Raw genomic sequence first — 67425 nt, forward strand, 5'->3', positions numbered from 1 at the left:
TAGAGTCAAGAGTTGATATTGCACAGAAAACCTTCCAGCATTTAGGGATGGAGACCAGCAGGTGGCAGCAGTGCAGCAGTAATCTGTGATGCCCGGCTGCTGTTTGGTCTTGTTTTTGTGTTCCTGGTGCTGCTGTTTGCAGACCACATGACCGTGTGCTACTGTATAGGATGTCCGAGTTTATTAGATCTGCTGTGTTAGACAGTGTTGTTTTTATTCTGTCCCTTTGTAGTAGGTCAGGTCAGGTCAGGTTTGGTCATGGGATCCACAGCTCAGACTGCCAGTCAGCTCACAAAGGCATGAGTTCCGCATTCTGGTTTCTCTCTCTTCTGTCAGTGATTGACTAAAAGCAGTGCCTCTTCACCGTGTTGGAGGTTTCAGTTTCTTGATGGTCGATACAGATGCTCATGGTATATCCAAATATCCAGAGTCACTCAAACCATGAGGTATTTAAGATTCCACAGACACTTAATACACGTGTTAGTAATTGATTATAGATCCAGTGCAACAGGTCCTTAAACTGAAAATATTAACATAAACTTTGTGACTATGTGGTGCACCATTAAGCTCTGTAAGGCTCATGATACACTTGTGTTTGTTTTTACAGACTCACACACGTAGACAAGCAGCGAGAGTGTGCCGACAACAGAATATGTTCCTTGAGAAATTCAAAATTTGCATGTGATACATTGTTAAAATCAACGTATGTGCTCTAACAAGTTGTTTAACTCGTTAGGTAAAAGTGCAAACTATAAACTGTAAGACTTGATGTGTTTATTAACTTGTTTTTAGTTTCCTGCCAAAGGTTGAATGATCTGTTGTTTATCCAAACATAGTGATAACCTGTTGTTGTTAGTATCTGTTCCATCTGGAAGCAAAATAAGTCATTTTCATTAAAGCAGCACAGCCTATAATGTCAAAGCACATCATCAGAAAGAGAGAGCCAAAAGGACGCTGCCAACATTACTAACAGAGGCGACAGTTGTTCTGTGGATCAATATAATTTATGGTCTTCACAAGCCGCTTAAAGCTGTATCAGTTCCTAACAATGCCTTAGTCACTGATGGAGGTCATAAAACACATAAATTATTTAATACCCCGTTGATTATAGAGCATCCAAACAAGCTGTGTAAGTGTTTAGGGTAAAAAGAGAAACTCTACATTAAATGCAGGTTGCTATTCTTAATCCTGTCTACTCAACTCTGATTTGTTTACTGGTTCTCCAAGTGGTGGAAAGAGGTATCGATGGGCATAATACCATCAATAACAAACCATGGCTGTCGATGGTAATTCATAGGCCTGGAACCAGGCACATAGTGGTTTGAAATTTCTCAAACATTTTTGATAAGAATCTCTGAAAATTGGTTATTTAAGAACTGTGGTCAAAGTTCTGAGCAGCAGACATTACAGTTGAAAAATAAACCTGTCAGTGCTCTCTGTTGGACAAACTAGACATTTCTCTTGCATATGTGTTGGTACATTATATCTGTAAAAATCTCTGTTGTATCGTTAGCGCTGCAATGAAAGTGACATGAGTCTGTCTTGTTTATCTTCCTCTCCAGACTCCCACTCTGTTGCTGACTCCCAGTCCTCTGCTGTCCAACATCCACTTCTGGAGCACGCTCAGTCCGGTCGCTCCACTCAGCCCAGCCACACGCCGCCAGGGAGCCCATCTGTTCCAAGTCAGTACATGAGAGTATATACTTTCTTTCTGCTCTCATCTAGTATCATTCAGTCAGTCTGTCTAGATTTGTCCTAACACTTCACTTTGCTCTGTTCCAGTTTCCGTCGGTCCTCACCCCCCAGTTCCAGATCCCTGTACACAGTATGGATGGGACCAACACACCAGGCCCCATTTCCCCAGATCCTCAAAAGACATAGGATTAATCACCCCATTTGGACCCAGACAGCCAGACCCCCACCCTTCCACCCCTCCACCTCCATCTCCTGCTCCCACATCCAGGACAGTAATGTGGAAGCTCAGTCATTCCCCTTTCCCATCACTCTGGTGCTTTAAATTTCGCTGCCACATTATTCACACTACAATGTGCTGTGTGGAGGGAGGACCTGGAGAGATGTTGGCAGTACAGGTTTGATGGATGAGGGTAACATGTTCATGTTCATTTCATAGAATTTAAACCCCGAAGATACTCTTCTGCACTTATATGCAGTGATGCCGTCGTTCTGTTTGCACTTATGGATTCATTTTGTCTGGCTTTTTGGGATCCTCAGTCACAATTCAAAGGAGGAAGGGATTTCCATGGCAACAGTGTGCATGTGGATTGGACCCTCAGCAGCCACAATCTGCTTCATGTTTGGACACACAGACTAGTGAGATTGCAGATATCTGAATCTTTCCTTTTCCTTATCTTGTGCAACTGTGTTACTGCCAAAAAAATACGTTTTCATTTTCTGTCCTCAGTTCCTATCCAGTTTTCTCCGCTGCCGACACTGATTCTGTTTTTTTGTTTTTGCTCCGTTTGTAACTTTAAGGGAAGCGCTTTAACCTGACAACCATGCATGTTTAACTGTGACTCTTTTATCTTCTACCATGCTCTCAGCCTGAACTTAGATGTCAAGCCTTGCCTCAGCTGCTCTGAAATGTTGGCTAACTAAAGAACATATCCAACAGGACTTTTACCTTGACTGTCTTATCGTGATGTGGCCATAATCCGAGCTGAACCTTGAATTACGCCTCTATGTAACTTTTGTAATTTTTGTGTGTGTGTGTGTGTGTGTGTGTGTGTGTATATATATATATATATATATATACACACACACACACACACAATAGAATAGCCCTGAAAGCCAGTGTGGCCTGGTCTGCCTCCTACCTTTTAAGCTTTCAGGTGGGAATGAAAGAAAGTGAAGCCATAACTGTCTCTGAGTCTCTGCAAGCTGCAACTCACAAATCCTGTATGTCTTACTGCTCTGATGTTGTCTTTTATAACTAAACCCTACATTGTTTGAGGCAGCCAGAATTCAATTTGAGTTTTCAAGTTTAAAGCTGTAGTGAATAGGTAATTTTTCAATGAATAGTTTGACATTTTGGGAAATACACTTTGTTTTCTGGCTGAGAGTCAGATAAGAAGATTGATAAATCATGCTCATGTCTGTACAGTGAATTTAGCTTAGCACAAATATTGGAAATGGGGAAACAGCCAGTGACTTTTTCACAAATACTGTATTCTGTATAAAACCTCAAGTTTAAAAACAGTACATAATACATTATATTAGTGCGTTTAAGGCTTTAGAGTACCTTTCTCCCCGTTTCCAGTCTGTATGTTAAGCTAAGCTAAGACTGCTGGCTCCAGCTATATATTTACAGTACAGAAAGCGAGTGTATTTCCCAACAAGTCCGACTGGAACTAAAACCATACAGAATTGTTCCTCATAAAGCAAAATCACAGTATACCTTGTTCATTGTCTACAGGTCAGCTCAGTGTTGGAAATGAATGGGCTTTAATTAATTATTGTTTGCAGTGTCAGTGCAGTTATTTAAACCTAGACTGAACCTCCAAATCTTAGCAGCTAGACACTTAAATGGTTTAGCTTTCACCTTTGCCTCGCTTTAGTAATCGGACATACATCAACCTTTAATCCTGTGGACGGTAGAAACTAAGCACCTTCCTTTCCCCTGAAACCTGCTCCTCTAGATGATCAGCCATGAAAGGTTTGCACCTGTTTTGTATATGACTCTGAAGCCATAAGTCTGATGCACAGACTCAAAAGGTAGATCCCACCTTTCTATGCTATTAAACGTGGATATTGTACATTGTACACACTTGTTTACACGATACTTAGATTGAATACACTAGTGTGTGCGTTTACCTAAGTGTCACTTTCTAACCCAGGGATGGATGACCAGCGAATTTTGTAGGGGGGAATTTATGCTCACTTTTACTCAACTAAAAGACATTGTCCCCCTCTCCCCAACCTGCAGTCCATCAGATTGATATATGGTGCCTTACCACAGCAAAGCCCAAGTTTCTCTCCCAAAAGTGGATGTTCTATCATTTAAAAGTTAGTACAGATCTAACAGTATACGACAGCGTTCCTGTTTGTTTTTATGCCATATTTTTGCGTAGACCAAACTAGAGCCCCAGAAGTACAGAGTAAAATTTCACAGGGATGTTTTGTGTGTGAGTACACTGCAGCTCATACCGTCTGCCACAGCTTATGTACTGCAGGACCTTAAATGTGCTGCAGTGTTCTTCAGGTTGCATTACTGTACATTCAGACAGCAACATGGGTTAATATGCATAGCATATTAACAGCGTAACTGAATCAGGCCATGTCTCTTTCCAACCTGCTTATAAATGTTTGTGATAACAGATCTACTCAGAAAATATATATATATATATATATATATATAAACCTGTTTATCATTTTTGTGTAATCTTTTATTTTCCTGTAACACCAATAGAATTTTAAGATTAATTTCTATTTTTGTAATGGCCAGATAGTTAGATGTCTGCTATTTTTGGTTCTCTGATTTAATGTTCTCTTTGTGCATGTGTTTCTTTGTTGTTTTCCTCTTATGGAGTTGGGAGGCGGCTACCCCATGGTGGTATGGGCTTTTTTTGGGAATCAAAGCCTTATGGGGAGAAATCTAAATCTATGTTTTATATGTAAAGTGTTTTGATATAGTGTTGATATTGTACACGCAGATGTTGTGATGAAACGTTTGCACTTAAAATTTTGGGGGTTCCTGTAGTATTGGATTCTGTCGCTTTTGTATGACTCAGATTTTCTCTTTGATGACACGTTGATGTTTGCTTACTGAGAAATGTATATTTTCCCAAAGGGAGGATACAATTATGCACTTCATATTTTATACCACAAAACAGAGTTAAATCTAATCTTCTACAGTATATATCAAAGAATTTACAATAATTTGTAATTAGGCACAACCACACAATATTTATTTATTTGAATTTATAGTTGAGCCCAATAGAATTGGTCGCTTATATTGCATCTTTGCATTAACTTTAAAAAAAACGACTTAAATAGCTTGAAAATGACCTCAGAAGTCCATTTAAAACTTTCCTCCATCAAGTCGTCTTGGACTTGTCATTTGCATATTTCTTCATTTGTATCCTCTGATATTTTTCCTTCAACTTACCTTGAAATGTAAAATATTGTTTGGAAAAGAAATGACACAGTTCTTGCTTTGTTCTGTCCACTTCTTTCTTTGTTTGACGCTTTTTCAAATGTTTACAAGCTACTTGTCTTAAGTGGCGTATTGATGTATGAGAGGTGTTAGAGGAAGTGTTTATAATGGAAGAGATGGGTGAGACCAATAATAAAAGATCTCTAACTAACATCTTCTCTATTCTGTCATTATACTGTATCTTGTATTATTAATGCCTGACTGCTCCACTCTGCCACCAAGAAACCACAAAAACACTTCCCACCACCACTTATACACACTGATGAGTCATATTTTAACGGCAGAACCCATTTACTTCTCCAGCTCATTCACATTCATACTGGAAAGATATTAATTAATTAAAGTGTCTTTTGAATCAAGCTACAGCAGAGCTATTATGTGCTATGAGAATTTTAAAAATGATTGTGCCAAAAACAATTATTCAAGTATTGTACATGCATTGAACTGCTTGTTGATCATCAGGCTTTAAAGTAGACCTCCCTTTAGGTCATAAATGTTCATCTGGAGAAGCTCATACTCGCACTGGAGAAAAGTGAGGGAATGTCATTCCATGCTGCCTTTCCAAGTCCTCACTGTACTCTGGTCCCTCAGGGAGCCTCAGATCATGAGCCTCCTGTCCTTGGCTTCTCTGTCATGTCTGTGTTTATAGATGAATCTGAGAGAAAAACAGTGTTGATCAGTTGACTCACAGCAAAGAGATTAACACAAGAGGAGTGACATCCGGCAGGTTGCTGATGAAGTTCAACAACAAATCAAAGAAATGCAACATTTACGTGAAACATGAAACTTAACATTCTGATTTCACAAATCCTGATAAGAAGCTTTTGAAATGTCAGTTACTCCTCCACATGACTATGAGGGGCTGTATGAAAATTACTCAGGTGAGGAGGCAGCTGCAAAAGGATAGTTATAGTTTGTTACAAGTAGGGTTATTTTGTAGTTCTTGACATCCTTTCTGCAGGAAGCAATATGTTTGGAATGATTACTGAGCTGAGATTATTGATTACTGAGCAACACATCCTCGTATTTAAAGGTCACATATTTTCCATTTTTCCAGTGTTTTATTTGATTATTTATTTGAACCAAAAACCATCTCCATTAATTTTTACATCTCCTCTCTCAGGCTTCTCTCTGGAGCTCTAGTAACAACAGGTCTGTGAGCCAATCTGAAGAGAGGAGGTTCTGAGCCTCTCTTCTGATTGGCTGACTGTTTTCTGAATGATGTGATAGAAATATAGCAGATTTCAGGTAAACACTCGGAGAAACCAAATCCTGCAAGGCTGGATGGTGGGGTAGCTTGGGGCATGACTGAGAGTGGTGAGTGCTTTGTTGTGACATCACAAAGTTACAGAAGTCCTGATGGTTGGTTTTAAGGCTGTTTCTGAATACAGGCTGTGTGCATTTCTCTGGACTGAGCGCTTTGATACTTTCACTGTATTAATATAGAACCTAGACCTGCTTTATCATCAAACAACACATGGACATCTGCCTTTATAGAATACAGGACCTTTAAACTCTATGTTCTACAAAAGCAAGATGTTCATCTGTGCCGTTCATTTTTTATATCCTCTTAGGAAAACCTTCCCACCATTATTGCCATACCTACACACAATTATCTTAAAGGACCAGTGTGTAGGATTTAGTTGCCCTAGCTGTGAGATTGCACATTGCAACTAACTGAATACCCCTCCCTTAACCTCTCCCTTTCCGAGCAAGTAGAAAGACCTACGGTGGCCTTCAGGTCACAATCTTATAACAGGTGAAGCAAATGTGTCGACTGACAGCTAGCCTCGCCACCTATCACATCTCACAACACTGGGACAATAATCTCTTCTAATGATAACCCACACCCCGATGCACTCTGTGTACACTTCCAAGTTTTGTTTGTGTTGCTGCCTGTTCTCTTTCCACCACAGCCTCCTGTTCCTATATGACATTGGTGTTTCTAAAGAACTTTTTCTTCCAGATACACTGAATTTTTATTCCTTAAGTCCAGAGTGTTATTGGAATTTCATTCATTCTCTTTCTATGTGTCTACCTGGTGTGTCTTTACCTGTGTGGCATTTTGTGTGGATCCGCTGGACATAGAGGAGCAGCAGGAAAAGGCAGAAGCCGATGAAGGAGGCTATTGTACAACACAACAGGAAAGCGTAACTGCCCCGACTGTGGATCACCTGCACACACACGCGTGCGCGCGCACACACAGACACACACACACAAACACACACAGTGGAGTTTTAATCCCTCCAATCACCCTGGAAAGCAATATGAATACAGAACTGGCAGCCACAGGTCGCAGTGTTTCCTCTTCATTCATTCCAGCACAGCAGGTCACTAATGGTAACAATAACGCCCTGCTGCAGACAGGTTCTGAATGCTGTGGAAACAGTTTCACACTGACAAGGTCCACAGCAGGGTTTCCATACATTTTTGCTTTAATTGTTCATCAAAATGTGCATTACTGACACATGAAAGCCTGTTGCAAAATAATGAGGCAGCCAGGTACACAGCACAGTGAAGCAAATCAAATAAAACTGATGCATGAAAACAAACAAATGCAGAAATAACCTTGAAAAAATTGAGCGGAAACACTGAATGAGGAAACATTCTGATGAATTTAATCATTAGTGCAAACAAAAGGACACATTCACACACAGTCATAAAAGGCTTCTTACCGATCCAACAAGCAGCTGTAGCATCATCTCCCCTGTGCTGGCACTGGTCACCAGGACAGTTGTGGCACAACCTTCAACACACAAGAGACAAAATAAAGTAAATACGTAAATAAATGCAAAAATAAATTCAATAACAAATGCATATTTTGAATGATGAAATATATAATAATAATAATAATAATAATAATAATAAATCAAATAAATAGTAGCAGAAATGGATATAAAAATATATAGTTAAATGAATATATAAATGCTAAATTAATTTCAATTCAATATTTTTTAATAAATAAACAAATAAATGAATACCGAAATATATTGTCAATACACCATTATATGAATAAATAAATGAATATTGGTAATTTATTTCTACATCTATTTATGTATGTGTAGAAAAATACAAATACAGAAATAAATACATGTAGATCTGATGAAATGTAGAAATAAATTAAAGACATTTATTTTTTTAATTTTATGATCACGTACCAACATTATTTATTTATTTAGTTAGTTATTTATTTCAACTTTTTTTTTTAAATTTACATTTATATATCAATTAGGTATTTTTACTTCTCTCTATAAAGTATATGAATTCTAAGATGAATTGATATTGATGGTGTGTATGTCAGGATTTGTATGTGTGTTTTTTTAACCTTTGTAGTCTAGTATGTCCTCTGTAAAGGCCAGCACAGAGGGAAACACACTGCTGATGCACAGTCCCAACATGCAAGTACCGATGAACAGAAACACACAGCTTGTGTAGAAGATCAACAACATGCACTGTACCAGCATGACTCCCACCTGAGAGATGGACACAGATATAACGAGTGAGTGAGTGAATGAGCATGCACAAAAATCTGCGCAATTGCAAAACCTGACAACCCAAAAAGAAGAGCAAGGGAATGTTAATTTCTCTAATGTGCCTGTGTTATGGGGTGGAAGGAAATCCATTTGAATGCGGGGAGAACATCAAAAGTCCATTCGATGTATGCAGGGTATAAGATAAGATAGACAGAAATACTTTCTTGAGGCTGTGTGTGTCCCATCTAGTAATGCTAGAAACATATGTATTAACTTGCTCCAATCAAGCAAAATGGGTTGTAGACAAAAGCAGGATATCCATATGTTCTGAATGATTTTAGATAAAGGCAAGCCCGGCCATGTAAAACGAGAATGTGGCTGCAATAAACACAACTTCAAGGCTGCTATTAGTCTTGACAACATCTAAGTTAAAAGATACAAGGTTGGAGTGAGGTTATTATCTTTTACAGTGTGGGAGGTTCTACATCCTGGAATCATGTGCATCACTGTTAACATACTCTCTCTTAACGCTGGCACATTCAAATTAATTATATCCACGGTTCCCTCACTGGTGTCTCTTTGTTATAATCAAAGAATAAGTAGCAATATGTTATAATGAATTCCAGAGGTAAGCATGTCATGTATGTTAATTACTGTTTATGAAAAGGTGGGGATTCTCTTTCTTTTTATTGTTGATATGGTAGTGTTGCACTGTGATTTCCAGCTCGGGCCACAATATTCATTAGAACCACAGTGATTATACAAATCAACAACCATAATCATGAAAGTAGTGCCTCATTGAAAGCAGGTCCAGCAGCTGCCAAAACCCAGGATCGAACCAGGGACCTTTAGATCGTCAGTCTAACACTCTCCCAACTCCCAACTTTTGTCGCATCTAAGAGACAAAAACCACCACAATCCCCAAGGACACATGCCCCCATGGATGATGAATTGAACAATTGAATCACTAGAGCTATTTTCCTACCTGCACCAAGTCTTTGAGGTCCGAAGTCCAAAGAGGACAAGTAAGAAGCTGACCTTGCTTTTATAGTGTGGGGGGTTCAGCTGCCTGGGGTTATGGCCATGACTTTGTTACCATACGGTCTCCAGAAGTGGCGGACTGGGGGTTAACATTCCATTTTGACTGTGGTGAAGGTCAGAACCTACGTGAATAAATGTAGGAGTCTCAACAGACAAAGGCCCCAGAGTTATACGAGTCAACAGCACTAACCACTAAGGCAATGTGTCAAGAAAATAGACACAACACATTGCCGAAACCCGGGATTGAACCAGGGACCTTTAGATCTTCAGTCTAACGCTCTCCCAACTGAGCTATTTCGGCACTCTAGGTTGCAGAAATGCAAGCTAAGTTGTGTGAAACACAGGAAGTTTTTAGTCTAAATTTCGCAAACCACATGAGTTGCCAACTATCGTTTTGATTTGAAATACTGAGTGGATATTTACAAAGCACCTAGCTCTACCTGAGACTGACAAGTGGCACATTCAAATTAATTATATTCACGGTTCCCTCACTGGTGTCTCTTTGTTGTAACCAAAGAATAAGTAGCAATATGTTATAATGAATTCCAGAGGTAAGCATGTCATGTATGTTAATTACTGTTTATGAAAAGGTGGGGATTCTCTTTCTTTATATTGTAGTGTTGCACTGTGTTTTCCAGCTTGGGCCATAATATTCATTAGAACCCCAGTGATTATTACAAATGAACAACCTTAATCATGAAATTAGTGCTTCACTGAAAACGGGTCCAGCAGCTGCCGAAACTCGGGATCAAAACCAGGGACCTTTAGATCTTCAGTCTAACGCTCTCCCAACTGAGCTATTTCGGCACACGTACCAAATATGGAGGCTACAAGCTCCAAAACACAATAACGTTTCTAAGCATCCAACCCACTCTTGGCATCAAAAAGTAGTCCTCTTCCACTGGAGTGCAAGGAAGAGACAGAGCCTGTGAAATGCCCTCCCAGACATCCCTAATAGGGGTTGGGGAAGATCTTACAAGTTCCAGGCCAACTATTTTTGATGCAGAAAGGCCTGTAGTAATAAGTGCATTTGAGAGAAATGCCCCAATGACTGCTGACTGCATCTATGACTGCAGTATCTGAATGGGATCCAACAGGTGGCCGTCCCCTTATGACTGCTGCACACCATCAAAAAGATAGGGAGATAAAAAGAGACAACCTGCCTGCCTCATCTGTAGCGTCCTCTACCCCATGTCATAGAAGCCAAAGTGGAGGAACACATTACTGGCCAGGAGGTAAAGATGAAGAACAAGACAGATGAGCTTCAAACCTGTCATTCCTCTTTGACAGACTCGGAAGGGCAGTCAGAATTTGAAGCTGTGTATCTGATCTGCCTCCTTCGGCGGCTGTAATAGACTGCTTTGTATCCTGAATTTCCTCATCATGTTTTGGATCCTGTTTAGAACTGTGGTGTTGGTCATGCAAGCACTTCTAAGAACGCTTGTGGCCATGCCTATCTGACAAGCCATCTCCCTCTCTAAGATGTTTGGCACAGAGCTGCGACCCTTGTCATCTGTGTGATGTAGCTCCTGCTTGGCAGGTCACAAGCTGCACTGCAGAGATAATCCATGTCCTCCATTGAATGAAAGATCCCAAAGAATGAGGGGCATCTGCAATGGCAATTGCATGTAGCAAAACAATGTGACAAAAACCACCACAATTCCCAAGGACACATGCCCCCATGGATGATGAATTGAACAATTGAATCACTAGAGCCATTTTCCTACCTGTACCAAGTCTTTGAGATCCGAAGTCCAAAGAGGACAAGTAAGAAGCTGACCTTGCTTTTATAGTGTGGGAGGTTCAGCTGCCTGTGGTTATGGCCATGACTTTGTTACCATATGGTCTGCAGAAGTGGCGGACCGGGGGTTAACACTCCATTTTGACTGTAGTGACGGTCAGAAACTATGTGAATACATGTAGGAGTCTTAACAGAAAAGGGCCCCAGAGTGATACGAGTCAACAGCACTAACCACTAAGTCAAGAAAACAGACACAACACACTGCCGAAACCCGGGATCGCACCAGGGACCTTTAGATCTTCAGACTAACGCTCTCCCAACTGAGCTATTTCGGCACACATATGGAAAACATGGAGGCTACAAGCTCCAAAACACAATAACGTTTCTAGGCATCCAACCCATTCTAGGCATCAAAAAGTAGTCCTCTACCACTGGAGTGCAAGGACGAGACAGAGCCCGTGAAATTCCCTCCCAATCATCCCTAATAGGGGTTGGGGAAGATCTTAGGTGCTGTAACTACATTTGAGGGAAATGCCCCCACGACTGCTGATTCTGCATCTATGTCTTCAGTATCTGAATGGATCCAACAGGTGGCTGTCCCCATACATTTTTGAACCACAAGATTTACCTACACAAGAGATATCGTTTTGATTCGAAATATTGAATGGATATTAACAAATTACTTTGCTCTGTCTGAGAGTGACATGTGGCATATGAAACTTAATTATATCCATGGTTCCCTCACTGATGTGCCTTTGTTGTAATCACAGAAGGAGTATCATGTAATAATGAATATTGTGATTAGATCTTCAGTAGAATTCTTCAGTTAAATGACTCAAAAAAAAAATTACTCATCACAGATCTAAAACACAACCCTGTCCATGTTTACTGCACACACAACAGTTTGAGACATCTTTCCCAACAAGAAAGGTACTAGTGGACATAAGGACTTTAATTTATTCTTGAAATAAATGACTTTCCACAATCTTGCACTACATTTCCTTGAAGATGTATTTAGTGACTTACAGATTATGTTGTGTTTTATCTCATAAAATGATTGAATTATTGGATAACTGGTGTTAATTCCACCCAAAACTGACCAATACTTCTATGTAGTTTGCATCATGTGGAAGAAATAAGAAATGAATGAAGCAAATCATCAGGGATAAACAATGTAATGTCAACTACTGTATTTACTTTAAGTGTGTGTTCATACCAGACTGAAGGTGAGCAACCTGGGTGCTGTGTATCGGTAGGACAGGTAGATGAAAGCCAGTCTTCCTGCTGTGATGGATGCCCAGAATATACTGTCCAGACAGCCAGCAGTCTTGTGACCCATCAGCAGAGGAGGGGAGACAGCATAGGTGTAGACGAAACCAGCATACGAGCCCTACAGGCCAAGAAACACAGCGGTTTTCAAGTCTGACATTAATTTCCTCTTGTTTTTAGACCACCAGAGTCTTCACCTCATGTCTCAGACTTCTGTACACCTCTTCAGTTCTCCTACACCCCTGCACACCTCACATTTTGACACAGGTAATAGCATCAAATGTGTATGTGTATATATGTGTGTAGTGTTAGCTGGAAGTCTCACTATAATCCCATCAGTGATGAAGAGGATGGCTCCACCTAGAGCATGGAGGATGAAGAAAGAAGCAGGGCGACCACGAAGTTTCTCAAGGTTACAGCAACCAAACACATTCCCATGTCCTAGAAGGACAAGGATACTAAGAAGTTTGTCACTTCATTTGCATAGTTTGGTCACAAACACATACACACACACACATATACATGCATTACCATGGCCACTGTCCCCAGTGGGGCTCGTGCTGGACAGAGAGTCCCTGTCCAGGAGACGTGGACTGTTCATGAAGCAAGGCAGCAACCTCTCATGGTACATCAATGCGAGCACTGCTGCTGGCACAGGGAGCTGTCAGAACACACAAAGAGGTTTTTGTCAACCAACTTAACATTCAACACTTCCTGTCAGTTGATTTAATTTGTGAACCTCCTCTCATAAAAATAGAATCCAGACTGTCTTATCGCATCCTCTGCTGGGAGCAGATCTGTTTCAAATAGAAAAACTCAGCTGTATTTCACTTTTTCTGAACGATAATATCAAGGCTCATGTATAATTGTGTGAACAAAACTGGGAACAAGGACACATTTGTGAGTGGCGCCGAGCAAAAACACAGTTTGAATTATATTATCTTATTAAATTCTATTTAAGTCATTTTGATGTCACATCATCAACAATGCATGGGAAATTTGGTCATGGGATACGCATATGATATAATTAGGAACCAGAAAAGTTTTTTCATTTTTTTTCAAAAACAAAGTTGAGTCATTGCTGCTGTGTTTAGTTTTTTTCTTGTTGGTCTACAGGTCCAAGATCAGATCAGCATCACCAGATTATACAGTGATGTTTAGGTATACTGGTATACCAGGTATACTGTTGTTGCTAAATACTACATAAATTCTAGGATCCCAAGATTTTTGTCCGTTTCAATCATTTACACCCAAAACGTGGGAAAATAAGGTTAAAAAAATCCTGAATCCTTTAAAGGCTTCATATAGTATAAAGGTAGATGTCCATGTGTTGTTTGATTATAAAGCAGGTCTGATGATTCTGCATCTATGACTGCAGTATCTGAATAGGATCCAACAGGTGGCCGTCCCCTTATGACTGCTGCACCCCATCAAAAAGATAGGGAGATAAAAAGAGACAACCTGCCTGCCTCATCTGTAGCGTCCTCTACCCCATGTCACAGAAGCCCAAGTGGAGGAACACATTACTGGCCAGGAGGTAAAGATGAGGAACAAGACAGATGAGCTTCAAACCTGTCATTCCTCTTTGACAGACTCGGAATAGCAGTCAGAATTTGAAGCTGTGTATCTGATCTGCCTCCATCGGCGGCTGTAACAGACTGCTTAGGATCCTGAATTTCCTCATCATGTTTTGGATCCTGTTTAGAACTGTGGTGTTGGTCATGCAAGCACTTCTAAGAACGCTTGTGGCCATGCCTATCTGACAAGCCATCTCCCTCTCTAAGATGTTTGGCACAGAGCTGCGACCCTTGTCATCTGTGTGATGTAGCTCCTGCTTGGCAGGTCACAAGCTGCACTGCAGAGATAATCCATGTCCTCCATTGAATGAAAGATCCCAAAGAATGAGGGGCATCCGCAATGGCAATTGCATGTAGCAATATAATGTGACAATATAGTATAAAGGTAGATGTCCATGTGTTGTTTGATTATAAAGCAGGTCTAGGTTCTATATTAATACTGTTAAAGTATCAAAGCCTCAGTCCACAGAGAAATGCACACAGCCTGTATTCAGACACTGAGCCTTAAAACCAGCCATCAGGACTTCTGTAACTTTGTGATGTCACAACAAAGCAGTCACTGCTCTCAGCCATGCGCCAAGCCCTGCCCACCTGGACCCACCATCCAACCTTGCAGGATTTTTGTTTACCTGAAATCTGCTATATTTTTATTGGATCACTCAGAAAACAGTTAGCCAATCAGAAGAGAGGCTCAGAGCCTCATCTTTTCTGATTGGCTGACTGACCAGTTGTTGCTAGAGCTCCAGCGAGAAGCCTGAGAGAGGAGATGTAAAACCACATGAGACAGTTTTTGGTTCTTAAAACCACAAATATATCTTCTTATCTATCAACACTTCAAATAGAACACAGGAAAAATGTAAAATATGTGACCTTTAAATACGAGGATGTGTTGCTCAGAATTCAGTAATCATTACAAACATTTTGCTTCCTGCAAAAAAGATGTCAAAAACTACAAAAATAATCCCACTTGTAACATACTATAACTACACTTTGCTCAGTAAAAGAGACTCATGACTGTATATTTAATAGAATAGTGTCATCTTTGCTGTTAAGCAAATCACACTGCTTCACCTGGCTTTTTATCTAACCTAAACAGCTCTAAGAGTCGCTGTCATTGTCCCATCCACAAATAGCAGACATTTGAGCCAATATATTAAATAGAATCAATTATATTAGTGTGCATTGTATATATATCTCTGTGTCAGCATCATCCATATGACTCATGAGAAGTGCCATGAACTAACATTGATAAGTGCCATGATCCAGAAAGCATAGGACACTCTGGTGATGATGACACCCTCAGTGTGCAGAGGATACTGGGAGATGTTGTGCAGTGCTGTTCCGTGCCCGGCGAGGCTGCTGCGGAGGTGCTGCAGGTCTGAGGAAGAGGATGCGTTGGTGGTCCAGTTGGCACCCAGAACACAGCTGTCCTCTGCCAGGAAAGGATCGGCCACTAGAGGACTGACCAGTGCTCCCAGGCCTATGAAGAAATGCAAGGCCTGAGGAGGGACATGAACAAAGATCTAATATTATATATCAGGGGAGTCTGGTGACCCAGTGGTTGGACTCATACCATATAACTGCATGTCAGAAAAAAGTCTCTTCCCTGTCTATATCTACACTGTAAGTGTCATGGTTAGGCTGGGCCTTCACCCCATTCACTGTATTTTCCCTCTGTTTTCCCCTCCCTAGTTTTTCATGTCCGTCTTTTTCCCTGTTTGTGTGTGTGTGTGTGTGTGTGTGTGTGTGTGCGTGCGTGCATGTGTGTGTGTCTGTTTGTGTTTGTGTGTGTGTGTGTGTGTGTGTGTGTGTGTGTGTGTGTGTGTGTGTTTGTCTTCTGGGTGTGGCAATTTGCTTCTCCTCTGTCCTGTTCTCAATTGTGCCTTGCACCTGAAGCTCATCCAGTAATCAACGCCTGCCTGCTGTCGCCAAGATTGTGTGAGCATCATTAACATCAATAAATCGCAGATAGTTTAACTTCTACCTCACTACATCTATACAACATGAACAAGCATTAATTTGAGATGTGGCTGACTCAACCTCAGAGCAAGTCTTTGTTATGAGTCCATGTTCAAGTTCTGCTGAGGTTCTGGGTTTAATTAACAACATTATCCAGATAACTTAGAAAACTTGCTTCCAACACCATAAGTGTTATAACATGTTGTAAAACCATTAATTCCCTGTTTATAAATAGTGTTTATAAATGCTAAATATTGATGAACGTAGGTCAAACAATCACACTAAGACTAAACTGTATACTAAACTAAAATAATAAGCTAACATAAGTCATAAGGTCATTACACAGTGATGCAACCATTGGTCATATAAAATATAGAAGTAGAGTCAATTAACACGAATGAACTATAATATGTTATTGCACTGAGCCTAAATTTTTATTGGCCCACATCTACATTCATAGTGACATCCTCCGCTGCTTCCTCTTGAACATAAAGACACAAACACTCAGACATTCACAGCTGCCCTTTACCCTCCCTCTCCTCATCTGACCTGCAGGAAGATGGCCGAGTCCCTCTGGTACAGTTTCACCAGTTGCAGGTTGGCGATGGTGTCGATGACCCCCATGGCTGTGCCGGCAAGCGCCATGGCGACGGACAGCACTGCCACATGGTGACAAAGCGGTATGATGGCAAACACGAGCGAGATGATGAGAGTGGAGGACAAGAGAGCTGACAGGGAGAACACGGGTCTGGAGAGTACACAGGGTTGACACATTCGGATCATAATGACAAACATACAGTTTAAAGTGTAAATTTAAGTGTAAGTTACATCACTGCATATTCAACATATCCTTAGCTTTTACTTACAAACCGTGTTCTTATTAAACTGACGGTACTGTGGCTCAGCCCAGGCCTGACTGGGATTTCCTGCTTGTTCCCGTTGCAGTAAAGTCACCTTGATGGTTTGTTGCTTTTATTTACCCAGTAGGTTTATCACAGGCCTTCAGCCTCGGTACACCTCCACACTATCTTCACCTTGTGAAGATAATGTGCCGACTTTCCACTCTCCTGTTAACCTTGTCCTACATAACTTTTAGTTTGTTGAAGAGAACAGTCCCTTCAACAAACTAAAAGTTGTGATAAAGGGGAACAATGAAGTAGAGGACTAACATAGAACTAACATACTTCATGTTCTTAAATAATGAAGCTTCATGCACTACAGTAAACCGGTCTGAAAGGAGAAAAGAACATTTTATCTCCTAAAAAACTATTCCCATATACTGTAACTCACATCAGTTAGATGGTTCTTACTAAGCTGGGAGTTTACTTGAAGAGTATGTCAACAGTACACAACAGTATCATGAAATGCACCCTTCATAAGAAGAGTTAAGTGTTTGAAATACAGGAGTCAATCCAGCAGAATGAAGATAGTACAAGATGTTGCATCAACACCACATGACTCGGGAGAGAGAGAGTCTGTGTGTGTGTGTGTGTGTGTGTGTGCGTGTGCGAGCGTGCATGCGTGCGTGTTTGTGTGATTGTTTGTGATGTGCCGTGAGTTCGAGAAATGTGTAGGTGGCTGGGTGCTGTGTGTTTTCTACACTCAGTATACATATAGCAATGCAAAGATAATGTGTCAAAAATCATGTTTCATGCAACAGAAAGACCAGATACAAACAGACCTGAGTGCTCAAAACAGACCTGAGTGCTCAAAACATATCTCCATCCGGGTCACACCCACATTTACAGCTCAGGTCACGGCTCAGTGGCTGCTCAGTGTGTGAGGTCTGGCACAGACCTGAGCCAACTGTCTGCCATTTGAATATTACAGGTTTGCCAGTCAAATTTTCAATTCAGTCTAACTCTCCGCAGTGAAAGTCTCAATGTGTGTCACTGAAATACTCTAGATCCAAACATTTAAACAGTCCCATTCATTTTTTATCCCCAACGGTAGAACTGTGGCCACAAACCAAACTTTGTACAATTTCAACAATTTCGGAGTATTTAAAAATCACAAGAAAATTTCAGTTTCTGTAAATGTGATCTCCTTGATGTCCTGTTTGGTAGCTACGTTTACGGCCCTGGGCTTCCTAGAGGTTGAAAAACATATGGCTTTACTTAATTGACTTTACTTACATTACTGCTTTGTGTGTAAAAAATATTAATATACTTTCAAATATTGTAAGTGTTAGCACCTTCTTTTTGCCACGATCTGAGAGAGCACATTTGAAGGTGATAATGGATAAATTAGCATAAAGGGACATTAATACACCAAATACAGAAATATGTATATATTTAAATATGTTATATGGGCTATGTACGAACACACACATACTCAATTGTTTGCCAATACGTCATTCACAGAAATCTAGACTGTATTTTATCCAACATAAAACATTTTATCCTGCAACTTATGGTTATCTTTGTTACTGATTTATCCACAGTTTATTTTCTTGATTCACTGATCCATTGTTTAGATTGTAATTAAAGGAAAAAAGTGAAAAATGCCATCACAGTTTACTGGGGTCCAAAGTGTCCAAATAACAAAGCTGTGCAGTTTACAATCACATAAGAGTGAAGCAGCAAATCCTCATATTTAAGAGGCTGTTACTGAAAGATATTGAATGTTTTAGAGGGAAAAATGACTTATGACTTATCTAAATAGTTATAGTTGCTCAATAAATTTTTGTTGATAGACTAATTGATCATCAACTAAACCATGCTGAATAAATTCAAATATGTTCAAATAAGATAAAGCAACTAGCAGTTTAAACATGAATGTATAAATGTGATGAAACAATGTTAAGTCTGCTTTTGAGCTGTTGAAGGACCATGGGACCCAAAACAGAACATATTTCTATTAATCCTTCAAATATTTTCAGCTATTACTAGATGTAATAACACATGGAGTATATTATGGTCAATATATAAAGTCAATATATAAGTATCACGGATGTAAATAAGTCTTTATAAGAATATTATATAGATTCCTTCAGATGTGAAAAGTTGAATGAACTAACTGTTGAGTCAGTCAGACCACAGGATCAGGAGGCTCTCTAACCAGACTCACGTTTTCTTACAGAGTCCTCCCATGCTGCTGCCCACCAGCAGGAAGAACTGCTGGGAGAAGAAGACCCAGGTGATCTGCTGCAGGGTGGACTGGGTCTGACACCTGAGGTCCAGGATGGTGGGTCCCAGGAAGGCGATGCACAGGCCGAAGCTGAAGAACACACTCCAGTGGGTGAGAGTTTGCTGCCAGTGGCGCTTGAACAGCGACCAGATCCGCTCTTCCAGCAGCCTCATGTCGGTCTTGGGAGGAGGTTGAACTCCTAAGCGCTGCGGAGAGCAGACAGCTGCCAGTCGCTCATTTACACTGTCAGTGTGGAGCTGGGTCTCACCGAGAAAACAAACTGCCAGCGGAGAAAGTAAACAGAGTTCACGAGTCACTCATCCTGGCCAGTGGCCACTTTCCATTTGAGTGCCACTTATCCTGTTGATGGACGTGACGCTGATTGGCTGATGTCCCAAGGTCCCGCCCTGTGTGAGCCTGGTTTCAGGTCAGTTTTTCTCTGAGAGATGTGCTGTTTTTGAGAATATAGGCCATATGGTTGTCGGTAACACTAAACTGTAAGTCCCCCTTTTTTTTTTAAATCATTATTAGCACTATATAAACATTAAATACAGGTTTATAACATAAAGTAGTTGTTAGCTGACATATGGACATTATAAGTGTTTATAATATTGGTCAACAATTACAACTCCTATGAAGACATATTTTATATTATTTCAACAAATACATCAATAAACATATCTGCTTTCAACTGAATCATAGTGTGTTATAAACCATTTAAACATATGCTGCTTATATGCCAATAAGGAGGACTTCAAGTAAAATGTTAGCCATTATTTCCCTGTCGTCATTGTATCTGGACCTGTTCTTTGATTACTTTGTATTGTCTGTCATGGAGTCACTTGTTGAAGCTTGCTTACATACAAATGTCATAATTCATTCAACAAGATTTCAGTTCTTTGATGAAGGGCATTTAATATCTTAAAACTTAATTGATAAATGAAAATTATTCATGACATGATTTTTGATTCTATTTATATTTACATGTAAATATATACTATAATTTGTTGGGTTAAAATCTTTCTTTAATTGAATTAAACAGTAGTAGTGAAATCCCGGTGTGTTTCAGTGTAGACAAGTAGTAAGTCATGATGCTTCTGATGCCCGTAGAGGGCCTAGGTAGGACACCAATTTAGCATTAGACCGCATTGGTATGCACTGATATGTCTAATAGCATTCTGCAGTCAGTGAGTGTTCCTGAGTCATTAAAACCAAACTCACTGCTGGGTGCAGTTGATGTTTTTGGATTGAAGTCCTGACCTGTTTTTTAATTCCTCCTCCTCAAGTTAATGAGGGTTGGTATTAAGTTATAGTTAAGGTATAGTTGGGGAAATCTTTCAAACTTTTTTTTCCCCAAAAAATGAATCAATGCACTCCTGTTTAATTAGATGGTCGTTTAATATTCACCTTCTTAAGCACTGAGATTAGTTTTTTTTTTTTATTACAAAGATAATAAAGATTTTTTTTCTCATTTGTTTGAAATCATAACCACTTAAAATTTAAAATACAATGCTTGATTTCTGTCTAATGCTTTTGTTCTGTTCTTATGTTCACCTCTTAAAAATTTTCCCACATTAACCTTTTGAAATTTTGAATTTTTTAAATATATTATTAGATATTACTGTGTTGGAGACCATGTATAAAGCCCTTTTGGTTTTGTTGCCTCTCTCAGTTCTCCCAGCACACTATTTTATTCATAATCATAAATATTATTATTTTTATTCATGGTATTTTGATTTTCATTTTATTTCAGTTGTATTTTAACTTGAAAATGTGCTTTAGAGTATTTGCAGACTTACTATAAATCTTACAATTCTAGAGAGCCCACTAGTAAGGGAATAAAATATGTGAATGGATGAAGATGATGTGTATGCAATTCTGCTGCTTGGTATCGCTGTGTGACGTTGATTAGAGTCACCCTGCTAACTTTATCACACTTGAAAGGCGTTTTAGTTGTCTGTAAAGTCAAGCCTGTAAAATTCAGACTAAACAGGCTTTGCAGAAATTAGCACAGGTGTCTGGGCTTGTTTGTTAGTGCTGTGAAAGTTATTTTTGAGAGTCATGCCTTACGATGGCCGTTTTAATGTTTATATCATGTTTACAGATACAGTGCCTGTGGGGAATATCTAGATAAACGCAGAGTTACAGGGAATATGTGAAAGGGGATAGTCTGTAATAAACATTTCTTGCGTTTTGCACATATAGTGAGCTATTTGCAGCATTTACGAGCTATTGACAACCCAATTTACACATAATTGAGTGCATTTGTTATCATTTTTGCACTGCTTGCAGCTGTTGCCATAACTACACATTTGAGGAGATGTTGGTGTAACCTCTGTTTCCTCTGTTCAGGCCAGCACATCAAATGCATCTATACAGCTTCCTGCAACAAGGGATGTTGCATGCCAGACTGACCCACTGTAGGCACACAGTTACCCATGAAGACTCTTCAGCCTCACATCAGAAGTACAGGTCTGTAGCCATCTGAAGTGCATCTACTTTTGATAAACCTAACAGTCATTTATCAGTCTTGGAATGCTGTGCAGGTAACTTGTGAGAGTGTGTAGGCTAAGGTTTCTGTCAATATTAACATCTTTGATTTTCTCTTTACTGTACCTCCAGACTCTACCTGGCTGCCATGGTCCTACAATGAAAATGCTGACCGACACAAGCCCAACAAAAGAAGGTGAACCACTGTTCAAGATCCACTTTCCAAAGGCCATGAAGGGAGAATGCAGAGCTACAACGTTAAGACTGAGCCGCATTCTTAAGTGTTATATTATTTTATTTTTCAACCAAAAAATGTTTTGTACACATTGTATTAAGTATTGCAGTATAATGTTATGACAGTTCCACCAACACAAAAATACAGTAAAGAAAATGTCAGGAGGTAGTTAGAAACAGACTTTCACTCATTGTTTTGTAAAAAAAAAAAACAAAAAAGTGAAAAATGTAAAAAAATCTTTGTGTGTTTTATCAAACAGGGAATGTGGTGGACCTCATATTTGAAAAAGTCTTTGTTGACCTGGCACCATACACAGAAGCTGCTTTGGCCATCCCCATCCCAGAGGACCTCACTGCACAGTTCGAGCAGCCTGAGAAGGAGGAGGTCATATCCAGCTATGTGTCCGGTCTATCATGGGCCAGTCTAAAACCCATGTACTGGCCTGTGGCGTCAGGAAACTCGGCACTGATGCGTAGGCCAGCAGGCTGGAATGAACCCAGATTCTGCGACCAAGGAAGCCCAGCACCAGCCCACAAAGCTCCTATAGGCTAGATACCTGTACCGACTAAACAACTGGACAGGGCATTTAGTCTTGCAAAACATATCTATGTTGTGTCTCACAATTTTTTTTTTTATGGATCCAGTGAATCGTACAGTTTTTTATTATCACTGATTATAAGTGCCTCATTTGATGTAAATAAATGCTTGATCTTTTCTAAAGAAATGACTCCTCTGAATTCATATATTATGTGCACACTATCTGCTGATAGAAAAACTTTACAAATCAAAGAGCAGCTAAACTAATTATTTTGAGGGTGTGTTACTCCATTTGTGGTGTGTTATTACCCATTGTAAAATTATGTGTACTGAAGTAAAACAAGACTGCCTAACATCTTTTATTTAGATTGAAACTATGTTTTTACAAAGAAGCAAAATGTACTGGTGTATTCCTCTCAACCGTAAAGTACCGTAGTCAGCGCGGTACATGTTGCAGGCATTCTGGAGGGAGTACACATTGAGGCAGAGCGGCTCCAACCCAGGACGGCCTACCATACATGGTAAATCTTCCTCGATCTCCCATAGCCGTCTGGTAACCTACAGTGAATTACAAATGGTAAATGCTATGGTTTATTATAAATGTAATCGAAACAAATTACTGATTAGTTTGTCTAGTGAGAATGCTACCTGTGGTATCTCCTAGCAGCAGATATTCTCAGCTTCTGTGGGCATGGTTGCACAGTTTCCACAGGAGCACCTATCCAAAATATAGAGAAAAATGGTAACATTCACCAAAATATAAAGCTTATGAAATTCAAAAACTGACAGACCAGTGGGCTATAGGTGGGTAAGAAGTAAGCTTGGCTACATATCAAGCGCATATAACATAGGTAATTTATAACATGTCACTTATTGCATATAATGTGAGCTACAACAGTGTAGTGTGAAGAAACTGCAGTTTAGTTTTTGACTAAAGATTAATGTTGCTGTCAGACATGTTTATTGCTGATTTACAGCTTTCATTGTAATGCACAAAATAAATTTACTACATAAAGGAAGATGTCATGATGAGCATCTCTGCTCAAAACATGGAGAAAAATTAATAAAAATCAAAATGATTTACTTTGTCAGCATCTATTAAAATATCTGACTAGTCTTGACATTGAACACCTGTAGCAGCCCACATACATACATACAAACATTTTCATAGACTGTAAAAGTGTATCTAAGGAGGCATGACAGATAACTACATTACACAATTCACAACTGCTTATTTACCTCCCAGTAATGACAAGACAGTAACAGTTAGCATTAGCTACCTAGCTACATGTTAGTAAATGTGTGCCAGCACACATCAACAAACTGAAAATGTAATGTCAAAATACACAAAATTGGTTACCAACCATTCAGAAACGTCCTGCTGCAGTTGTAGAGTTTGAACTTCTTCAGTAGCCTCTCCCTCTGGGTCAGGTTCTGGATAAAAGTCGTGTGGTTGAACCAAAGCGCTTCCGACACCAGGTCGCAGGTCACGGTCACCATAAACATTAGAGCATGGTGCCAGAAGCCCAAGCCGCATCCCCTTCCGGAGAGGGGCGTGGTCAAACACAGCTCATTTGCATTTAAAGCTACAGACACAGAAACAGCCTGTTCTGAACAAGGCTGAAAAAGAGGGGTTTACAGGCATGCTGAAATATAGGATCGGAGTGGATTTTTTAGCAAGAAACTTCAAAGACATGTTTTGGGGACCTCTGAGACTTATTTAAACTTGTTGAAAAAGAGCATAATATGTCGCATTTAAGAGAGATTAATCAGTCTGCAGTCAGCCAAGGAAGACAAACAGTGTTCAAATATCAAGGTGTCATATATATCTGTACAGTATGTTATTCCCGCTCAGGCCATTTGTGACCACAAGCCTCACATTGAGTAACAAGTTACATGAAGTGTATTGGATTGTAATCATGTGTTTACCTTGTTTTGAAAATAGAATATAGTAATAAAATGGAATAAAGTAAATTCAGTTCATTTGCTTGGGTTATAGCAGTTTTAGGAGCTATAAGTCAGTGTCCATAAAAACTAAAAAAAAACTAAAAACAAAACTGTGCATTGACTTCCTATGATGATGTGTTGTTGCCCAATAGCACCATCTTGTGGCCATCTATGTTATTGTACATTTGCCTTTGTACTGCATACTTCAAGAACAACCTCTTAATAACTATGTAAGTAGCCAAAAAAAGAAAAGAGACTTTGAACAGTTGAGTGTTTTCCAGGGTTTTAATAGTTTATATATTCATTAATTAATCAATTATTCAATCAATTTTATGCCAGTTGGCAGTCACAGTACATTCAATTTCTCATTTTATAACCGCGTAGACAAATCACACAAAATATCACATCTCATACAAAATCTAAACTTATCTTTTATAAAACATTTAGACATAATCTGCAGGTTTTTTCTTTATTTTATTTTAAGTGCTCTATTGTTTTTGTTTTTTTTAATACAGCATAAAACTCACTGAGTAAGATGAAAACATCTGTTAAAATACATATATATTATTTCTTTTTCATTACAGTATTTAAAATAGCTTCATTTACCACAACTAAACACAAAGTAATACTTCTGCCATTGAGGGAAGGGAGGGGGAGGTTTGGAAGTGTAACACCCACGGATGTACATCTCTCTGAAGTCCCTGGAGGTTTGCCCTGAATTTTTTTCTTCTCGCTGCTGTAACCTTTACCGGTGATCACTGTCTGCTGATCAAAGGATTGAATGGTCAACACATTATTCTTCCATCAGCTTCATTCACTTTTAGAGGTAGAAAAACTTTCAGCAGTCATTTAACTTTTACTCATGCACAAACATAAATCTCCTGACCTTCGCACATACGACTCTTCAAATCAGTCAGGCGCTTGATTGCTTTAGGGGTTCAGTGCTTGGCTTTAGGGCAGCTGAACACGCCCTGCTTCTAAGGGTCAAACCATCAACTCTCTGAATACTAGCCTCTCTACCTCTGGCTTCCCTGAACAGTCTCAAATGTCATTCATTTTCTACTTGATGACCTGTTCAAATCTGTGGATCCAATCAATCTAGAAGTGCTAAATGAAGACCAACTGCTGTAGACTTGCTGAGGACGTTTTGCTGCTCATCTGACAGGCCTCCTTAGTCCAGACTGACTGGTTGGGAGTCAATGAATTCAACTTCCGTAGGGTCAGTATCACATTGAGAGATGTTAAAAGTGAGAGTCATTAAAATGCATGGTTTGAACACACAGAGAAATAAGGGTATTGTTTTTGCAGCCAAAGGTACATTTTTCAGAAAAGTTCTGTACTGTACTGTAAGGTACTGAAATGGTCCTTAGGGTGATAACTGTGGATCTTTGTTTAATTTTAGAGGTACAAAATCATTGCTGACAGCAAAGGGTACATAATGGTTCTTTTAACAAGATTAAGGTACAGGCAGATGATACTGCAAATCAGTGATAACACAATCTTGCTTTAAATAGATAGTTGGGTTTGTTGTAATAAAATAGGCAACAATTTCCACTCAATTCAATTTCCATTTTTGTGTGAAACCTAAATGAAATTTTGCTTGGTTGCACTCAGTGATTAGAGCATGGCTCCTAATCTTATGTCTTATGCTTCATCTTAATGTTGAAAAGCATTTTTTTAAAGGACAAATCATTGTTCTATCAGAACAATACGTGAAATGCACTGAAAATGGATTCGTTTACATATAAAATGTTGACTTTGATAAAAGATGTAAACTAATTGTCAGTTTTTAAAATAAATTTTGGTCAGTAACTGTAAATGTTTTTGTCTCTGAACTTAGGCAGATGTTTTTGCTTCATAAAGGTACAAAATGAAATGCTGCTTGAGCTGTACCTCATAAGGTACCACTTCTGGGGGCATCTTGGTGGCTCACCTGGTAGAGCGCGTATTACATGGGTTTAGTCTTAACTGCAGCGGCCATGGGTTCAAGTCTCACCTATGGCCCTTTGCTGCATGTCATTCCCTGTCTTTCTCTTTCACTGCACCTATCAAAATACAGTCAGAAATAACAGACATAAAAAATAATAAGGTACCAGTTCTGTTCCTTTCCAGTGGGTATATTTTTGTACTAGGACATAAAGGTACATTTCTGTCACTAGGGGTACAGAAATGCACTGAACTGAGTACTGAACTGCACTGTCATCTCGGGCACTGTGACACAGCGGTAAATGAGCAGACTGTTGTAGAAGGAGAAGGCAAGGGAAGTGATGCTCTTCTCCTGTGGAATGTGATGGTTCTAAAACTTTTATAGTGGCTGTATGTTGCCACTGTGCAGGCTGCACATGTGTTCTTATTGATTTCTGGTGATAGAGTCAGGGGTAGAAATCATCACCAAAGAGGCACTTCAGTCGGCATGGCTACAGACTGCAATGTTTCAGATTTTGGAAGGCATGTGCTAGGTCTGCAATTACATAATTGCAGAGGTTTGTATGCACATGCATTTGCAGAGCCGAACATACAAAGGATGCTATGGGGGCAAGGTTTGCTTGCAAGGATGTAGTTCGTAAAAAGTGTCCAACCATGTCTAGAGGCAAAAGTGTTCATAAACAGCCACACTTGAAGGCAAGGTGAAAAGCCTGCCATCATACAGATGAGTGAGACATGATGAATTGTACAACTGGTGATGATAACATATGCTTCTGTAGTCTTTCCTCAAAGGCTTCCATGGCATTGCACTTGGTTGTACACAATGAGTGATTAAAGTTGTGTGAAGAATAGAAAAAACTCTGTGAAGTGAGTGTGTTTGTCAGATCATCTGTTGTTTCAGAATATTGTCGCCCAAATCTGGTGTTGTAAAGGTGAAGGGTGAGGGGGTTTTAAATGTTGTCTGATGAGCACTTTGGGCAAATGGCATTCATGTGAAAGTTGTTGAGCTGCCAGTATACTTCATCAGAAGTGCTTGTTGAACAGTAGTAGTTTAAAGATTATCACATCTGGTCTTGTTAAAAAGGATCCCCTTTTCATCATGGTTTTGAGTGTGGCCACTCAGAACAACTAACAACTAACAACAACTAAGCCCCTTTGGCCATAAAAACGAGTTCTTTTCTAGCATAACCCGGTTCTTAAGACTTATTACAGTCACAAAAGTCAAGGTGTGAATGGGTCATCAACTGCATGGGAAGGGAAGTCAGAACAGCATAGCAAGTACTTGACCCCTTTGTTGAGCGATGGTAGCTACAGTGTCATCTCGTCCTTTGTAGAGTGCTGAGTCTTGTCCTACAGGAAGTGGCCCTCCACAATGACCTTAACAATTCTCAATGTGTGAATGACCCTACAGTGGTTTAATGCCTGGGAAGGGGTCTGTATGCTTCAGTCTGAGTTCTTGTAGGATCATCTAACAGTATAATTTAGTAAGCAGGATTTCAACTTCTCTTTAAAGCTTTCTTTTTCCATTCTTCACACAACTACAGCTTTCAAGGAGAGTCCGTCCTCCATTATCCACAACAGTAATAAACAAGATTGTTTGAGGCTAACTTCAGCCTGGACTCCCCATGAATTAGTCACAACTGAATTTCTTCAAATGTCTTAAAAAATCTACAGCAGTAGCTTTTCACATAGCATTTCTTATTACCTGCATTACTCCTAATATTCACACACATACTATGGATTGAATCATGATTATATACAAAGGAAATAGTCCATAACCAGTCCACCATGTATATTACTACATCAAATTATAAAACATGTTTGGTCCAATCAAGAAATAAGCAAATGAATGCAACTTCATATCTGTAAGTCCACTGAAAAGCACAGCACAATTTTAGTGACTGGAAGAATGATGGTGATAGAGAACCACTATTGTATTCCATACAGACTTATAGTGTCTCTTTCATATTGCACCGTTAACTTAACAGACATTGATCATGCCCCACAGGCCGGGCCCAGCCCCTTGTCATTGGTTTACATTAGGACCACTCCCCAGAGCTGGACACAGAGGGAAAGGGTGGAGACAGAGTTAGGGCAGATTAAGCAGACAGGAGAGTGTATTCTTGCCATAAGCCACCATCACTTTTGAGACTGAAGAACATTTCATCATCTAGGGCATATGCATAACCTCTGGGCTCAATCATCCCAATAAGTAATAATAATAACTGAGAGGGGCAAGTTTTAACATTTTTTACATTTGTGTCTGTTAACAGCTGAGTGGAATTTGTACTATATGTATTTTTTCACACTGGCTTTTGTGGAGCTGAAAGCAGCTTCCCGGCAACAGGTCTAATAGAGCTGAGCAAAACATAAGGGATAATGGTTACTCCTACTGAGAGTAAGTTGCTACGAGAAAGTACTTGCAGAACACACTTTCCCACACTTTTAGTGGTGTAAGTTTAAAGGGTTTTGGTGCAATATGGGGTCATATTTTGAAAACATGTTAGGTAGGACACAAAGGGAAGGGAGCAGGCTTCAGAGGACACTTTTGGTTTGTGCAAATAGGAGACTAAGAAATACATACACTCATAGTGAGTTATTTACAGACACAAAGCAAATGCCTCCTAACACATTGGCTACACTAGATCAAATATAGATTCTTCACAAGCCAAAATATCATGCACAGTTTACTAAGGCAACTTCAAAAACTGGAGTGAAAGTCAGCTGTTAACACTGTATGGAACAAAAAAAAACCCCACACTGCGCTGAAACACGGGGCCGCTGTAGCAAGGCAAATCTGTCGACATGAATCCATTGAAGTTATATATTCATGAAGCAGTCAGATTCTATGGTAGGTTAAATGTTTGCCTCATGTGAGGAGAGGTACCGTAGATGAACAGTGTGTTGCTACTATTTCAATGTCTGGAGTATGTGTGTATTTACAACTTCAAGACTGTCAGGTCATATAACATAAACCCGTAGCTGCCATACTGGGGGAACCTTCTGACATTTCATCACAGATAAATCTGATTTAGTTTAAATTGCGCCAGATTATGAGCTAGCTATCATATCCAGGGAGCTAACCACTGTAAGCTAATGCACTAATGCATTAGCTTACAGTGGTTAGCTCCCTGGATATGTAAGCTAATGCATTTGTGCATTAGCTTACATACAGTATGAGGTTGAACCTTTATTGTTTGTTTGAGAGGTCTGCAGGCTCATGATTACATTTCTCTCTGTAATTAGCCTGTTAGTTCCTAAAGAGTTTAATGTGCTCTCTCTTTGTAAAGATACACACCCTGAGTTTGTTACATAGCTAGTGCCTAATACCACAAATGAGGCATTTTATGAGCTAATTCCAGTATATCAGATTCATTATGTTTAAATTTGACTTCTTATGAATTCCTCTATCAGATGTTTATTCCTTATAACACAAAGAAGGCTTTGAAACACCATTTAGATATTCATGCTGAGAAATAAAAATTTACATAAAGCACACGTGAACAGTTCAGGGAAAATTAAATTACCAGAACCAGCAAATCCCAGAATGCCACTGTTGAATGCTATTAAATTTGGAGGCACCACTGGATGCTAAAGCAAAAATCAGAGAGTGTATCTTTGAGCTACATCTTGGTGTTTTGGTTTAAAGATGCGCCTAAATATTATCAAGACAAAACAATTAGCAAAATTTGAAAAGGAAAAAAAAAAATCATTAGATTTTATGTAAAAGTGACGCGACCTCCGTTCACACCACAACCGTCCTCTTTGTTTGTCTCTGTGGTGTTTGTGTCAGGCAATACTTCTGCACACCTGCACCTGTCTGATGGTTCCAGATGTGGTAGCTACCTTAGATGGCCAGAGCTCTGGCTGAGCTCTGAATAGAAGTGATACATGGTGGTACTATGTCAAGCAGTTTTATTGAGTGGCCCAATTTTTTGTTCTTGGGTTAAAATGTATGTGTGTGTCAGCAGGATACTTAAATCTCTGGTGTCTCTGGTGCAACTGAGTAATGGCAGCTTTGCCATTGCTGATTGTGCAAATGTGTGCAAATATGTGTGTGTGTGTGTGTGTGTGTGTGTGTGTGTGTGCGTGTGCGTAGGGAGAGTGTGTCTCAGCTCAGACAAAGTGCAGTACACCTTTATTTCCACAAACCCTGTGTGTCTCCACGGTCAGCTGCCATGGGTATGAGTGAGTGCACATGAGTGTGTGTGTGTGTGTAGGTGCAGCATGCTTGTGAATGTGCTGAGCTGTGTTAGCCTTTGTGCTGTGGTCCGGAAAGGCAGCTCCTCTTTTCTATGTGTGTGAGTGTGTGTGTGTGTGTGTGTGTGTGTGTCTCTGTTCCTCCCCTGTGCGACCTCTAGAAGATGCTTTGTCTCCGGTTCTTCCCTCGACCTGAGAGAGAGAGAGACAAAGCGAGATATCACTTCCTCTAAAATGGTGATAATTCATTGTTAACAAGCAGCAATTCTTTCCTCATGTTACCGATATCAGTTTGATGCTACTTGCTAAATATTCAAAGTATTGCTTTAAATGAGCCTACACAGGTGAAAATAAAGCCATAGGGAGATTTATTAAGTGTATGAAGAGCTTATTAGAGTGAGAATTGAATATGTAAACAACTCCTTGTTTATTTTCACAGTCTTCCCGTTCCTGTGAGACTCCTGTCTGTGGTATTTTATTTGTGTCCGAGTAAACAAACTCTGCGCTGGCTTCTTGCAGAGTTTAGCCAATTAGCAAAGTACCTCTGCTGACACTTTAGAATTTCAGATTGTTGTGGTCAGGAGTAATGCTGTTCCCATAGCTATCATTAGAGACTCATGCTTGCTTTGAAACTTTTGTCATTCTTACATGTAGACAAAACTAAACTCTATGAGAAACTAAGGAAAAAGAAATCTCTTCTCATTAGCAGTTTGAAAGCTGTATACACATAATGTGCGGAACAAAGTCCATGTGCAGGACTCTTATAACTGTGAAGAAATGAGTGGCGACCAATGACTTGACCAAAGTTTGTGGTGAAGTCATGTCATGTTCTGTGTGTCAGTTACTTTACCCAAAGGCTGGAACACGGAGCTGCGGTGGCCCGGGTCCTTCTGGAGCTGCACCTCTCTGAGGGAAAACACTGAGGCAGCTGAAACAAAGAGACGAGAGAGGACAGACGAGCACAGACACAAGTCTTTGTGTGTTGCCTCTAATTGGAAACGAGACATGCGCTTAAAACAACCCCCATTATCATACAACCCAGAGGTTCCAACCTGACATGCAAACTTTAAGACAAATGCACAAATGTGATTACTAATGTGTTGTTGAAAACAAAAATGTATAGTTCCACTGTAACTATGTTTATGCTGTAATGTGTAGATGTTACTTTGAAATTCTGCTATAAGTCGGCAAACCTTTTGTTGCTGTTCACACTTTTCTAACATTATCACACAAGGTTAAATGTTCAAAAGAGTAAACAGTCGTTTGCAGGGTAAAGATTATTAAACTGTACATTATGCAAGAAAAGCAACTGAATGCAGGTAAAGCAGCTGTGGAACACAATCAGTTGCTTACTTGTGCTGTGTTAATATACATCTGCTTTCAAAAATACAAGATCAAACAGAACATATTTTGGCCTGATACCAAGCCAGAGTATTCGAAATTTAACTGCTGCGTTGCAAACTTACACTACACAGTGCAGCGACAGATTCTGCTCTTTGCTTTACGGATTGTCATTTATATTTGTGCACATCAGTTCAGGTGCTGGAACTAGATCTGGAAACTTTGGCGATTACATCAGAAATCACCTGACCACAGACAGTAACATCTTATAGAGAAGACCCTCCGGAAGCAGACAAACCCATGCAACATCGTCGTGGTGGGTGTGACACAAGCTAGCGACCTTTTGCAAACGTTATCATCAACCAAAAACATTCTCCAACAATTGAACTGACTTTGTGCCAAGCACCACTTCACGTTTGATCAGTCCCATATCATCTTGAATGATGAGCCACATTGCTTACATCCCATAGAAAAAGAATAGGGGCTAAATTTGCGTCACTTTGGTCAGCAGTTTAATTCGGTAAAACCCCACAGCTTCTAAACAGCGTGTTCTGTCCTTTTCTGAACTGAGAAATTGTGTAAAATGACCAAAAAGCACAGGATTCAAGTGTGTTTTTTTTTAGAAAAGGCCACTGCTGGGATGGAAAATTAACACATATACAGGAGAAGTGCAGTCTGCTTTTCACAGTCGGAGCTGCCAAGAACTGTGGACCTCAAAAACACTTGAGAGGTTTTTATAGTGTGTGTACAGTGTGTGGTGTGTGTGTTAGTGTGTGTGTGTGTGCGTGTATGCGTGCGTGTGTGTGTGTGTCTTACTGTCTGCCAAATTGTGTATGTTATCCCCCAGACTCAGGAAGTAGGGGTGTCGTAGAGCGCCTTCAGATGAGATTCTGCTCCTGGTGTCGTACTGCAATCATAATACAAAAAGCAGCTGATTAGTCAGACTGACTGTGAAATAAATGATAAGGTCTGTCTCAAATCCATGTGTGTGAAGGTGATTGAGCTTTTGTCTCATACCAGCAGCAGAGCAGACAGCAGTTCAATCCCCTCTGTGTCCAACCTGATGGACACAAAGGAAAAACTTCAGCTTGTACTGTGACTCTCCAGGGGAGAATAACTCTGATACTGATAATATAACAAAATAATCTGAGGAATGCTATCCTACAACAAATATTGTGACAAAAAACAACAAAGTATAAAACACAACACACTAATATAAATAAAAATGCAATATTTAAATACTGACCGCAGTTATTATAGAACACTTCTTAAAAGACAAAACACCTCTCAGAGTCCAGTCTTCAGTTGTGTTAATGAAGGATGGGAACTGTTATAATTTATTATATCTCTATCTATATCTATCTTGTCCTGACAGTGTTTGAGTTTTGTAAGTTGCTTCTAAGATTGTTGACTAACATGAAAACTGTTGAGTAACCTAAGACAATGAAGCTGTCTGGCAGCCCAGACTTGGTCAACAATTTCAACTAGCTAGCTCTTATAAAAACCTGCTTGGTACAATAATAATCTCTTTAGTTCTGTTGACATTAATCTCCAGAATTAGAGTTTCTATTTTTGGACCTGAGCTCATGTTTGGGACAAATATAGAACTTCACTTCAGCAGTCTGTTTGATGGTAAACTAAGGTCGTATGTCATACTTTAACAAGCAAAAGCCCTGCTCATTAATATATGGATTATTATTATATATATTATTATCTCTATTTCTGTGGTGATCCCACCACGTTCACACAGACAAACTAAGGGCAGTATAAAGTAGCTCAAAATGAGCCCTTTTACTTTTTACCTGTAGTATATTTCAATGCTAATATTTTTGTACCTTTACTCAAGTAGTATTTTGAATTTGCAGTGCAGTGTATTTATGTATATGTAGAGTACTTCCACAACTGGCCAACATGCCAAACTAAGGTGGTGAACATGGTAAACATACCTTATACATCAGCATGTTAGTATTGTCACTGTGAGCATGTTAGCATTCCAACATTAGCATTTAGTTGTGTCCAAGTTAGGCCTAACAGAGCAGCTAGCACGGCTGCAGACTCTCAATCTTGAGTTTTTCCTTCTCTCCCCCCTCAGCTGAACAGACAGTGAGATTTGTTAGCGATACCTGGGCACATGGTTGATGAGAGCTTGAGGTTTGTATTGAGGGAAGAGGTAGGACCCAAACTCCTCATTACTGCTGATACCAGACCAAGTCTCTTCCGTTGGAGTGCCTGACAGACAAAGAACAAAGGAAATACATGGTCATCTATTCTCCCAGGACTTACAATGCTTATTCTGACATCATACATCACTTTTAAGTGTGGCCTGTAAGATATTGTTATATTTTGTTGCTCCTTTACCCATGAGCCTGTAAATGAGATGTAGCTCCTCCTTCACAGTGGCACCAGGAAACATGGGACGACCTGTTGCCATCTCATACAGGATACAGCCCACGCCCCTGGAAGAAGAGGGGGGAGATGAAGTCCTACATGTTGAAACTGTACATGAGGCCCCGTTCAACAAGCACACCACGCTTCAAAGTGTTGCCGATAATAAGTGCAAACACGTATGGTGTGAGTGGTCACACTGCAGTCTTTTGTTCCGCCCAGGGTGGCGTGTTGAGGAGGTGCCGTGTGGTCTGATGAGAGGATACGTAGCTAGGTGAACTCATAAAAGGCTGTCGTGTTGCTAGACAGCCACGGTTTTCTCACCATGGCAAACTGCTATTGAGCAGAAACACACGAGGACAGCGAATGGAGATTACGCTTCATTGTGTGACTAGTGACTCACCTCTCTGCTAACAACTTGGGTGATTTTAATAGATATGCACGATTCCTGGAAATCCTGGACTATCCTCAAGCTGTTAGATATCTATTTAATTCACCAAGTAACAGCATCATTCAGTACCAGGGCTGGGACGAGTGTTGAGAACCCTGTGTGCTTTGGGTCGCCCTGTTGCTCTGTTCAGATCCAGGCTGAGGCTACATGGCACCGCCTGTGTGTGTGTAAATATTAGGGGTGGGCGGATCAATACTTAAAGTATCAGCGCTAATACCTATAAATCTCATTTTGAGTTTTGATACTAGCGTCATTGGGATCAATGCCAAAGCAAACTGATCCCCCTCACATCAGATGAGGTTCTGGGCACATCAGGTTTGTTTATTGCATCTGGTTTTTGCTTCTCTGCTGCTGTTGTGTGCAGCGATCACAGAATTCACACAACATGAATGTATTTACCATTAAAACTGTCCTGCATTTTAACACAAATGTCATTAACAGACAAAAGTAAAAATTAAGTACTGATGTTTGGCAACTTAATGAAAATGTATTCACAAGTACCCGATGACAAATTCACCTCATAACAGTGATACACTGCTCTCTTCTACATGAGTCTATTAGCTGCTTAAATAAGAAAATATAGGTATTGGTGTGGCTATCAATATTTGTGATTCCATATTCAGTATCATATCAAAATCACATTGTGTAGCTCAACCTTGAGAAAAATGAGATAATCGCAGTTAAAGTTGTTGTAGCTTATTGTGATGTTTGCTGACAAAACAGACTTTATACAAATGGCCACAATTACCTGTGATCAAAGACTGATACACTACATAAGACAGTCCTTAAAGATCCCCCAAACATGTTTTAAGACATATAAAATGACTATGCTTTGAGTCTGATCTGCTTTATTCCACTAAAAGTTAAATTAACTGGTCAAACTTTTCTTAAAATTACATCTGCTGCCAATCGCTCATTGAAAAATCCAGACTCTATGAATATGCAAATATCTTTTCTTTCAAATGTTTTACTGTTGAACACAAGATGTCTCCGACTTCACTGAAAAGTCCATTCGCAGTGTATGTGCGCTGTAAGTTTCCACACTGCATATGTATGGTGGCCCTGAGAGCTCAACGCACTGTAACTTGGAGAAACAGACAAAACAAAAGCAAATTCAGAAAACATCTTCATTAATTTGCCAACACATGCGCTTCAAATACTTACAACACAATCAAATACAGAAATGCGCTGCAAGTAGCACAGACGACCAGGGGACTGAAGAAGAGATGACCCTGGCTGGGACACTTCTGAAGTTAAAAGCATTGGACAATAACGGTGCATGGATTATATGTATTAGGTTAGATGTGTAACAAGATCGTTCGATATGTGGCAGTTTGGATCACTCTTGATAAGACGAGATTAACTTTTCAAGCAGCAGTTTTACTTCCCTCCGCACTTCACCCGTTTCACAAAAACACAACTTCCTGTCTCCAAGCCACACCTCGCTAAACTAACCAACCAGAGGCGAGGAGGACTGAGGTAAATAAGAGGAAAACTACAGAGATGGATTCAGGAGGTTACCATGACTGTTTTAAAAGATGCAGATGTAAATATTTAAACTTGTAAATAATAATGGTAGTTTCACATGTTAAACTCGGCACAGAGAAACTTTCCTCCTTCAGCAGATCAATGTGAAAACACCCCTCTAATGTCAGGCTGCACATTGGTCTGATCAGTGAAACTAAAACATCAAACTGAAGTAATGATAAGCAAAAGTTACTGAGCAGCTCATAGAATTTGTTTCTGGAAGAATTTTGAAAAAACACAAACTTATCAGATGGCTGTCAGACTAATGAGATGGGAGAAAACTACATCACATTTGATGTGCGGATCACAGGCAGGGAGGACCCAAACACAGCAGGCAGATGCAGTGAGGAGACCCTAATGACATGATGATGAAGACTTACAGGGAAACACACAGACGGGCAGAGAGGTAGAGGAATGAGAATAAACTATGATCTGGGGGGGGGGGGGGCAGGTAAAACAGGTACATTTAAATACTAGCTGGATAACTGGGAAACTGAGAACAGGTGTGTGGGTGGGCGTGGATGTGCCAGGTAACGGGGACAGGAGGGAAAATCTGAGGGCATCTGGTGGATGAATGAGGAATGACAGTTGAGAAGATTTCTATACAAACACCAGGGCCTCAGGGGATTTGCTTTGACCAAGGAAGGTTTCTTCCTTTCCTATGTCACTTTGCACCCACCTAATGTTGTTTTTCCCACCTTATACGTTGCTAAGGACGACAAACATGGCGATGGAGGACCCTGACCTATATGGTGTCTTATATATTCTACGTATTTTAAGTGAACCAGGCACACAATTCTTTGAAATCCTCAGCCTTACATTCAGATGAGCTTGAATTAGTTCCAGAGAGTGAGGCTTGCTCAACACAAATATGAAAATCTACACAATACGTACAGTAACTGTTGCATCCCATTTAAACCTACAGAACGAGCTTCATGTTGTATAATATCTTATTATCTCCATTCAGGGTTTCAAGGCCTCAGCTCTCACTTTTGAGATGCTCAGTCACAGGACATACTGAGTCGTCGCAGTGCAGTATGTGCACCAATGTGAGCAGATGTTCATTGTGGCACTGGGGATCAGTGCACTGTGATCAAATATCCATGTGCTACTCACCACATGTCGATGGGAGTGGAGTATTCTGTAGAGCCCAGCAGTACGTCAGGGGGCCTGTACCACAGAGTTACCACCTCATTGGAGTAGGTTTTAGTGGGGACGGACTTGGCCCTGGCCAGACCTGAACAACACAGGGTTTAAGGTTGCGAAACCTTAGTAACAGCAGAACGGCAGAATTGTGCAAATATTTTTTCACTCTCACTATCTTTGCACCAAGATTCCCTTGAAATGACAAGTATTATGTGTCAGTACAGGTGTAATATAAAACATTATTTGCATTAAATATCAAGTGTATCAGTGCAGACACACATCATAGCATCTTAGCCTTGACCTTTACACACTGTGTTGGCATAGAGTTCACTACAGATCAGTGTCACCAAAGAAAAATGTTGGAATAGTCCCTCTATCGGCTCATTTGCTGCGTTTAGTTAAATTGAAACAGTCAAGGAATTTTGGTGGGTTTATCTTCCAGCACAAAACTGAAAAAACTCAGAGTGAGAGCGGCGCACAGTTGCTAGGATACAGGAAGTAAAGGTGCTAAAGTAATCAAGAGAGAAGATCTCAGAGTGGCAGTAAAATATAACTAGAAAGCGATTGTGGCACGAAACAAGTTTCTACAACCACATTTGCATTATATATATATATATATATATATATATATATATAGAGAGAGAGAGAGAGAGAGAGAGAGTGTGTGCTGTTTTCCTACCAAAGTCAGCTAGTTTAAGCTCGCCCTTATCGTTGATGAGCAGGTTCTGAGGCTTTAGGTCTCTGTGGAGGATTTTCCTCTTGTGGCAGTAGGACAGACCACGCAGCAGCTGGAACATGAAGATCTGTTGGAAAATGAACCAAACAATGTGAACCAAAAAAAAGAAAAAACAGTCATACTGGAATATATTGCTGTTTATTTACAATATTTTGTATATTTTTAACATTAAATAAGTTTTTGTCATTTTCAACTTTCAGGGCTTCAGTAAGTGATGTCAAAAGACCTTCTGCATTAGTATTTCAGCTGCTTAGCCCTGTAACGTGGGCAATCTTAAAGTGGCAATCTCATAGATTTTCATTTAAATAAATTAAATGTGAGTCATCTATTCCACTGACTTGACACTGACTTGTGATTGAGCCTATAACCCACTGATGTTCCTGGAAAAGGTTAAGTTGCTGCTAATACAAACTGAACATTTCCTACTGCTGCATCTTCACAGTAAAAGCATTTAACGGGCAAAACACGAGTTGGCTTTTATAACAGAGTAACAGAAGGAGTAGCAGTCACAGTGAGTTGTTAGATGAAGAACTGCACACCCCCAACTTCTCAGCGAGGTAATCAAATCCTTTCACTGTGCACTGCTGTTCGCAGTCTCATGCTGTGTGCAGCATAAAGTCAGACCACGGCTGCCCACAGAATGATAGACAAAGGTTAAACATTGCATGACTTCTTTATTACAACAACAATTGTTTGTATTGCTGTCGCCAGAATTCTTTGACCTGTTGTATTACACCACTAGTATCTACAGGTGTCGCCAAATCAGCAAAGACTGAAATCTTCAAGATTGCCATTTTAAATGTAATAGCATAAAATAACATTGTCTATCTATCTATCTATCTATCTATCTATCTATCTATCTATCTATCTATCTATCTATCTATCTATCCAATACTTGTCCCTGTCTGTCTTTGGTATGTGGTTGGTTGCGTCACTGACATTTGATGCAGCTGCTGTTGACTCACTTCCTTGTGTGTGGCTCACCTTGACGTTGTGCATGCTCATGAGATTCCCGCAGTTGTCCAAATACTGTTTAAGGTCACTATCCTGGAAGACAAAAGCTACAGTATTCACTGTCAGATCTATCCATATTGCACTTTTGTATTTGAGGCCGACACCTTCAGAACGCCTGGTTACTGCAGTGTACTCACAAGATACTCAAACACCAGTGTGAGGCAGCGGTCGGTGTGGATGATGTCGTGCAGCGTGACGATGTTGGCGTGCTTCAGGTTCTTCAGTAGAGATACTGTGTGGACAAAGGAAGTAGACGAAAGTTGCACAATTCTCTCCAGCAGTAGAAACCAGTCCAATAGAAACTACCACAAAACAATCTTCTAACGCCTGCTGCTCTAACAGCAGCTTAGCTATTATTTAAGGTTTAGGATAAACTTGTGTAGTCTGGAACAAAATCATGTGGATCATGTGGTCAATAAACCCAGCTGCTGTGTCCTGAAGAAATCACCTAAACTCCACTATAGAGGACATCGTATCTGAGGTTTAACATAACCCAAATGCAGATCTGGATTAACTGAGGTTTAAAGGAGCTATTTGTACGTCTTTCTATTGTTACATAGCCAACGTTAGCATTAACAGCTAGTGACTTACCAGTATAAAAGAAACATTGCAAGTTCAGCATCAAACTTCATTCCTATACTCGCCATCAGCTGTCCTATTGTTTTGCTTCTTTTTGTATCACTGCTTTTCTTCTACTGAAGTTAGCATGCTAACCAGCTAGCTTGGGACTGGTCGGCCTGTCTCGTCACTTTCCAATGTAATTCCAACTGAGTCTCTGTAGCGCCCAGTCTATCCTGAAGAAGTAGCGCTGCTCAGAGGGCGTATTATAACTTCTTGTCTTGTAAATGCAACAATGGCTGAAGCTCTTGCCAAGACTGGTAACTAAACAGCTGCTAATGCTAATCTTAACTATGTAGCGAAAGCAAAACTTATAGCTCCTTTAAAGAATTTGCGGCTTTTGCCAAACATGCAAGCTGCGACTTTCTACGAGAGATAACTCCCTCTAAAGTTAGTTTTTATATATTTAACTAATCAAAAGAAACACTAAACTTTCGACTCATGGAAGGACACACGAGGGCTGCAGGACTTGCTAATGTATGTGCAACTTGTGAATGAAATGGCGCTATTTGTGATCTGTGTGCAAGCAATGCTCACTAATTATTTTTGATCAACATCAGCGTCCTGAAGACTCTGTTTCACTTCCCCAAAATTGACTGGACGAAAAGACTAAAGACCGAAAGCCAGATGAACCAAACAGTCAGCTCTCCGTGTGATAAGAAAGCCAGCAAGTTATCCAGCATGTCAATTATGAATTTAGCCATAATGGCCATTTCCAGGTGGCTCCCGATTGTCTCAGAGACAAATGTTTGAAATGATTCATGTAAAAATCCTGTTTATCTGGAAAGCTGTAGGAAGCTTGTGCACCTTCAGTTCTTCAACAGAGGTGGCAAGTGGAAAGTTTGCACAATCACCAGAGTCAAAATAGCCACAGCTGTGGGAAATAGGTCAGTTTGAAAATAACATCATTTTCCTTTAAGGACAGAAGAAAAGCACAAGATCATTCATTCATTGTATTTTTAGAAGGTGTCACATCTGTCTCAGTCTATCTTTGATGCTCGAAGGAGAATTATCTGAAAAAGTGAAGAGGTCATTTCATAACAACTATGTATGAACTAATGCACCAACACATGTCCATTACATGTACATGCAAGGTGGACATGAAGTCAATTTGTCAGTAAACTGTCACCTGAGGCTTTGAAATGACCAACTGTCTGACCAGTTCTGCCTGTAATTTTAATGTAGGCCAAACTATGTAAGTTTGACTTGTTATCCATACTGCAGGACATTGTAAGGAGACATAGTTATTGCTGTGGTGGCAAAATGTTCTATGACATGATGACACTGTATGTTGTTATGTACATTAAAACATTTCTATATTCTTTCCTCAGCAATTTGTAAAATGAAAGTTCAAACCAGTTTCTGAGTCTTATTATGTTGTTTCCCTTTGATTGACCCATGTGAGGGAACCCCCTCACACGCCCAGTTTAGATGCTAAGTCACACAGCAACAGCCCACACGTAAAGGAGTGTTCAGTTAAATGAAAGAGGAAGATTAAAATGTGCTGTAGTCAATTACTTCTTTAAATTAGTTCATCTAAAAATAGAATCATTATTTACTGAGGGCAGCACACATTGCCCTCAACCTTGACTGAACATCAGAGTGTTTGAGTGTTTGCTGTGTGTGTGTGTGTGTGTGTGTGTGTGTGTGTGTGTGTGTGTGAGTGTGTGTGTGTGTGTGTGTGTGTGTATGTTTGCTGCTGTGTGTGTACCCTCTCTGATAGCAGTGCATGGCGCTCCCTCCTCGTGCTCCAGTCGAATCTCCTTCAACGCCACCAGGTTCTCTGTTAGCTTGCTTCGCCCTTTGAACACTGTCGCGTACGTCCCCTACACACACACACACACACACACACACACACACACACACACACACACACACACACACACACACACACACACACACACAAATTTATTATTAGGAGGAGAATAATGAAGTTACTTTGATTGGAATCTGTTCACTGCCTATTTACTTTCATTTTCTATACTGTAGCACGTAAACAAAAAGATTAACAAATAATAAATTCCACCTGACTAAATGAGGCCAGAAGCTTGAACCTCAAATCGCATCAAAACGTTATGTAATGCAAGCATCTTTAAACCGGCTCTGATTTAAACCTTTAATTCAATGCATATTTGTTTCTTCAGGATCTGATTATTGGGGTTTTGATTAATGACTATCACAGCTCATCTTTCTCACTCATGATTATCATTCACATAAATAAATAAATAAATATATACTGGCTTTGCACAGTATGTAGTAGGTGTTATAATAACTGTATATTAACCACAGGCAGTAAAGAGACAAAATGTTTTCCACTGCTATCTGCTGCTAAGCCTTGTGACTGAGACTAATGCAGACAGCTTCTGTCACTAATCATTCCCCACTCCTTAAGGCAATAACCGTTCTCAAATAAATGGTTTGGGATTTAAGTGCATCATCCGTGTCGTGCGATCTTAATGGCCTCTTCATCCAATGCACGTCCGAGCATTGTGATCCTACGGAGAGCAACGCATCTAAGCACATGGTGTGAATGTAGATTTAACACTGATTTTATTCTTGTTAAGCTGCGCCAGCCACGCAGAACTAATGCAAGAAACCAGACGCACGCATAGTGTAGTTTGTCTTGTTTAGGCATATCAACAGAGCTACCGTACTCATTTTGACAGACGTCGTCTCCCCCGAGTGGTTTGACTCATATGCAGCCTGATAAGTATAATGAAGTCTCGCAGACACCTCGTGGTCAGCGTGGTTTACAGAATACACCTTGGAGATGGTTTATTTTATATTTTATATTGCTCAGTGGCTGCAGCAGTGTGGGTGTAGAAGTGGAGCATTAATCCCTCACTGAACCATGTGTCAGCTGTCTTCATTGACCATCTGATAAATGTTAAAAGGTGAATTTGTGACTAATTGGTAGGGACGTACCTCACCCAGTTTGCCGAGTTTCACATACGTCTCCAGTTTCCCAAAGCCTATATCAGACTAGAGGGAAAAAGAAAAAGACAAACTAATCTGTTATGACTCCCTCCTTTGATTACACCTGGGAAAAGGTCACATTTGCAGACATTAGTTAATGTTTTTATAAGTTAATTAAACACAAATCCTCTTAATGGTCTCTTAACAGAAAACTGGGGAAAATATCATAAGAAAATTAAGAAAATAAGGGACTCATTATAATACTGACACACAAAGAACTAAATAATCATAACAAGAAGGCAAGATAAGAGAACTAGTCTTTTGCAGAGAGGAAATATGCTCTGTAACATGAACAGAGACGTTCACTGCTTCAGAAATAAAAAATAAACAAGCCAATACAATTGCTAAAATTAGATTCATATGAGGTTTATTTATAAGCCTATAAAGTGTTAGATGAAGTGGTTACTAAATCACGTCAATACGAGTTTGTAATATGTCATAAATAAATAGATACAGTGCAATGTGTAGTGACAGAGAGAGAGCGCACTAACCAGTGAAGCACGTCGAGACATGCGACTGAGAGGTTTGCAGAGCGGTGAGTTTTCACTCTCCAGCTGCAGCTTCTTGAGGAACTCTGGAGGCAGGCGGATGTCCATGGGCAGGGACATGCGCTTACTGACATCCTGCATCAAGTCAACATACAGCAGGGTTTATATACATACAGTACTACTGCCTGTGTACCTGTCTGTTCTGGATGCAGAGGTTAGAAATCTTTTGAGACTATACATTTTCGATACAAACATTGTTAACATCATTGTTGCTTTAGCCTAACTGGCAATCACACCTATTGATATTATATTATTTATATTAAACTAGTTACCAAGTTTGCGGACTCTCCACTATTTTATAGATACTTAAGTGACTTGCACACTTTAAAAGAATCTATGTGCAGAAATTAACTTGAAAACTGTTTCTCTTAACCAGTGACCTTATTTCTGGCTCTATGAAACGTATGTACTATAACTAGACACCAGCAGCCTTCAATCAGGTCATCTGCTCCTTTTGCACCATATTAAACTGCTATGCCCTTATTTCAGGTCAGTTACCGTTATTGACAAGTACTATTATTATTATTATTATTATGGCGAGTGTAACATTCACGTCTGTACATGGCACCACATTTTAATTAGGCATACTTAATGACTTTAAGTGTGTCATTACTAAGATGCTTTCACCACATGGCCTGTCTAGATGTTGTGTTAAGGCCACAAAGAGGACAAAAGTGCTTGGAGTGGCAGCTACTCCGCATATAGCATGAATAAATGATTCATTAAGGCTTTTAAAATTAATTATAAACCATTAAACTTTCCAGGTTTTGAAAAGAGGTCTAGGATATGTTTAGTGTAATGTTGGCTCAGCACAAACACTGGGGAAACAGCTGAGTTCTGCTGAAGGAAGCAGAAATGACATCCAACAACCTGTTATTTGTATGTTGTGTCTTTTTAGCTAGCTAGCTATCTTAGCTAAGGCAAATGTGTGAGGCCAGTGTTAATGCAACATTTTACATATACAATATATAATAATATATAAAAAAAAAATAGACTCTACCTAGCATTGTTATTAGCTATTTTTCAAGCTATCAATATCCATCAATGAGAATCTAAATCTGATCATTTCAAAAAGTCTTTTATAAAGGCTGTTTAGACTGTGGAACTTCAGTGACAGGTTCCAGATGCTGGAATAAACTTACTCTTCTAAACTCTGCATTTTAGGGGGGAAATAATTTAGAGCCAAAGTAAAGGAGGAGTTTCATGGACGAACAATGTGAAGTAGTGATTGGTTGTTATTAGCTATGCAAATTCAGAGCTTATTCATGCTTCTGTCAGGCTGCTGATTGGTCAATTGAACATGCTACTATTCCCAATTATACTATATATATATATTATATATTGTATCCTCTTAGCTTGACAGCTAGCTATATATACATTGAAGACAGGCAGGAAGGTGTGTGAAGACAGCAACTACAGTACAGGACCAGGAGTGTGTGCAGTCACTAACGTCTAACACTGAGCTAACTACAATGTCTCATTTTGTATTTCTGCATGTTGAATACAAAACATTGATGCTCCCACTGATGATTAATAAAGTAGTAGCTAGTAAATGAAAATTAACTGATTGCATTTCCTGATCAATTTGCTCAAAATTGTTAATGACTTACTATGACTGCAAATGTGATGGCTTATCAGAGAGTGAGTAGATAGAAGGCTTATGAGTTTCTCAATTGATAAGCTAGCAGGTGTGTAGCACTAAAGGCCCTGCACACCCCCACTGGTGTTTTAAGTTATTTTGAATGATTGGACATCTGCTAAGGTTGAAGGTGAGAGGAGCTATGCTGAGAATTCACATCAGCATAGACCTGAGACAAGGCCAATGAAATAACCAATGTGGATGTACCATGATTGTGCAGGTCCTTTAACTAATAACAAGTCATTAATTAACGAGGGGCCCTCCCACTATAATAAGCTTGTAAATGTTAATAAGGTGTTAATACATTTTTTTTTGTTGGCTGAACTGTCCTTTGCAAAGGTTGCCTTGATGAATGAGCTACAAAGCTAGCTAAAGAGATATTATACAACAGTTAAATGGATTCTTCACAACATGGCAACCATGAAATTATTATGAATGACTTAATGATCTATAAAGAATTAATCAGCCGTACAACAATTATTTACAACTAGTAAACCATTTTTTCAGAAAGAGGTACACACATTGTGTATTGAAGGTTTTCCAGACGGTCTAAGCTCACAGTCCTCTCACTGTCGCGCCATTATTTTTGTCTTCACAGCACCAAGTCCTTCATGAGTGCTCTTTTCTCTCTGGCATAGCTTCACTTGCCTGTCTGGAACGAATTGTGTGGAATATTAGAAAGATTTGGAATGAATCACACAAGCTCCGCAGGGACTTTTTCTGAAAAGGTGGAACTGTGAACTCTCTCACATTTCCGATAAAAAAGTCTGGTGCTGCGGGGAGGAGGGTTAAAAGCCTTGAAGGTGACTCATCTCATTGAGCTGGCAGAGGTGGAAATGAAGAAATGACTCCTGGGGAAGAGTTTTAACAGAAGAACAAACTACTTGTGCCACTGCTGATATATATGTCAGACCGACTTTTAAGGCTTTTAATACGTGCGTGAACTTGGACAGTTTCCTGTAAGTGCATAATCTGCGGCACGTAAATTACTGTGAAGGAAAAGCTCGGCAGTTTGTGAAGTGAACACTTTGCCTGTTAACCCCTCATCTGTCATATTAACCTGTGTCCTCCTACAGCTGCTTTCTGAGACCGTACTACTTACCTCCATGGAGAAACGTCTGTGCTGGGCCTTGCTGTGGTAGTGGAGGTGGGATGGAGACTGAGCTCCTGGTGTGGTTGGTTCAGGGCTCACCGGACTGGCATCATGAGATGGAGGACCCAGTCTGTCTGGAGTCAGGCCTGCCGTAGAAAAGACATATTCGGTCAACAATTGCAGATGTACAGATGGGTGACAAAGGACAAAACCAATGGTGCTGGGCCACCACTAGTTTCCAGAACAGCTACTATTCTCACTGGTGTCCAAAGCTGAATTTCTACAGAGGGATGAACAAATTTCAGCTGAGTTAAAATCTGGTTTCTGTGAAGACCATAGCAAATGATCTATATCATTATTATAGTCATTTGACTGTTGAGTGACTCCTTGTGTAAGGAGGAGTGCCAGAAAAAAGAATAAATCTGTAAAAGTAAATAAAATAATAAATCAGTAAGTGCAAAACTATGAAAGTGGAAATATAAAGAGAAATAAAAAAAAAGAATTAAAAATGCTTTTCCCCTATTACCTTTGCTTTTACCTACCTAAAAGCAAAAGCAATAGGTAAAAGCATTTTTCATTCCTTGATTTATTTCTCTTTACACTTCCACTTTTATGTTTTTTTCATTCTTGTGTTCCATATGGAAGCATCTGCTTTTGTTGCGTTTCTCCACTCATTTATTTAGGTTTTTATTACAGAGACTTCTCACTAATGTGAGAAGTAGCTGAGGTTTCTACATGACATCCATCTTGATGTGACACACTGAAAGTCGCTCTGAATAAAAGGGTCAGCTATGGAAGTACTAAAGTAAATCTACATGTATAGGTACACAATGCATATAAGCCTTCATGACACACATACACAAAACCTACTGTCACAGATACATCCATACACACTAAAACCCAACTGATACTTGGATTTTTGGTATTTGAGAATTTAAAAAAAAATCCTCATAGTTTAACATAAATACATAACACATCTTAAATTTGGAAGTTAAAGATTTTGAATGCACCCTTTTCTGTGAAGAAGATCAATATCAGTCAGTTTAATATGAATACAGCCAATAGCCAATTAGCTTAGCTTGGTATAATGAGTGGAAACAGGGAAACAGGTAGTCTGTCAATGCACAAAGGTGCCCACTAGCACTTCTAAAGCTCACTGATCAATACCTTATATCTTGTTCATTTAATCTTTACACAGAAGGTGACTACTCAGCTGGTGCCAAGAGGTAGTCCAGCAAATAACCCCTCTGTAACATGGCGAATTGTCAGTTTTTACACTTTTTCTATTAAACAAACAAGATATAAGGTGTTGATGCTGGTAGGTGGATTTTATTACCTTTGTAGAGAGCCAGGCTAGCTGTTTCTCCATTTCCAGTCTTAATGCCAAGTTAAACTAAGCAGATGCTGGGACCAGCTTCATACAGACACAAGTCTGTGTGAGTGGTATACATCTTCTCTTATTGCTCTCCCCTTTCACACTACAGCATTCAAAAAGACTTATTTGCTTTGTATTCTCAGAAGAAAAGGTCTGATAAACTCACTGTATGCCAAACAGCAGACAAAGTTAGCAACTAGCTGATGGACAAAGGGGATAATTTAGAAGCTAAAGAGCCAAACATTTTTCTCTGGAGCTGGGGAAGACCAAAACAGACCTTAAAGGAAAGTGAATATTGGAACATGTAAGACTGCCAAACACACAACTTCAAATGGATGATTATTTTACTCCGTGTCAGCTGGGTTGTAAAGAAGCAAGTGTTCACAAACAAGTTATTAATGCCTTACTTTGTCAAATGTGTGTGTGATTAGCTAGATGTGGATTAATGTGGATGAATTTGATATGAATTTGATTTGAGATTTTACTAAAAATAAACTTGTAGACAACCTGTGTAACTGTATTCCTAACCCTTTCTAAAAAAACTAACTACTCATTAAAGCTACCAAAGTTTTCCTGGGTTTCTAATGCTGATTGTTGGTAATGAATACATAAATCAGATGTCCTGGCAAAGCCTCTAGTGCAAACCTCTCCTTGACTGTTTCTCTCTGTTAGTGAATGAAAGGCCATACAAAAATAAATAAAAACATTTACTCATCATTCAACTACTGTACTGATATATCTCCACAGAACAAAGAGAGGCATCATGTAACTACAAAGTTGACTCCTAGCTTCTTGTTTTCAGAGGTGAGGCTCATCAAGACCGCAGAGGAGATAATAATGAACGCTGCTGAAGCGAACGTGTTACACAATTATACTGTGAGCACACCATCATCATAATGTGACAGCTTCCAGCCACTGTAGTGGGAAGAATGGACTTTGATCCTCATCATACGGTCGGCGTCTTTTGAGTGCTACCGGCTGTGAGATTTCAGCTGCAGTTTGATCTCCCAGTTTCAATGGCAAGTGTTGGCTGCCTCACCGGTACGGTGAGCATGGAGCGTGAAGTGGACATGTATCTCCATTTTATGGGCAGCCTCCAGGCGTGTGTGTGTGTGTGTGTGTGTGTGTGCGTGTATGTGTGTGTATTGTAAGCCCCTCCTGGGCTGAAGCATGAAGCCCTTTAACTTGTTGTTTCCATGGGGACAATGGCTAACAAGGGAAGCAGGCCCTGGTGTTAAGGAGGAAGTCTCATATGTCTCTTTAAAGCCTCCCCCTCAACACACACACACACACAAACACACACACACACACACACACACACACACACAAATTAATATTTACTTCTTGGCTTATGGTCTCTCTCATACCACAGGAAATGTAGCACCAATTAAACAAATATACACATATAATATAATATAATACATAATATTACCCTCATATAAGAAACTGCAGGTGTATCAATTACAGTGAAAAAATAAAGCAGACAGATCGAGGCCAAGGTGACTCTTCGGTGTGCTGGGCCTGAACATTTGAAAATGCTTGGATGGGTTTAACAAGGCGTTTTTTTAACAGCGCTACAGAGAGAAGCGTCTGACAGGCCACTTTGTGTGAGATTGATTGACAGGCTAAATGAGCTGGGGGGGATGAAATGACACCCTGTTTGCTGGTCATTTGAATATCACAGATATAACGCTCCTTTGATCTCCCGATGCTAATTAGGGTCAGCAAAGGCGACAGGGACATGAGCACACGCTCACGCACGCACACTGTGACACTGTGCCTGATTGCTGTGAGATATGGATGGCTGCCTGCTAGAGATCTTGTTAGGAAAAGGACAATCCAATATGCTGCGCCACATGATGTTTTTGTAGCATTTCCATCTGAAATTGTAATTACAGCAAGAGGGAGGAAGAGGCTGCAGGAAATAACCATGGAAATCTGTTGGACAACGAGCTTTCATAAATAATGGCAGAATTAACATCTAGGCTAAGTTTAAGATCAGTTTTATTTTCACTGTGTTACTCGCATTTAAATCTACAAAGCTGTTCACTACAGTCATTAAGCAGCTAAAGGTTAGGTGCCTTGCTTGAGGACAGAACCACATTTTACAAACACTTTACAGAAGTCTTCAGTGCCATAAACCTTGATGAAAAATGCTGTGAATACTAAACAAGACCAAGAGTCTACAGCTGCGCTAGCTGCTCGGTGTGGCTGTACTTACCTACCACTGTACACCCTGTAGCTTTGTGGAGTTTGAGCTAAATACATCACTATGATATATGCTCATAATGACAATGTTAGCATACTGATATTTAGCAGGTATAATGTTTACCATCTTAGTTTAGCATATTAGCATGATAATATTTGATGATGGATATTTGAAAGATGGATTTGTATCTATCTAAAGGTGTGGTTCTCAAGCTTGGTTAAATTAGTATAAAATGAGTAGAATTGAGTAGAAAACCTTTATATTTAAAGATACACTGAGGAGTTTCTGATATAGTGGTGCTGTACAGATTTCTGCTAATGGTTACACCAATACTTTCAGGCAGGGAAGAAGAGTAGTGCAATGATTGGTTGGATTGATGAGTCAATTTAACAGTGCACCAATCAATATTTTTGAATCAACAGAGGGTCAAATTACTATGTGTGAATTCTGCGGTTCCCCCGTCGTCTTTCACTTCAAAGTTTTGGTTTTACGGCAGGCCACAAACTACTCCTCTGGTTCCCTCTCACAGCTCTCATCAGCATTGTTTTCCAGCAGCAGCAGAAAGGTCTGATTAACTCACTATACACCTATCCAGCACTAAACAGCAGTAGAGACAAAGTTAGCGACTAGCTAGTGAAATTGAACATTTAGCAGATACAAAGCCTCTGGAGACCAAAAGAGAGAGAATATTAGACATACACTCAGTCTCAGACAGTCTAATACAACAGTTCTGCAATAAACCCTCCTTCATGAAGACAAGGTTTTTGTTGAAAGTGTTTGAGAGAGGTGTTGATTCAATCGGATGATAATTAGTTAATTTAGGTGCTGTTGAACTGTATTACATTATAGAGAGAGGTGATTCTGTTATTTAGCCTCACCTCATTCATTTAAACAGTGTGGACAAAATAATAGAATGTTTGTTCGTGTAAGACAATACAACTAAACACCACCACAAACTGCAGCCTCCAAAATGATCAAGGAGGTGAATCAGCACCTTTCTGAAGCAGTTTCAACACAGACTTAAAGTTATAATCACCACCAACTGTATTAGACTGCATTAGTTTAATCATGGTGTACCTAATGAACTGTGCACATTCACCAGGTAACATTACGTTGGCTAGAGATGTAAATAACAGTGTATTTGCTAACACACCTGCCAAAAACATGAATTAATGGCAGCAAAGAGCAAAGAGTAGGGTTAATTGAGGCAAAGCTAAAAGTCTCAAGTCAGATGAGGAAGGTTGATGGGAACAGTTGCTAATAATGCTATTCCTGTAAAAGCAAACAGCAGTTTGTCTTGGACAAGAGCCAGTCAACATTACCAAGATAAGTAATAAGTAATAAAGGCTTTTTGTGTGTGTATTGTGTGTGTGTGTGTGTGTGTGTGTGTGTGCTAAGGGGTTTAATAACTTAAAGAAATCTGATGTGCAACCAACACAGAACTGATTCAAATCAACTGACTTTTCAAGCTAATTTATTTGTTATTCCTATAATCAGGATTAATTTCTTGCAGCAGATCTTCAGCAGAGACAGTTGGTTTTCAAGTTGGTTTCAGACGGATCTCTCATCTGAGCGCTGACGTGTCACCGTGGATTATGTGATTACTCTCAACATCACATTAGCACGTTCGCATGGGAGCTCAACAAAACAGCTCCAAATGGACTAATATATGGAAAGTGAACAGGGGGATTCTGCACAATGAGAGCTATTAGTGGTTAGTCAGGCAGTAAGTCATGGATACCCCTTAGGACACCGATGCTAACACACACACGTACACATACAACACACGCGTGTGCATTATTACTTCTGAAAGCTCTGAGAGTATTCCTCTGGTCATATGAATCTAGATAAATGTATAACAGTTCACTAGACTAACGGTAAAGAAAGCTTGTGTATATATTGTGTTCTACATCGTATGTGCTTGTTTGCACGTTCTAATGAGTTCAAGTGAGGTGAGAGTGATTGATTTTCTCTTTGTTTGTCAGTTTGATCCAGCTACTCTTGTTTTGAACAATATCAGAGAATCCAATTACCAGATAAGACTGACGGACATAAGCTCAGGAGAATGAGCTGTACAGTACATTTAATACGATTTGTATAGACAGTTATGGATATACAGTATACACAATTATGGTTATCATTAAAGCCGGGCAATAGGCCTAGGAAGGAAGGTCTATTTTTGGTTAATCAAGTAAATGAAATACCTGACATATCAAGCTACATACAATCCACCGGAAAACAATCATACTAATTGGATTCCACCACTGACCACTGACCGACAGCCTAATACATATATAGAGATAGTAAAGGAGAGATCCCACAGTATCTCTCCTTTATCATTTCTATAGGAGCGCCTATATAGTAGGATGAGAAGATACCATTCTCATGTCTGTACATTAAATATGAAGCTAGAGCCTTTAGCAAGAGAGACATGATTTCTAGATATACAGATACAGATATCAAGTTCATTGTGGTCGACGTTAATGTCCCTTCTGATGGACACGTGCCAATATCAGTGACGTGTTTCAGAGATGGAGAGAACCTGCTGAACTTCTCCTAGACAGGTAACAGGCTGCTGACTTCATTTTCCTCTAATATCTAAATGTGTTGCAGTGGTTGGTTGTGTAGGTAGATTTACCATGAGAGCAGGTGATGAGTGGGTATGTTGAATGCTGCTAATAGTTTAGCCTTATGCTAACTGTAGCTGCAGGACAGTGGCTGTATTTTCAAATTTTGACTGAATATGATCCAGTCAGTGATTTGCTGTTGCAGTTTAGTTGCACATAAACATCATTTCAAGGAGACAGGGTTGCCCCGACACATGCCAGTGGTATCAGTCTTATATAACCATTTGCAAGAGAGCAATTTAGCATATTCCCCAAACTGTCACAACGTTCCTTTAACATACACCACACTGACTTATCCACTGGGTCCTTTGATAAAACACACATGCACCATTCAGGAAATATCCGTGTGATGATTAAATCTTTGCAAAAATGTCAGATGGTGTTTTACATCTAAGCAGCGCTGTGTATAATTCTGTGAGAGTGTGACAGCTTCAGCCTCACATAGGAGGAAGGACGGGAACAAGATAGAAAAGAGAGAGGAGCGGGAAACGCTTCGAGAGGAGCGTTAACATCAGACGTGTGCTGGCATGAGCCAAACGTCATCATGTCTTCTCTCTCATCTCTGTCTGTCTGGTTACCTCTGTCCTGACCTTCAGGAGCAGACAGACAGGGATGCGGGCAGATGCACTCTGGGGGGGTTAAACCACATACCCAGCTGCTTCTCTCCGTCAGGCAGCTGCGTAAATGCCTCACTTAACTGCACTCACTGTCCACACAGGAGGCTTTAGTTGCCTGATTTTGATTACTCGCCTCGAGTGGTAAGACGACGATGAAACCACTTGATTACAGTACATCATGCTTACATTGTATTACTTGTGCACTTGACTTGGCAGCAATTTCTGCTCACCTCGGGTGACCTTGCTTCCCACATGATCTGATTCCCTCCTTCTACTGATAATGCATGTTGTTTTTTTTTTAATGGTATCCAAATATAAAGCAACAAATCTACACTTTGTTTCTCAGCTTGAAGCAAATAACCTGACAAGCAAGGTGTAGGATGAAAACATCATGTGCTCATATCATCTGCAGTCTAGGTAATGAGGCAGAAACACTTGAATAACTCATTCTGAATGTACTCACTTCCTTTGCCTTATCTTCCCCTATTTATCCAACCATATAACCCTCATTTCCCTTTGAAGCCTGCTGATCCCCTGTGACTAGGCGCTGGTGGTGGTACCAGCCGTAGCCGGAAAAGCCCTAGTTAATCTGTGAGGGGTTCCTTACAGACATGGAAGAAAGGGAGGCTTTTGTATTTGGTATTAAAACCCAGAATGAGATTGCAGTTTGTGCTCTATTATTAGACACAAGCTATTCATTTGCACAGAGACCTAAAGACACAAGGAAGTGGAAGAGCTCAAGGTTCAGGAGTTTGAATGTGCTCAATTAACCGTTGCTTTATTGGTTATAAAATGTTTTTTCAGCCGCTGAAGACACTCTGTAGAATATTTTCAGCGCTTTATCTTTCCTACAAAACAAATGCAGTACCAAAGTAGTGATCAAAGATCAAAGTAGTGTTTTGACAGGAAGATAACGTGCTAAAAATATTCAACATGAATATTGGATTGTTTCAGTGGGTGTCTTTTGGGCTTTTTTTAAAAAAAAATTTTCATGCCTTTTTATTGGATAGCACAGTAGAGAGAGACAGGAAATGGGGAGGCAGAGAGAGGTGGAATGAAATGCAGTAAAGGGCCGTCGGACGCGGGATTTGAACCGGGGCCGACTGCAGCGAGGACTGTGGCCTCTACATACGGGGCGCCTGCTCAACTCACTGCACCACTCGACGCCCCGCAATGGGTGTCTTTTAAGTGTGGCACATTGCACAGCGACACGTAGTTCTGCTAGTGTACCATGTTCCCTGCTGCCTCTCCTGCTGCGTGCTGATCTGTATCTACTGCAGGTAACATACCAACTTATGCATGGCTACCTCACACAACGCCATGTCAAATAACCCCAAATGTCCCTTTAAACCTCTGGGGTTTTTGCCCATTTGTTGTGAGCACACTTCTCATCGACCTTCACTGGCTACCCATGGCTGCCCGAATCAAATTCAAGTCACTAATGCTGCCTTCAGAGAGACCTCTGGGTCTGCACCATCTACTTGAACTCAATCGTGCAGCCTTATGCTTCTTCTCGGCCACGGCGTTCCTCCAAGGAATGTCGTCTGGCATTGCCATCCCTGCACACAAGACAGTCTCAGTCCAGACTGCTCTGGTCCAAACACTATCAGAGCAGAGGCGTCCCTCTCTGTCTTCAAGAATCCCTTGAAGACTCATCTCTACCAAGAGCACCTCCTCTCTTCGCACCTCTATCAACCTAACATCCCTAATCAACACTTTCACTGCACCTCTTCACCTGATCTCCTTGCACTAAACAGATGTAGTATTCAGTACTTAAACCAAGGTGTCCTACTGCACTACTGTCCCTCACTTGTAAGTTGCTTTGGACAGAAGCATTTGCTGAATGAGTAAATGTAAATGTAAGTCGTAAGTTGTAAGTTTTCAGTTTTGCTGCTCATTTACACACACACACACACACACACACACACACACACACACACACACACACAGCAGTTACGGAGCAACAGTAGCATTCAGTTAGAGTTGTGTTTCTGGTCACACTCGAAAATGTAAGTCCAATATCCTCTCTCTTTTAACTCTGTTTTTCTTCTCTACCAACTCTTGAGGGAAACATCTGGCTCTATAAAAGCTAAATACTCCCCTTTCTTCACTAGCTACTTGTTAACTGCGTGTCTGCTGTTTGGTGCTGAGCAGGTTGTGTACAATGGGCTTTTTAGAGCTTTTTAGCTGACACAGCTGGTGACATGAAGCGAAAATCCTCTGTGGGCTTCGCAGGGCCTCATTTCAGTTCAGCTTTCGTGGTTAACGGCGTGTAGACTGCATCCTCCGATGCGCCCCCCCCCCCCGAATTGAGACACAGCTTATGTGTGAAGCAAAACAGTAGAGAGTTGTGGATCATTAAACCGAAACAATTATCTGGAAGAGGCAAAGACGCTCCTTAAAGCTGAGGGGAACTGCGGGGTCGGGTGATAATTCACTGTGGGTTTCGGCTCTGTGAGTCATTCGTTCACATTGCACGTATTTTCCTGATCCATTGCTAATACAAAAATATTGCTTAGTGCAGTTTTAACCTTAACAATGGTAGCAGCGATGCACAAATTTTATAGGAATATTTGTATTTTGAAAACATTGGCATTGCATGCTCATAAATGTTGTCATTCAGAGTAAAATTGGATTTCTTTAAAAATTCTGCACCGTCTCATTTAAAACCTTCAGTGAAAATCTAGGAAGAACTTTACTCTTTAAATTTAAAAACAAGTGCCACATAAAGCTGAGCGATATTAAAGTGAGGGAAGTTCTTACCTTGAGTGTGCTGGATGTTGAGCTGGTTGATCTGCTCGGTGAACTCATTCTCCTCAATGGTCTCAGTGCGAGGAACAGATAAAGAGAAACGCCTCTTAAAGTTCTTCATCTTGTTCATGGTGCTGAGGTGCAGAGTCTGGAGGACAAAGAGAGAGAGAGAGAGAGAGAGAGAGAGAGAGAGAGAGAGAGAGAGGGAGTTACTTTTACAATCAATCCTTCAGTCTATTGATGTATAGAATACACATTGATGCTTTTCTTGGAGAGCAGTTTAAAGGCGCAATATTTGCTCCATAGGGTGACGTCATACAAACCACAGACAAGGTGATTTTTTTCTTTCAGTGCAAAACGTTTCAAAAATAGATCTTGTACAGAACATATAGTACAGAAAAAAATCAAAGACAACAACACTCCGTGGTGCACTGCCTACATGACACGAGCTGCAGAGTTTGTTGTGCAGCTATAATGGATCTTTATGTGCAGCTTGACCAAAGACAGTCTTCTGTGTCATCTGATAATGAGGCGGAAAGCGGCAGGATAGCAGCTGATCAATACACTCTCTCCCTCAGTGGGTTACACAACCACAGCCATCCCTTTTAGTTAGTTGTCACTCTCCTGCTTTTTTGCTTTTCTTCCTTTCCTCTTGTCTGTCTGCTGCAGAGATGTCTTCACGATTCCTTCAGTATGATGGATTTGTGCATATGCGAGTTCCTGCTCATTATTGTGAGAGGAGAGAGATGTCTGTGGTGGGTTCAGTTACAACGAGACTCCATACTCCCTGCTTTTATTTTTAGGCCGCAACAGCCCATCAGGATATTACTGTCTCAGTGTATTGTCAGATTAAAAGCCCGCTGCAGTACCTGCACAGTGCAGATCAGATGGCTGCCTGAGCACAATCAGGAGCATGCCATGTGTACACATGCATGAATGCTAGGCCTGGGTGATAAAACAACAGCAACATAGCTATACGGACATTTTTCCACAGAAAGTTTCACAGTTGCATGAACAAACCCTGAGCTCGCCCCCCGCCTGGCTCATAAACAGCCTATCATATCCCTTGATAATGGAGCGTGCTATGAGTGAAAAACAGCCAATCATTGTGCAGAAAAATTGTCCCGACCGAGAGCAGGAGCCGCTTCCACCCTTTGGATTACACAACAACGCCGTCAACCACAATCAACATCTGCCACATCTCAAGACACAACCCGCAGACAGTTCAGGATGGAGAGGCATCAGCAGCAACACCGATTGACAAAACATTGAAATGGGAAAAGGATGAAGCCCACGCAGCAGTGTAACTACTCTTCTCCTGGTCAAATAGCTCATTCAAAATTATCAATAATTATGGACATTGTACAGTGGCCCTGAGAGATCAACACACTGCAACTTAAGAAAATGCAAACAGACAAAACACAAACAAATTCAGAAAACATCTTCATCAATTTGACAACACATGTGCTACAAATACTCACAACACAGCGGAGGTGTTTCCAGGGGACACTGGGATGCACTTGTTGTTTAGTGCTTTTAACTTTAAAAGTCACAAAGCGTTGAACAACAAGTGCGTCCCAGCCAGGTTCATCACATTTTGGTTTTTTTTTTCAAGTTATTTTTGCCTTAATTCCGATAGCGACAGTGAGAGACAGACAGCAAAGGGAGAGAACCCCCACCCACCCGCTTGTGTGCGTTGTTCATGAACAAAAGAGTTTACTGAGATTTGCTGTTCAGACTGAGGAGGAGTTGTCTGTCAATATGAGGAGTGAAGAGGTGACCATTGCAAGTGAAGAAGATCATACCGAAGCTCAGAAAAGCAGAAATCTATCAGAGAGATATCAAAGGTATTTAGTTGGTCAAAATCTACAGTTGGGTTTTGCTCTAGAAAAGCAGGTCCACATAGGAAACTGGAAAATGTCATAGAGCTGGTCGACCGAGGAGCATCTTGTGGGTGACGGAAAGAAGAGGAAGGATGTAGGCGGACATGTTTCCTTGTCAACAATCAAGCGAAGACTTCATGACAGAACCTCAGAGGATGCAGCACACGATGCAAACCCCTGGTAAACCACAGACAAAGAAAGACCAGACTGCAGTTCACAGATACGTAAGAGTCCTGGAACAAAGTCCCACAACAAGCAGGAACTGCAGGAGGCTGCAGTGAAGGCCTGAGGGAGCATCACCGCGAGAGATACAAAGATACAAAGGTACAAAGCGTCTGGTGATGTCTGTGGGTCCAAGACTTCAGGCAGTCATTGACTACACAATATTAAATATGATGATTTTGTTTGACTCCATGTGTATCTGTTCAATACTTTTGAACCTCTGTACACCTCCCACGCAATTCATTCTATATTGATAGAAACCTACTCAAATTAAAGCTGAGACTTCTTTTCTGAAATTCTGTTTTTATTGTCTTTTGTCATGATCCATTCAAACAATGTGACGGCTTATTGGTCTTTTCCATCCAAGCCTTCTGTAAGACTAAGTTGTAACAAAAGGCAATGAATCTGAGTTGAGGTAGATAATACAGAAGCAATTGAGGACCAATGAAGTAAATCCAAAACAAAGATAAATGATGAATAAACAATAATAATCACATAAAATACAAAACAGAGAAACCAAACCAATTGAAATAACTGAAACAGAACCCTTCATAAAAATGGTATGAGAAAAAGAAGACATTAAAAACATAATATTATACAAATGAGACTTGGTATTTCAATGTATTTCATTTAAAATTAAAGATGATGAACAAAAAAAAATGTGAAACTGCCCAAATACTTTCAGTTTGAACAGTATAAAGGTGTAACAATATGCACAAAGACCCGGGAGTTAAGAGAAAAATAATGACGGCTTTCTCAGAACAAGAGAAGTGTGGGTGGCAGCCATAAAATGAACAGCAAGAGGAGGAGAGGAAGCGGCTCAAAAAGCGACGGCAGAAGTAAGTAATCCCCAGATCAGCGCAGAGAAAGGGAGGACTCCTAATTCCAAACAGGGGAAGCCTTTAGGAATCAGTCAAACTCAGCATGTGACTCTTGGTTGGGGAGGGAAACATGCTCCTGGCAGCACAAAACAGCAAAGTCACTGCCGCAGCACTGCTGAAAAGAGGACTGCCAACCTCTGTATGCTGTTAATAACACAATCATGTTCAGTGAGCAGTTAAAGCAGCAGCAGCAGAGACCTCGGCTTTATACTTGTGGAGCTGGAAAATGCCTCTGGTTTCCTCATCACAGCAGTTAAAGTGCAGTTAACATCTATTTCACACACACACACACACACACACACACAGATATCTTAGCAGCAATAATCCACTGCATGGGGGCAGGAGTTTTCCCCCAGCTCATTGAATAAATAAAACTGACTTGACTTTGTAAAGCTTTGTTGTTCTTGTTCTGCTGCATGTCTAATGTATTAGTGTGTGAGCTCATGGAGAAAAAAAAACAAGAAAAAACAGAGTCAAATTCCTTGTATGCGTTCACATGCTTGGCCAATAAAGCTCATTCTGACAGAACACAAAGTCATAGCCGTGACAGAAGATGGTGCCTGAAATATGAATCCTGCTGCAAAGACAATCTATACAATCACTACAGTTTCAAGTTGGGCTCTTTGTGGTAAATTCCTGCTTGAATTTTCCATTTCTTTTCCAATGTGATTATGCTCTTATTAGCATGACTGAGTGTCATATAATCCACATGATATTACAGTGTTGAAGCTAAATACAAAGCAACTCATTATAAAGGAGTTTAGCCCTGTGCAATCCCTCCTGTGCACACGTGTTGAATGTGGAGAATAGACTTTATACCTGCGTAACAACAGGATGTGTGTCGGACGTGTGGGAGTTTTGAAGGAGGATCTCTGAGATGCTGTGACGTACTAGGATGAAAGAAGAACAATGAAGTCTTCAGCCGAAAAAGAAAGTCATAAACAAGGTCATCTTGACATCACGGTTTAAAGCATGTGCATCCTGTGTTAGTTACAGTTAGTGTGTGTATGGTCTCCACAATAATAACTGAGAAGAGACGTCACCTCCTCGGTCATCTCTGTGTAATGCTGATGGTGGCTCAAATCCGATTGTGATGTCGCCTGGTATTTAAGGACCGACTCTCATCTGCACAAGACAAGAACTGATTTTCTCTCTCCACGGCAGCACCCAATATTAATGTCCCTGATTCAGGTATCTGACCAAATGTGAGATATGGTCACAATCTTCCCTTGTGTTCCTGACGCTGTTAAATAAAGTGTTTATGCAGAGCATGATAATGTCACATCATTTTATCCTGTGAGACATTTGTGTGAAATTTAGTGATGATTAGCATATGAATTGTTAAATTATTGCCAAAAACATGTTTTCTGAGATTACAGCAGTGACATACAGTATATCAGGATAAGGAAAGCTAGCAGTGCTTGACCAGCTAAAGCTAAAAAAATAGACATTATAAGCATAGACCGGCATTTGCTGGACACATATACATTATACATGCTTGTTGTGGATAATCCTGGGATCTTTAATGAGTGGATATAGCAATTACTAGAATGACTTGCTATTGCACTGTGATTTATCATGTCAAATCATAGTGAACATAGAAACACCAACAGACAATCAACAGGTATCTGTTATTATAACTGCCAGTCAAAGTACACAATATCAGAGAAGCCGATACATTCAGGAAGCTGGTAAAATAAAATACTATCAGATATAAAGCAGATTAAGGGGTTAAGAACGGAGGAGTAAATAAGATCACTTTCCAGAGAGAAATCAATGCTATAGACTGGCTGAAGTGCTGATGTGTTCGTGGTCCTGGCTGATATTTTCCCCTGTCAGACTTCCCCTGTGTCTCAGCGGGGTACAGCTTCACTGAATAGTGTATAAGCACCAGAGCACTTCATACAGGAGTTCAATTGAACAACATGCACAATGTAGTTTACACTGCGGTCTAAAAAAAGAGGTGTAATCCACTCAACCAAATTAGCGTTGGTACAAAGACCTCTTTGTGTCACAAGCTGACTAACAGTACAGGGCGCTTTTACTAGTTTGGCCTGTTGGTATCTGTCTAATAAGGAGGATGTGTTTCGTTGCTACGATGTGAATGAGAAATGACCTTTTCTCTCCCTGCGTCTTTTAACTGATGCTGCACAGTCGTTTTTATTCGCTGCTCTCACTCAAATAACTGATGTGATTGTTTAAAGATGCTGTTGATGCTTTGATAATTGCTGTAACGTGCTTTAAAAATATCTTGTGACTTTCATCATTTGCGTTCTGGAAAACATTTTACCACAAAAAAGAAATGTATCAGAGGATCATTTTCACTCACTGTCCACATTACCTCTTGATCTGCCACTTACAGTAACTGTCCTATTGGTTAAGTTATTTAAACTTAACCTAACTAGTTTTCTCAGGTATGTTAATCTTAGCCGAACCCTTAATAAACACATGCAGGAGGAAAATTACAGTGAGGAGCACAGGAATCTTGAATCCTGTGAACCAACACGTTAGATCACAGGATACAAATCTGTGAACTAACACATTGCTCAAACAAGAATTAGCAACTCTCTGTAAAAGAAACGTGGCCTCTCACCTGCCGAGACCAAGCTAAACTACATCGTGCTGTGAAAAAAGTGTGAAAAAATGCCAGATCTTCATCTAAGTTACAATATCGAACAACCGCAATGTGTAATCTAATAACACACAAATCCTTGTATTGTTCTTGTCCACATTGAGCGTATCATTCAAACAGTCACAGTGTATTCTGGAAAAAGTATGTGAACCCCTCGGCTAATGGCATCAACAAAAGCTAACTGGAGTCAGCAGTTATCAAACCTGGAATCTAATCAATGAAACCAGATTGGAGGTCTGGCTTACAGCTGCTCTGACTTCAATCAAACATTTTGACTTTGATTTTCACAAGAGGCATCTGCTGATGAGACCCAGGCCTCACAAAAAAGAGCTCTCAGAAGACTTATGATCAAGAACTTTTGATTTGCATAATTCATTCATTCAGTAGCCTTTTAGGGTCATGGGTGACCTGAGCCAATCCCAGCTGACACTGGGAGAGGGTGGGGTACACCCTGCTTGCTAGCCTATCACAGGGCTGATTCCTGAGTCTGCCATATGTAAATCATGTTGTATGGTTGCATGGAGCAAGGTTTCCCTGGCAGGACATCACACAGGAAGCCGCTGCTCTCCAAAAAACAAACGCAAATGCACAAACGTTTTATATTCTACCCTGTGAAACACTGTACACAGCCTATTTTTAAATATTAGTGTCTTCTGTTACATTGGCCTTTACAAGCAATAAATCAACTTTCAGTTATTTCAGATAACATCACAGCAGGAATGTGATCTGTTTGCTGCCATTTTTGCCTTCCTTCTCTATCCCAGTGGCATTCTACAGCCACGCTGTGTTTGAGCTACATGCTAACGTCAGCTGGGCAAAATGTGACTGCTGATGTTCAGTAGGTATTTTGTTTACCACAGCCACCATTTCAGTTTAGCATGTTAGCATTATCACTAAACACAGGTACAACTTACGCTGATGGGAATGTTATTAGTTTTGCTGGTAGGTGGTCATAAACCAAAATAATGGACAATTTGAAACCTTGACTGGATGATGGCACAGGAGGAAAAGTCTGATCAAGTTATTACAGTTCATCCTGAAAAGAACACAATTGTTCTTTCAAGAAAACAAAAGAATGTTTTCTTTTCATGGCAATTTTCATGGAAGTCCATCCAATAGTTGTCAAGTGAAAATCAAGTGATTGATTACAAATGATCTTAAGAGGGACAATCGTGTCGAGACAGGCAACTGTGGCTCAGGAGGTAGAGCAGGTTGTCCACTTAAGACTTAAGAATAAAAAACAAGGGTGATGTTAATTTACAAGTTTACTTGCACTTCCCTGACACACACATTTCTCCGAGCGAAAGCTTCTGTGAAATGTGTCAGATGTAAATATTAATATGGGAGATTAACCACTTAAGAGTTCCTTGCATCCCTGGAAGAGAGCAGTAAAAACCCACGCCCCATATTCACATCTAAAATAACTCCATTTCCAAATATTTGTCAGGCATCACTGAAAAATGCTTAAAATGCAGCAACTTTCAGTGTATACAGACATTCCTTCCTGTTTACAGTTCAGAGTATGACTGGGAATGTAGGACACAGTGATACAGAATCTTGTTCCATTTGTTTTGGGTACAAACACTGTTGTTTTTCTACTATGGCTCTTCCCACTTCTACCACCAAACCTGTAAATCATGGTTGGAAATTATGGAAGCATTAATGACGACAAATCATTTGAGAGATCACTAAAAAATCTGAACACTAGTCTGTCTGCAGGTCAGATCTGTGCGAGTGGGAGGACAGAATCATGACTGTAGCAGATGATTTGAGCATGTGAGATAAATTGTTGCTTTAACTGCATTTGAACCAAACTGAACAATGACAGGGCCAAGATGGCGTTGCAGAGGAAACGCTGCGCCTCACTGAGCTCTCGTAATATTTGTTCAGTTATCCAATTATTTTATGCATATGCTCGGCAAAAACATCCTTTTTAACAGCAGGATTAACTTTATAATGACTCTTGATGATTACTTTTCCAAAACCAAGAAAATTGACCATGGCTGGTTACGAAAACAAGAAACAGAATGAGGACTCTACTGTTGTGGAAGTGGGCGGCTAAATGTGAAAATGCTTGCAATAGCTGTAACATTGACCGGAACGTTCTCCAAGCCATGGACAGAATAACTGATAACATCATGAAGGATATCGATGCTAGTTGATATGGTGCTGGTGGCTATAAGCGATCAAACAACCCAAATACAGATGCTGGGAATTGAAGTTGTTGAGGCAGAGGACAGAATTTGCTAGCATTGAAACACAGGTCAGCTGAATGTTGGAACACACTGATGAGTTGGACAGTTGTTATTGTAGTAGTTTGACTTAGTGCTGCTTCCACACACATGCCTGTCGCATACTGTGTTCCCTTATTTTAAAAGAAAAAGCTCATTTAAATGAAAATAGGACACAAGTGTCACTGGGGATGGGAGGGTGGGTTCCCCAAAGAAGGAATAGATCCTGTGTGTATGGAGAGGTGGTTACTTATAACTATCTAACAACCAAAACAAGAGAAACTCTCCCTGAAACCAAAGCCTGGTTAGTGCTGAATCGGATCATCCCGCTTGTACTGGATGGAGGATTTTCTTTACTCAATGATTATTCAGCACCAGTGGTCAAGAAATGCAAGGCCTTTGATGACGTGAAGGACAAAGATGTGTTTTGTGAGGTCATTGCAACCTTGACCTTTGTGAGATCACCATGACCTTGAACTTTGACCGTTGACCACCAAAATCTACTCGTTTCATCCTTGAGTCCAAGTGAAAGTTTGTGCCAAATTCAAAGAAGTTCCATCAAGGCATTACTGAGATATTGTGTCCATGAGAATGGGATGGACTGTCTGACTGTCGCCGGAGTCATAAAGACAAGATTTCTTTACATTTCCTACAAGTAAGGCAATATATCACTTAGTGTGTAACCTTTATAGATCACCCTGAGATGTCTGCTATTGAGAAAATACTGTTTCAACCACTAGAGAGGGTCTCTCTTAGTTTGTTCTATGATGTAATGTAATGTAATCTCCTACTAATGAGAATGAATTGTCAGTGACTATTTCTGAAGAGACATGGATATTTGGAGTTACACCAGAGATATCTGTTACCAAAAACAATCTGGGTTAGAATTATACAGTTAATACATCTCATACTCTAATCATTTAATCTCTAATTTTCTCCTCTGTGTCTCAGATGTAAAACTGAAATACCTACCTTTCCCTCTCCTGTCACAATAAAAGTTTGGGGCGTTTTTTTAATCACCAGCTCGAGACAAAGAACTTTATTTGCTGTCTGTATCATCTTAAAAATCAAAATGTGTTTCACATTTAAATTCATTTGACTCAAACTTTCTCTGAGACCATTTGCCAAGAAATTAAAAGTAGTTACTAGCTATATATCATTGTGGCTGTGTTAGCTTCATGTTAGTCTCTAGTTCTAGTGTGATAGTGTGATTTGTTTTTTTTATGCAAATGTAAGGTTTTTCAGGTTTAAGGAATTATTTAGGGAATTGGGAATAATTTAAATGATTAGAAGCTTTATATGAAACAGACCCTTATATCCACAATAATTGAAACCGTAGTCTCTTCAGTCCTGTGAAACAGCATTGAGATTTTTCTTTAGATACTTTTGCTGTCCATGTGGCTCGTTGGTCTAGGGGTATGATTCTCGCTTAGGGTGCGAGAGGTCCCGGGTTCAAATCCCGGACGAGCCCGTTGTTTCTAATAAGAATGTGATATCCTTCAGTAAAGTCCTCAAAGCCAAGACCAAATATATGTTTCTCGAAGGTTTGCTCTTTGGTCATGTCTCCTCCTAACAGGATTGAATATATGTTTGATTTGTACATAACTTAATTCTTCTTTCATTGAGTTCTGATTATGTATCTCTTTAGGCCTCACATTGCAATTTAAAGAAACAATCTATAGAGATATTTGGAACGGAAATGTGTCTTCAGTGAAAATGAACTCATAGAGATCTGAAAGATTATCAGGAACCACAGCTAGACTCTGTTTCCGTGTAAAGGGTTTGTGTTGTATTTTAAAGCTCAGCTCAGAATTTGAGATTTTTCTTGAGATAAAAATGAAATATGAGTGGCTCGTTGGTCTAGGGTTATGATTCTCGCTTTGGGTGTGGGAGGTTCCGGGTTCAAATTCTGGACGAGCCTGTTGTTTGGAGTAACATAACAATGGTCAGTAATGACATGTTGCATTCAGAAGAAATGTCTTTACATATATCAAATCAGACCTTGCTTGGTTGTGTTATTTGGATGCTAAAACATAGCATATACAGATAGGTGAGAAATGAAAGCAAAAACCAATGTAAGCTCTCTTAGTAAGGCATTGGGCCTCTATGTGTTGCCTTGGTGTTATACAAGTCTCTGTAGCTCCACTGGAGGGATGGAGCACCAAACTTCTTGTCTATCCCTTATTCTAATACTGTTACAGAGTTTTATCTGGGCCCAACATATGAAACAATGATGAAACAATCTGAGCTGTTAAGAGCAGAAATGTGTCTGTAATGAAAATGCCACAAATGGCTCAGAATTTGAGATTTTTCTTAAGATAAAGTTTAAACACAAGAGGTTGGTCTAGGGGTATGATTCTCGCTTTGGGTGCAAGAGATCCTGGGTTCAAATCCTGGATGAGCCCAATGTTTGCAATAATAGAGCAATTGTCTATTAGCAACACACACACACAGCAGACCTGATATCAGGTGATCAGAAGCTGCTCAAACAGCACAATATCTGCCCTGGAGAATCTAAAACACTAACCTTTGTACTGAGAAGCAGCTTTTTTTGTTCTCTGTCAAATCTTTTGTCATCAGAACACTTCCATAGCAATCATCCCCTTGGCCAAAACAGCAGAGTGTTTGTCCTCAGGCAGCCACAAGTGGGGATGCACCATGTTTGGTGTTTGCCAGCTTCTCCAGCATGATATTTTCTTCCTGTTGTCCTCTCTTGTTTTCTCTTCTCACCTCGCCGCGATTGAAATAGAAAAATAGAATCTGAGGTATCATGCTTCTCAACAGGATGTAGAAAAATGCCCCCCCCCCATCTCTGATTGGGATCTTCTCTTTGTTCACTCCACTCCCTCATTTGCCCTCTTGAACAAGTTAATTGCATGGGTCGTCAGTGAGAAAGTTCCTGATTGCAATGGACAGTTTGTGTGTGTGTTTGTGTGTGTATGTGTGTGTGTGTGTGTGCGCGCGCACGTGCTTGTGTATGTGTGTTTGTGTGTGTACCAATTTGCTTCATTTATCTTCTAGACAACACTGTGTGGAGAGCAGTACGGTTTTAGGGTTTGGATGTTTGCAGCCAATCAGGAGGATCTGGCATCAGTTTCAGAGATACCTCTGTCAAAGGCTGGAAGTTGGTTGTGTGACACTGTCTCACTACACACACACACACGCACACACACACACACACACACACACACACACACACACACACACACACACACACACACACACACACACACACACACACACACACACACATGCAATCTCACAAATACATCTGCTCCAAGTGAGGTGCCAACAAATCTCAGCTTGCTCATGGCTGTGATCCTCACGGGACACAAACACACTATATGTTGCCACGGCGCCCACTCTCATCTTTTTTTTCTTTTCTTTTTTTATTCCCGCTCCTCTTTGATCTCTGTTTGTCTTCCTCAGCTGCTCCCCCCATCTCATGCATCTTCATGAGGGTTTATATCTTTTCTGTGTCGTTCAGATGTAACATTCATTTCTTTGCTAATAAATTTCTGATGACAGCCTTCTGAAACACAGACAGTCGACAGAGAGCCGCTCATATGTGTGTTTGTACTATTACAGATGGGAGCACAGTCATTGATGTGTTTACTGAAATTAAACACTGAATGATGAAAACAAGCTCACTCAGTGCAGCAGGGCTGTATCAAGGATTAGTTCCTCGTCAACAAATAATCTCAGACAAAAACAAGGGCGGACTGAAATAATTCATGCCAGGAATTTAAGGTAAACACAAGAAACATCCCAGGCCCATCCCATCCCAGGCCCCCCCCCCCCCCCCCCCCCCCCCCCCACCCCACAC

The 67425-nt window shown here is 40.1% G+C and overlaps 3 protein-coding genes and 4 non-coding genes across 10 annotated transcripts in view; 2 read left to right on the forward strand and 5 right to left on the reverse strand.

Moving 5' to 3' along the window:
* Nucleotides 1-2768, forward strand: part of LOC111221656 (ETS domain-containing protein Elk-4-like) — a 13281-nt gene extending 10513 nt beyond the window's left edge. For 2 of the 3 annotated variants that reach the window (XM_022745132.1, XM_022745133.1), the window contains 2 exons: nt 1563-1682; nt 1783-2768. In XM_022745132.1, coding sequence (XP_022600853.1) covers nt 1563-1682; nt 1783-1881 — 219 coding nt within the window. In that variant the 3' untranslated portion in view covers nt 1882-2768. Of the gene's footprint in view, nt 1-1562; nt 1683-1782 lie in introns of those variants that run through there. The other variant, XM_022745134.1, reaches the window with a different exon arrangement.
* A 2575-nt stretch (nt 2769-5343) lies between these two features.
* Nucleotides 5344-19633, reverse strand: LOC111221655 (major facilitator superfamily domain-containing protein 4A-like). Of its 2 annotated transcripts, XM_022745130.1 has the most exons (10): nt 19303-19633; nt 16783-16981; nt 15519-15773; nt 13229-13358; nt 13023-13138; nt 12645-12818; nt 8499-8646; nt 7849-7919; nt 7227-7347; nt 5344-5828 (listed from the first exon to the last, which is right to left on the reverse strand). In XM_022745130.1, exons 1-10 carry the CDS (start codon nt 19533-19535, stop codon nt 5776-5778), a joined length of 1500 nt encoding a protein of 499 aa, XP_022600851.1. In that variant the 5' UTR covers nt 19536-19633; the 3' UTR covers nt 5344-5775. The 2 variants fall into 2 exon arrangements, with proteins under 2 accessions (XP_022600851.1, XP_022600852.1); XM_022745131.1 differs by lacking the exon at nt 13023-13138.
* Nucleotides 9916-9988, reverse strand: trnaf-gaa. The gene has a single exon. It is a non-coding gene; the product is annotated as a tRNA-Phe (tRNA).
* Nucleotides 10421-10494, reverse strand: trnaf-gaa. The gene has a single exon. It is a non-coding gene; the product is annotated as a tRNA-Phe (tRNA).
* On the reverse strand, nt 11691-11763 carry trnaf-gaa. The gene has a single exon. It is a non-coding gene; the product is annotated as a tRNA-Phe (tRNA).
* Nucleotides 19634-30234: 10601 nt separating the features above from the next.
* On the reverse strand, nt 30235-55880 carry cdk18 (cyclin dependent kinase 18). Its single transcript, XM_022745242.1, has 15 exons — nt 55763-55880; nt 46181-46317; nt 43383-43514; nt 42841-42897; nt 41627-41741; nt 39435-39529; nt 39268-39330; nt 38227-38350; nt 37518-37638; nt 34397-34494; nt 34162-34267; nt 33056-33098; nt 32855-32945; nt 31548-31625; nt 30235-30889 (listed from the first exon to the last, which is right to left on the reverse strand). The coding sequence occupies exons 1-15, from the start codon at nt 55878-55880 to the stop codon at nt 30855-30857; spliced, it is 1413 nt and encodes a 470-aa protein (XP_022600963.1). The 3' UTR covers nt 30235-30854.
* A 9118-nt stretch (nt 55881-64998) lies between these two features.
* trnap-agg lies at nt 64999-65070 on the forward strand. The gene has a single exon. It is a non-coding gene; the product is annotated as a tRNA-Pro (tRNA).
* The last annotated feature ends 2355 nt before the right edge of the window (nt 65071-67425 follow it).

This window comes from Seriola dumerili, unplaced genomic scaffold (assembly GCF_002260705.1).
Source record: "Seriola dumerili isolate Sdu_G_001 unplaced genomic scaffold, Sdu_1.0 BDQW01000088.1, whole genome shotgun sequence".
NCBI classification, from domain to species: domain Eukaryota; kingdom Metazoa; phylum Chordata; class Actinopteri; order Carangiformes; family Carangidae; genus Seriola; species Seriola dumerili.

Excerpts from the sequence above, each read along its gene's own strand:
- cdk18 (XM_022745242.1), bottom strand. The coding sequence starts at position 55,880 with ATGAACAAGATGAAGAACTTTAAGAGGCGTTTCTCTTTATCTGTTCCT. Across the intron at positions 34,268-34,396 it reads TCTCATTTACAGGCTCATGG|GCACTCCAACGGAAGAGACT; the intron begins GTAAAGGAGCAA and ends TTTGTCTGTCAG. Across the intron at positions 30,890-31,547 it reads CTCCGTGTTCCAGCCTTTGG|GTCGAGGGAAGAACCGGAGA; the intron begins GTAAAGTAACTG and ends TCTCTCTCTCAG.
- LOC111221655 (XM_022745130.1), bottom strand. The coding sequence starts at position 19,535 with ATGAGGCTGCTGGAAGAGCGGATCTGGTCGCTGTTCAAGCGCCACTGG. Across the intron at positions 16,982-19,302 it reads GGAGGACTCTGTAAGAAAAC|ACCCGTGTTCTCCCTGTCAG; the intron begins GTGAGTCTGGTT and ends TGTACTCTCCAG. Across the intron at positions 13,139-13,228 it reads CACTGGGGACAGTGGCCATG|GACATGGGAATGTGTTTGGT; the intron begins GTAATGCATGTA and ends TTGTCCTTCTAG.